Here is a 72,089-nt window from a genome sequence, read left to right as displayed (position 1 = left end):
GGCTTAAGAGATCTCTGCTTCTGGATTTTTGAGGGTGAGAGGTCAGTGAATATCTGTACTTGGTGGCCCTGGCAGGTCACTTGTGGTAATTAACGAGATTGTTGCATGACCGTCCCCTTCGCCGTATAAAAGTGTGGCTTTACAACAGGCAATGAGGGGAGGTATTAGGGATTAGGGCCTTGATAAGGTCCTGGACTGCAGGGGTCACGTCCGTGACAGTTTCAGGTAGGCCTTAGGCCTTGTACACACGATCAGTCTAAACTGATGAAAACAGACTGAAGTTCCGTTTCATCAGTCCAAACCGACCGTGTGTAGGCCCCATCGGTCCGTTATCCTTCGGTCGAAAAATTTAGAACTTGCTTTAAAATTGAACCGATGGATGCCTAACCGATCGGTCAAAACCAACGGTTAGTACGCAAAAGCATCGGTTTAAAACCCGTGCATGCTCAGAATCAAGTGGACGCATGCTTGGAAGCATTGAACTTCATTTTTCTCAGCACGTCGTTGTGTTTTACGTCACTGCTTTGGACTTGATCGTTTTTTTAACTGATGGTGTGTAGGCACATCAGACCATCAGTCAGCTTCATCGGTTAACCGATGAAACTGAACTTCAGTCCGTTTTCATCGGTTTAGACTGATCGTGTGTACAAGGCCTTAGGGTCATAAAATTACATGTGTAGCGCCCCCTTACTTTCAGTATGGGCACTACGCTAAAGTTAGTGGGGAATGGGAGAGTTATTTTGCTCCCATTCGCAATTGGTTAAATTGGACTTCTGTCGTCCAGAAATGTCCACTGGGTCAGTCTGTGCTCCAGGGATGCGGTACCATCCCTGGCCAGCAGTTGGCACCAGAGGGGTTCTGGCAGAGCAAGTTTTCCTCAGCAGCCAATCAGAGACGTTTTTCCCTCACAGGGCATGCTGGGGAAGGGTATATCTGTGACAGGTGTCATGTGCTCAAAACTCTTTGCGGGTTCCGGGTTCCAGGTGCGGCATCCACCTTCAGGGTGCGCGCATCCATGGACCCCGCCAGCGCGGCCCACCTGGCCAAAATTGCAGACTACACGGAACCTCATCCGGAGGTAAAATGGGACTCCAGTGACTTACTGGGTCCCCAGTTCTATTAAGAGGATCCCAGGCTGGGTACCGTTCGATTGGGGGGTCGGCTTGAGGGGAACCCAGAGGCAGGTTGTCCAACAGGGCTTGAACGAACCAATCAGGGATCTGGTGACTGGAATGCTGACAGGTACGCTTTGCTGTCATCCGGTGACCTATTCTAAAAACCTACTGGGAGGATTCGCTCCATTCATCCATTTAGCTCACTTAAAGTAATTGGCCTGTGGCAGAGGCCCTAGAGCCAGGTCTGTGAGAGAGATCTGTTCCTCCCAGCAAATCTAAGTGACACCTCGGCTGCCGGGCTTGTGAGAGTGGTCTGTCCGGGGGCACTTCACCCACTCAGAAAGAGTGGCGACGAATCACAACTTGATACTACTGAGAGCAGGACTGCTCGGTTCATATCCAGGCCTGATACCGCAAGGTTCTCCCTTTCTCTTCATCACCTTTTTCTTCCCATTTGATGTTGATGTTGGCTGTGTTGGCCTGGAAATAAAGCATTGGAAAACCCTTTATTCACTGTCTGGACCTTCGCTCACTACTTTGATTCTACAACTGCACCCCTGGGCCACATCAAGGTAACTTAATATGCCGTTTCCAACAACAAATCAGCGGCTCCTTTGGGGGTAGCACTACACATGTCTAGTAAAAAATATATATATATATATATATATATATTACAAAAAAGTTTAATTACTATTTACAGTTCAAGTTATTGCAAATGTTACATTCAAAAAGAAAGAAAAAATACACATCCAATTCAAGTGCTGAAAGAAAAACATCACTTACAACAAAGCAGAGTTTGAAGGACGTCTTTTATCTCAGCAAAGGACATGCATGAAAAAATAAAAGTTGTATATAGAGACGTAGTCTCATAGCTCACGGAAAGGACATAAGTAGGTAGCCTCCAAACAAGAGAGAAAAAAAAAAAAAAAAGGGGGGGGAAAGAGGTTTATATGTATATAAACGGAAGGGTCACTTTGATGTATTGGGACTAACAGATTTGTTATTTTAGTATTATAAGGTAGCCAAGAGAATATCTCATACAACCTACCACCTCAGGGTGGTAGTATAAGTAAAAAGGTAATAGGGTCACGTGGTCAGGGCCGTTTGAAGGAATTTGGGGGCCCCAAGCAAAATGGACATGGAGGCCCCCCTGCAAAGCCTACAGGAACCATAGCACAGCGATACAGTTTAAGTTCACACACACTTTATATAAATAAAAAATGTTTACAGTGCAAATACTGCTTTTTGAGTTCTCAATCCCTCCCTATGTTCTTTTTTCTCCACCCCCCACCGTACCGCGCGGCAGAAGATTCAGTTTCCTGTTCCTGGCTGGACTGAAAGGAAGTGAGCACTCAGTGTGCACTTCCTGTCAGTCTGGCCAGAAACAGGAAACTTAATCTTCTGTACCGTGCAGTACCCGGCAGTACCCGGCTGGACCGACAGGAGGAAGGAAGAGGAGCTCGGCCACGCTACAGGGAAGGGGAAGTGGCGAGAGAGGCAGCAGTGCTGCAGGCAGGGGCGTTGCTAGGTCTACAAAAGATCTGGGGCTAGAGCCCATAGCAGCGAAGTAAAAGAAAGTCATACGCATGTATATAATATACACAATATATATATATATATATATATATATATATATATATATACACACATACACATTGCAAAGGCTGCGGACATGGTACAGGGGTCAGAGGCTGCGGACATGGTACAGGGGTCAGAGGCTGCAGACATGGTACAGGGGTCAGAGGCTGCGGACATGGTACAGGGTCAAAGGCTGCGGACATGGTACAGGTGTCAGAGGCTGCGGAGGGGTCTTACTGGGCTGTGATGAGAGGTGTGCGCCACTGCCGAGACCTCACAAAGCGTCACTGCTGCCTTACATTTAAAAATGGTGCCATTATGTCACTGTGCATGTATGTTCGAAAATGACTGACCATGTACTACGGGCTAACTCGAGCGGTGGCAGCGCATGTGCAGATAAGACTTCAGCCCCCCTCATCATAACATACAGGGTCATTGTTACTTTATGGTATGTGACGAGGCTGAGGTTTTAGTGGAGGGAGAGAGCAGTGCAGCTGGCTGAAGCATGAAAACAGGTAGGTGAAAGATACTTCACCCCCACACACTGCAAGAATGGACTTTATCCTACTTTCCTGGAGAGGGTCTGTATTACAGCACCACACCCTTTGCTGTTTTTGCGCAAATTCATGAAATATACTGGGACTTTTGAGGTGCTACAGAGATATTCTACATACACATACAGGTCCTTCTCAAAAAAATAGCATATTGTGATAAAGTTCATTATTTTCTGTAATGTGCTGATAAACATTAGACTTTCATATATTTAAGATTCATTACACACAACTGAAGTAGTTCAAGCCTTTTGTTGTTTTAATATTGATGATTTTGGCATACAGCTCATGAAAACCCAAAATTCCTATCTCCAAATATTAGGATATCATGAAAAGGTTCTCTAAACGAGCTCTTAACCTAATCATCTGAATCAACTAATTAACTCTAAACACCTGCAAAAGATTCCTGAGGCTTTTAAAAACTCCCAGCCTGGTTCATTACTCCAAACCTCAATCATGGCTAAGACTGCCGACCTGACTGCTGTCCAGAAGGCCATCATTGACACCCTCAAGCAAGAGGGTAAGACACAGAAAGACATTTCTGAACGGATAGGCTGTTCCCAGAGTGCTGTATCAAGGCACCTCAGTGGGAAGTCTGTGGGAAGGAAAAGGTGTGGCAGAAAACGCTGCACAACGAGAAGAGGTGACCGGACCCTGAGGAAGATTGTGGAGAAGGACCGATTCCAGACCTTGGGGGACCTGCGGAAGCAGTGGACTGAGTCTGGAGTAGAAACATCCAGAGCCACCGTGTACAGGCATGTGCAGGAAATGGGCTACAGGTGCCGCATTCCCCAGGTCAAGCCACTTTTGAACCAGAAACAGCGGCAGAAGCGCCTGACAAGGGCTACAGAGAAGCAACACTGGACTGTTGCTCAGTGGTCCAAAGTACTTTTTTCGGATGAAAGCAAATTTTGCATGTCATTCGGTAATCAAGGTGCCAGAGTCTGGAGGAAGACTGGGGAGAGGGAAATGCCAAAATGCCTGAAGTCCAGTGTCAAGTACCCACAGTCAGTGATGGTCTGGGGTGCCATGTCAGCTGCTGGTATTGGTCCACTGTGTTTTATCAAGGGCAGGGTGAATGCAGCTAGCTATCAGGAGATTTTGGAGCACTTCATGCTTCCATCTGCTGAAAAGCTTTAAGGAGATGAAGATTTTATTTTTCAGCACGACCTGGCACCTGCTCACAGTGCCAAAACCACTGGTAAATGGTTTACTGACCATGGTATTACTGTGCTCAATTGGCCTGCCAACTCTCCTGACCTGAACCCCATAGAGAATCTGTGGGATATTGGGAAGAGAAAGTTAAGAGACGCAAGACCCAACACTCTGGATGAGCTTAAGGCCGCTACCGAAGCATCCTGGGCCTCCATAACACCTCAGCAGTGCCACAGGCTGATTGCCTCCATGCCACGCCGCATTGAAGCAGTCATTTCTGCAAAAGGATTCCCGACCAAGTATTGAGTGCATAACTGAACATAATTATTTGAAGGTTGACTTTTTTTTAATTAAAAACACTTTTCTTTTATTGGTCGGATGAAATATGCTAATTTTTTGAGATAGGAATTTTGGGTTTTCATGAGCTGTATGCCAAAATCATCAATATTAACACAATAAAAGGCTTGAACAACTTCAGTTGTGTGTAATGAATCTAAAATATATGAAAGTCTAATGTTTATCAGTACATTACAGAAAATAATGAACTTTATCACAATATGCAAATTTTTTGAGAAGGACCTGTATATTAAAAATAATTATTTTGGAAAAATGCATCTATGTATGTAGTACCTGAAAAATCCCATTATATTTCTAACATATTCAAGAATTTTACTTTCACTTTCACCATGCCTGCCCTGCTGAGGTACAGGACAAGTTTAAAGTACAGATCTATACAGTGAGGAAGACAGAACAAGTGTGACTCACAGGAGAAGAATGCAGTCTGCCATCCGTCCTGTTATCTTGCGTTGGGGAGCTCCGGTGTCTACTTTATGGGTAGCAATGATCGCCACTGTGTTGTCCTGCTTGCTCTGTCCTCCCCCGGGAGGGGAGGGGGGGAGACTCTGGTGCTGCCTGACACACACACAGGCATGGAAGAGATCTCCTTTCTGGACAGTCATCTGCATGCTCGCTACCTGCTCCTCACTTGTCAATTAACCCGAGGGGTGTCTTATATGAGCAGTGATAATGTCCAGGCTCCTGGGTCGACATTCTCCTCCTCCCTCGCTCAGCTCAATTTCCAATGTGCAGCGCTAGTTGTCAGCGCTGGCATTTCCCATCCTTCTTGCAGCTAGCTCCTCTCCTGCTCAGGACTCAGATTTGGCGCCACAAATTCAGCTTCTCTAGAGCCAATGAGAGAGGAGGGGTGTGAATTAAAGGCGGAATCCTCCCCCGCAATTAGAGAATAGCGAGCGATTCTCTCTCTTCTATATTGACACACAGCCACAGCACCCGATAAGAGACTCAGGGCTATGGGTCACATATTCGGGGCTACAGCCCTGCTTGGGGCCCCAGGCCAGCTCGGGGCCCCAAGCAATTGCTTGCTTTGCTTGTCCTGTTCCGACGGGCCTGCACGTGGTGGCTCATCCGAGCAATTGTCTCTGGGACTCTTTTTCCTCAGGCTAATGTGATAGACAAGGGGGATCCCTTGACAGAGATCACCACAAATCTATCTAATATGACATCATAGCTGGATCCAACTAAATCTAATGACACATGCTTAAACATTATTAATCTCTCTGACTATACCCTATCATCAGACGAATTATCAGTTCTCTCAAGAGGCCTTAGTTTCTGCCCTGACTCAGATGTGGACAGATTCGAAATCATAAAGGACCTACATCTATTTTCTAGAAAATTGCTTTTAACCTCCCTAGCGGTATGATTATTTCAGATTTTAGGTGCTAAAAGCGGTACCATTATTTGCAAGGAAATTTGGAGTTTTATACTGTAGGCCTGTAATTTTTAGGAATAACTCACTTAAATCTGACCAAACAAGAGTCTAGTAGGCATCCCGGGTATGACATTTTTTTTAAAAACAAAGTCATAAATTATAATATAATAAATAATTATAAATAATTATAACAAATAATGGGGGCGTGGCCTAACTCCGGACCAAGATGGACGTGTGACTCCCATCCTCCGGCACACAGGAGCGGCTAAAATAAGCTTTACAGCTCAGGACAGGAGCTCCACGGATGGGTAAGGGCGACCGCAGCGCTGCTGCCTCCCGCGGATCACAAAACACGGCCCAGCCGCAAAACATTAGTATTCCCGCGATGTTCCGGGCCTCGCTGGGAGAAGGCCTCACATCTGCGGCCTCGCCTAAGCAGCACACGCCGCTCGGCGGCTCCAGCTCCATCGCCGACGGAACGCAAGTCACAGCAGGCGGCATACAGGGCACATCCACCATCCCTGCATTGTTTAAACAGCAGAGGGAAGAAAGCCACGCTGCTGCAGCTATCCCACAACCACTTGTCCCACTAGGAGGCTCCTATCCCATCATGGATGGCTCACCTCATGGCACGCAGGGGCTGCAGGCCCAGTCAGTGCAATCACTCCATCCTCCTCCTCAGCCTTTACAGCCTCTGTGCCTAGCTGATTTACAGGCAGTGGCTCATGACATCAAATCTGCCATATCTGACCTCAAAGCTGACATCCAGAGTGTAGCAGGGCGTATGGGGGCAGTGGAGCAATCCACGGCAAGACATGTAGAAGCCATTAAGCAGGTCCAGAAGTCCTCAGATCTACATCTGTCCCATCTAATTGACATTACTCGCCATTTAGAGGATCTGGACAATCGCGGAAGGAGGCACAACATTAGAGTAAGGGGTGTCCCTGAAAGCGCAGACCAGAACCCTGTAGAACAAACTGCGACACAGATATTTAATGATCTCTTGGAAAGACCCCCTGACTCCCCCATTGAATTTGAGAGAATCCACAGGGCCCTCAGGCCTAGGGGAAGAGACAATGAACCACCCAGGGATATTGTGTGCTGCCTTGTTAACTTTCCACTAAAAGAGGCTATACTTAAGAAGGCAAGGGAGAAAAACAGGGTCATTTTTAACGGCAATGAGATTAAACTCTACCAAGATCTCTCTAACATCACTTTGCAACAGCGCAGAGCTCTAAGACCACTCTTAGAACAGCTAAGATCCAGAAACATCCCATATAGATGGAAGTTCCCGTTCTGTCTCTCTGCTACCTGGAGAGGCCACACGGCACTGCTTCGCACACCTGATGAACTTCGTTCGTTCTGTGAAACCCTGAACATCCCACTTGTAGATGTCCCTGAGTGGTATAACTCCTTCATGATACATGACAACTGGATCGAAGTGATCAGTACCAACAACCCGAGAGCACAGAGGACCGGAGACCGGCGCCGCAGACTTTCCTCGCCCCATCGCAACAGAGGAGGAGCAGCCCGAGGAAGTCCCGACTTGTCCCCACCAAGACGCAGAGACCGCCTGGATCGCCCTGATCAGATGGACACCTGACATCTCAACCTTTGTACCATGGTAATGATCTGTATGAAGCCTACGAACATTTATAAATAAGATGGAAAACATCCCACCTTATGGGTGGGGGAAGGAGAAAGGAAAATGAGAGACAAAGGCTTCACGAGAATATTGAGAGCCTATCCTGGTTGAAATGACAAGGACAAGTCAACCATACCGACAAACTGTATCTTTCTTCTTTTTGCTGGGGGTATGTACCCCTATCTTGCTGGTTCCTCCCTGGGCCCCCCCTCCCAATTTTTTTTTTTTCCTCTCCTCCATCTTTTTTTTTTCTTGTGTGTGTTTTTTTTTTTTTTTTTTTTCTTGCTCCTGCAGGTAAACAAGAAGCTACGTATGGAGAGAAATACGCGACCCTCAAGCTTACTCATTATTATTCAGGACTGAGACGCTTCAGTTGAATACTGATATTTTGCCTGCTACTTACCAGACAAAACGGTTAACTAGCTGTAAGTACCCCTTTTGATCCATGGGTCCTGTTCCATAATCCCACACAGTAATAGGGGTACACGTATTGAGTCTTGAGGTGATTGACTCTGAACAATCTTAATATTCAGTAATATACGTTTAGGCCACTAGAGGCCGCTCTTCTCTGGTTGCTTACATTGTTATTGTATTTTCTATACATGTTTCTTGATTATACTCCCGGCGTGGGGGGAGGGGGGGAGGTGGAGGACTTGGGGGGGATACTGTCTTAGTTAAGATCCAGTCAAAAGCATAATTGATCCATCATAGGTTGATTCTCTTTGGATTATATTACGAGGTCACTGAGGTCATAAGGTAAAGGAAGTATAATACAGGTATAGATCCTACAGTCGCGCCCTACTCTCAGAATATCTTAAATATGCTAGCCTATATTACTAAGTTGACGTAATCTACCTTACGCCCCTGAAGGAAGGTATCCTCTTTGGAGATGTAGGTGGCGGAAAACTTTGCGGAGACAGGTACCATGCGCGATATGTCTCCCTATCTGACAATTCTGTTTTTTCTTTTTTTGGGTTTGTTTTTTTTTTCTTTTTTAAATAGGTAATTTGTGGTACTATTTACAGAAGTATCAATTCAATATAGTTATAACAGAATTAGTAAGATAGATGATGGGTCTCTATATAATCTATAAAAACTACTCATAGTATCACTAACTCCTTGGGGATAATGTGCCAGGCAAGTTTATTTATCAGTTTTAGGCCTAGGTTTTATCTTAAAATAACTATGAGACAGACAGTTGGAAGGGTTGGTAATACTAAGAAGATGTAAAAGTGATAATATGTCATTTGGTGGATCTGTTATTGTTATAAGTTGCTTACCTTGGTTGTGTCGCCAGTTTTTTTTTGTTAACAGAGATTGTTTATCTGTATTTTACTCTGAGATACCCGCCAGGGCCCTCTGACTGTGGCTCACAGCGCTATTAGAAATGTCAAAGAAGTAAAAACTTTTTAAACTGAAATTTGTCTATAGGGGACAGAACGTACTAACATGTCTTTTCCATGCACACGTAGTGCCCTTAGCAACTCAAAGTAATCTTGCAGCCTTTACCCTAGTTATTGTTCATCCATTCACCTGAGCTTGATATACGCCATTTTTTTTTAGATAGTCGCTCCGGAGTGCCCACACACCTAATTTATAGAGAAATCTCTGAGGTGCAGGGAGACCTATTATATTGGTCTTTTTTGCTCATCACAATTTCTACCACTATTCTACTTCATTTGCTGTATCTTGATCCGAGTAGACACTGTTCCCACACAAGGGGTGTAACTTTTTACAACCTTTGATACTACCGGGTTGTATTATTAGAGCAGACCTTCAGGTTTAGGTCTACTCCCGGAATTCCCTGCCCAACTCCTTCCCCCCCTCCCGCTCCTACCCCCCCCCCTTTTTTTTTTTTTTTCCTTTCTCTGTATTACTTTTATTTATTTATTTTTCCTTTCTCTTTTCCTGAGGAGATTTTTGTTACAGTGCGAATATGCCACCTGATAACCATCGCTCTACTCCATTATCGCTAAAGCTACTCTCTATAAATGTAAAAGGACTCAATATTCCTGAAAAGAGAACTAAACTGCTTAATGATTGCCATAAACACAAAGCCGATATTGTATGCGCCCAAGAAACCCACTTTAAAAAAGGCAAAATACCAAAATTTACTGATAAACGATTTCCTCTAGCTTTTCATGCATCCAACCCTGACGGGAAAACAAAAGGAGTCTCAGTGCTGATAGCAAAACATATCCCATTCCAAATACAAGACACTATGCTAGACCCAGATGGGAGATACGTATTTCTTAAAGGGAAACTTAGATCACACCAGATCACTATTGCAAGTGTATATGCCCCTAACACAAAACAGGTAGCATTCTTTCGTAAGATTAAACAATTGCTGACCACCTTTGCTTCAGGTATGCTCATACTAGGAGGTGACTTTAATGTCCCTCTCAATCCTATTTTAGATACTTCAAACGGAGCGTCGAGCCTTCCTTATAGAGCACTGAAACAAATTAAACTTAAATTTCAAGGTTTAATGCTACATGACGCCTGGAGAACCTTAAACCCGCAAACCAAAGATTACACATTCTTTTCAGCAGTATGCCAAAAATATTCTAGGATAGACCACTTCTTTCTATCTCAAGCAGACTTAAAATTACTGAAAAGTGCCACAATTGAGCCTATGTTGATATCTGACCACCACCCAATCACTATGACATTAATATTCCCAGACCGAATCACTACAACAAAAACGTGGAGACTCAATTCATCTATCCTGAAAGACCAGGTACATGTACAATCCTTTAACGATACACTGACAGACTATTTCTTACGGAACGAAAATGGAGACACTTCACTTCTGTCCCAGTGGGAAGCACATAAGTGTGTCATGAGGGGGGAGTTCATCGCCGCAATAGCCAGACAGAAAAAAGACCAGCAGTTGAGGATTAAATCCTTGATCGCTCAAATACAGACATTAGAGGCAGCTCATAAACAATCTATTGCAGCGCATACCCTGGAGGAGCTGACGAATGCCAGACTATCCCTGTCGGAAGAATTAAGCTTAAAGACTAAAAGACAATATATACTACGTCATAAAATATATTACGAACAAGGTAACAAGAGTGGTAAACTTTTAGCGAAGGCGGTCCAAGATAAAAAGGCTGCTGCCACAATCCATCAACTTAGAGACAACACAGGCAAGATACACTCCTCTAACGAAGAGATAGCCAAGCAATTTGAAGTGTACTATCAAACTCTATATAACCTACCCTCTAACCCGAAATGCCCCCACAATACGGCTAAAAGATCACAACTTATCGAAGAGTTCCTACAAAAATACAGCCCACCAAAAATACCTGACAATGTAGCACAGGATCTTGATGCGCCCATATCAGAGTGCGAATTTGACAAGGCCATTAAAGACATGAAGGTAGGAAAAGCCCCAGGTCCGGATGGTCTTCCTCTAAAGTACTACAAGACCTTCACAGACATATTAAAACCCAGATTTCTAAAAACCTTCCGGGCCCTCCACTCTGAGCAAAACCCACCAGCCCAACTACTAGAAGCCCATATATCTGTAATTCCCAAGGAGGGAAAGGATCCTACCCAGGTTGCAAACTATAGACTAATTTCCCTGATCAATGTAGATATTAAGATATACGCCAAAATACTAGCTAATAGACTCGTCCCACTGCTAACTTCCCTCATCTCCCTTGATCAAGTAGGATTTATCCCAGGCAGAGAGGGACGTGACAACACAATTAAAGTGTTAAATGTTCACCACTGGCTTACTTCTAACAAGGTAAAAGGCTTTTTTTTGTCACTAGACGCCAAGAAGGCGTTCGACAGAGTGGCCTGGGACTATCTTGACGCGGTATTGAAACATATTGGTATCCCTCCCTTAATGAGATCATATGTTCAAGCCCTCTATGTAAGCCCGGTTGCAAGAGTGCGCGTCAATGGCCACCTGTCGGACGCCTTCAAACTACGAAACGGAACGAGACAGGGCTGTCCCCTCTCCCCATTACTTTATGTACTAACATTGGAACCCTTGTTAAATAGAATACGGGAAAACCCAGATATCAAGGGAATCAAAATAAATGACAAAATGTACAAGATAGCCGCATTTGCGGACGACATGCTTCTCTTCCTTTCGCTTCCCCATATATCCCTACCCAATCTACTACAGGACTTAGAACAATTCCAAGCAATATCTAATCTAAAAATCAACCACTCAAAATCAACCGCGTTGAATATTACCTTATCCCCGGGCGAAGTGGACCTTTGTAGGAAGAACTTTCCATTCACTTGGGCAGAAAATTCCTTTACCTATTTGGGAATTGTAATTCCCAAATCTTTACCTGACTTATTCAAACTAAACTTTACCCCAATTCTAAAGGAATCTAAAGAAGATCTCAAGAGATGGAGCTCCTTAAATTTCTCTTTGTTTGGCAGTGCCTCGTTGATTAAAATGACAATACTACCCCGCTTCCTTTACGCTATGCAAGCGATCCCTATTAAACTTCCTCCTGCCTTTTTTGTCGCCTTTCGACAAGCCTGCTCTTCTTTTATTTGGAGAGGCAAATCCCCAAGATTAAGATTTACGAAACTGAATTTACCCAAACACAAGGGAGGGATTGCACTTCCTGATCTGCGTAAGTATCACCAAGCTGCCCTTCTAGCGAGGATAGTGGACTGGAACAACCACCACTCAATAAAGGATTGGGTCACATTGGAGCACTCGCAATTTGATCAACCAGTCAGGAATCTTCCTTGGATCAACCCGAAACACCACCTTTTAGCTGCCAAACATCATCCTCTCATTGGCCCCACCCTAGAAATATTTCGTACCACATTCAAAGCATCCTGCCCGTCACCATGGCTAGGCCCACTTACCCCCCTAAACAACAATCCTGATTTTCCTCCTGGATTAGAACGTAATTTCTTTCCCAGGACTTGGCCACACAGGGACAAACAGATTCTGCACTTTTTTAAGTCTGGTATCTTACTAACTAGAGATGAAGTGAGCAGAGAACTAGAGCCGAATGTATTTTCACATTGGCAATACTTGCAAATCAAACATTTCTTGACTGCGAAAGAGCCTATCCGTATCTGGTCACGTCCCCCCACAGTTTTAGAGACCTTGATTTCGCAAAATAAACCACAAAGACATACCATCTCTATACTGTATAATTCTCTATTTGAAACCGATGCAGACTTCTCCAGTGCGTCTTGTCTGGCATGGGAAAAAGACCTCAACCTGACCTTCACACAAGCAGAATGGGAAACCATTTTTATGTACGCCCACAAGGGTTCTCTAAATGTTGCCACCCAAGAGTGTGGCTATAAAATTGTAACCAGATGGTACAGAACTCCCACCTTGCTCCATAAGTTTTCATCCCAAATTTCTAGCAAATGTTGGAGATGCAATGTAGGGGAAGGCTCGATGCTTCACATCTGGTGGTCATGCCCAATAATCCAACCCTTCTGGAAAATGGTTCATGAAACTATTACCTCAATCACATCAGAAGACCTCCGACTAGAACCGACACAATATCTGCTACACCATAGTTTAATCCCCAGAAGGAGATACTTGAAATCCCTCACAATGTTCATGATAAACGCTGCTAGACACTGTATTCCTTGCCACTGGCAACTATCACACCAACAAAGAAAGAGTGGTTTCGCAGGCTAACTAACATAGAAAGAATTGAAGAACTCATTAGCACTGCTCAGGAACGGATTACTACATTTAATACGACTTGGTACAAATGGCTTGAGTTTAAAAACACCCCAGAATACAAAACCTATAACTTGTAATCCCTGAACCTCAGATCTGTCTACTCTGAGATTGATGGTTTAGCTGATTTTCTCCTCTCATACGCGCTACACATGTCTTTCTTTTTTCTCTCTCTTTTCTCTTTCTTTTTTTTATTTATCCGACCCCCCCCCTCCCCCTCCTAGGTCAATCCTTCCCCTTCCCAAACCCTAAATACAGGTACAAAATTAAAGGATGAATTTTTTTTTCTTATACCAATACATCAAGCAAACTTCAGTTTATTCCATATGCATAATGTATGCACCATTACTTTTATTTTGCTCATACCTGTAAAAATTCTTTGTACTGAATTGTTTAACATTTTATGTGCTCAAAAATGTATTTTCTTGTTGTCTTTTGCACTATTATATACTCAATAAAGACTTATGGATTAAAAAAACAAAAACAAATAATAATATAATTATAATAAAAATTATAATCAACTCAAAATCACTGAAATTTTCTCAGTTGCAGAATTGTTGCTGTTATTACTTTTATTTTTTTATGATGAATTTCCCCACAAATCGCTATCGCTCAATTCTGCAAGTGATTATAATTTATTATCGCTGTTTTCTAGCTGCTCTAAAACCATTTTTGACATAAAGGGACACTTTTTGGTTGCTATGGGCAATCTACAGTTTGCAGGCAGAAAGAACAGTTTTTATTATATAAAAGAACATGTAGGGCACTGGGTAGACCACTAGGGACAAGGGGGTGTGTATTTTTTACATACAGTACTGTAATCTATAAGATTACAGTATACTGTATGTAAGGTGTTTGTTTACCTTTTTGAATTTGGCGCCGTTCTCCGCCCCCATGCTTCGTAACGTCGCAGAGAACGGAGATCGCTCACACAGAGCGGTGGCATCGCTGGATCCAGGGACAACGTAAGTAAACACTGCCTGTGGATTCAGCGAGGCGAGCCCGAGTCTGACTCGGGGTTACCGATCGCAGCACAAAAATGTAACCCCGAGTCAGACTCGGGAATACCGCCAGGGGGGTTAAAAAGCACGTATGATAAAAATAAAACTGTTCCCAAGATAAATGAAATTGAGGGGGCTCAACATGAACATGATGTGAATGTCTTGGTAGAACTGTCTGAAGGTCAATATGATAGAGATTTAATTGACAAAATTGATTTGGAATGCCTTCTAGCATCCACTACTCCTGAGAAACCAGCAGTGATACCTAAAATTCAGTCTTCCTTGAAGAAAAATCAGACAAGTTTCCTGATTTAGGTGTAAATATGAACCTGAATGCCTTTCTCACTATGGCATCTAGTGACATCAACAGATTAAATTTCCGTCCAAATAGTTTGCCGAATCTGACTGACAAAGAAAAAATTGCGTTAGATAACTTGACTAAACAGACCCAGCTAACCATCAAGCAAGCAGATAAAGGTGGCAACATAGTAATTATGAGCAATTTGCAATATAAAGAAATGTGTTTAAAAATTATAAATAACAGCGAATGGTACATAAAGATTTCTAGGTCTCAGATTGACAAATTCGATGTAGAGTTTTATAATCTAGTTGACAATGCATGTGCCAAGAAGATTATCAACATACAAACGTGAAATTTTGTCAGGACCTTATACCCCAGAATTCCCACGTTCTATAGTCTCCCCAAAATTCACAAAAACAAAATACCTCCCCCCAGCATTATAGAAAAACTCAGCAAGTTCATAGATGAACAAATACGTCCTTATTAGGGATGAGCTTCGTATTCGAGTCAAACTCATGTTTGACTCGAACATCGTATGTTCAATTGTTCGTTGAAATACGAACGTTTTGGGCCGTTCGCGCCAAATTCGAGTTGCGTTTCACAGACCATAATTCACTGCGGCATCGCAGTGCATTGCTGGCTGATTAATGGCCAAGCATGCAATATGACCCGCATGCTTGGCCAATCACAGCTTGCAAAAAAAGGAGAGACATACTGTAATTGGCCAAAGCCAGAGTGGCTTTGGCCAATTATGGCTCAGGGGGTTTAGTACACGCCCCACACTATAAAAGGCAGCCTGAAGGTCGGCCTTGTGTAGTGTGCTGCGGTGGTTAAAAGAGAGAAGACAGAGAGAGAGAGTGTAATTTTTAGTAGGTAGATAGAGCAGGCAGGCAGACAGGCTAGTCAGTTAAAGTTACAGTGTGTAGAGGATATATATGCATCCCAGGTGTTGTATATATATATTTATACACTGTATAGTTTAGCTAGATCTGCACTTCCTAATTTACTGGCAGGCAGGTGATTGTGCTAGCTGCAGTATTCTCACGTGGTGTACTGCCTGTGTCCTCTGCAGTGTGCACCTAAAGCTACGTGGTGTGTACTGCCTATGTCCTCTGCAGTGTGCACCTAAAGCTATGTGGTGTGTACTGCCTGTGTCCTCTGCAGTGTGCACCTAAAGCTACGTGGTGTGTGTATTGCCCGTGTCCTCTGCAGTGTGCACCTAAAGTGATGTGGTGTGTACTGCCTGTGTCCTCTGCAGTGGGCACCTAAAGCTAGGTGGTGTGTGTACTGCCCGTGTCCTCTGCAGTGTGCACCTAAAGCTACGTGGTGTGTACTGCCTTTGTCCTCTGCAGTGTGCACCTAAAGGTACATGGTGTGTACTGCCTGTGTCCTCTGCAGTGTGCACCTAAAGGTACGTGGTGTGTACTGCCTGTGTCCTCTGCTGTGTGCACCTAAAGCTACGTGGTGTGTACTGCCTGTGTCCTCTGCAGTGTGCACCTAAAGCTACGTGGTGTGTGTACTACCCGTGTCCTCTGCAGTGTGAACCTAAAGCTACGTGGTGTGTACTGCCCGTGTCCTCTGCAGTGTGCACCTAAAGCTACGTGGTGTGTGTACTGTCTGTGTCTGTGCTATTTTTCTCAATGATTTTCATCCATATTGCAGGGACCAGACATTACATTAAAGCCGCAGGCAGTTTTAAATTACTTTTTTCCTAAAGTAATCTCATTTTGTGCAGGGACAGTTCTAAACACGTGCCACTTCACAGGCATACTATAGACACCCAGCAGGTATGATATTTAACCACTTAAGGACCGCCTCCTGCACAGATACGTCAACAGAATGGCACGGCTGAGCACAAGCACATACCTGTATGTCCTCTTTAAGTGCCCAGCCGGTCCAAAGCTCCGTAACTGCGGCCGCGGGACCCGTGGACCCGATCCCTTCTGGAGTCCCGCGATCGGTCCCCGGAGCTGAAGAACGAGGAGAGCTGTGTGTAAACACAGCTTCCCCATTCTTCACTGTGGTGCTGTCATTGATCGTGTGTTCCCTGATATAGGGAAGCACGATCAATGATGTCACAATTCCAGCCCCGCCCCCCTACAGTTAGAAACACATATGAGGTCACACTTAACCCCTTCAGCGCCCCCTAGTGGTTAACTCCCAAACTGCAATTGTCATTTTCACAGTAAACAATGCTTTTTTATAGCATTTTTGGCTGTGAAAATGACAATTGTCCCAAAAATGTGTCAACATTTTTTGATGTGTCCGCCATAATGTCGCAATCACGAAAAAAATCGCTGATCGCCGCCATTAGTAGTAAAAAAAAAAATATTAATAAAAATGCAATAAAACTATCCCTTATTTTGTAAACACTATAAATTTTGCGCAAACCAATCGATAAACACTTCAGCCCCGGACCATAATGCTGCTCAATGACCGGGCAACTTTTTGCAAATCGGCACTGCGTCGATTTAACTTACAATTGCGTGGTCGTGCAGCGTGGCTTCCAAACAAAATTGGCGTCCTTTTTTTCCCACAAATAGAGCTTTCTTTTGGTGGTATTTGATCACCTCTGCGGTTTTTAGTTTTTGCGCTATAAACAAAAATAGAGTGACAATTTTGAAAAAAATAATTATTTTTTACTTTTTGCTATAATTAATATCCCCCAAACATATATAAAAAAAAAATTGTTTTCCTCAGTTTAGGCCGATACATATTCTTCTACATATTTCGTAAAAAAAAAACGCAATAAGCGTTTATTGATTGGTTTGCGCAAAAGTTATAGCGTTTACAAAATAGGGGATAGTTTTCTGTCATTTTTATTAATATTTTTTTTTTACTAGTAATGGCGGAGATCAGCGATTTTTATCGGTACTGCAACATTATGGCGAACACTTCGGACACTTTTGACACATTTTTGGGACCATTGGCATTTTTTTTTTCAATTGTTTATTTAAAGATTTTTAAGTCATACAAAGTAATTACTTAATCCAGACATTTGATTGGTCTAGAATACAGGAAGTAAACAATCACATTTTCAGCAGGAAACATACAAGTCTGGATGTATACAGGTTTGTTATAACCAAAAAAATAGGAATTAAGTAGCGAGTTCAACAAGAACAGCTAATCATGGCTCTGCTGAGTAAAAACCTATATCAACAATCTATTGCTTATATATAGAAGAATAAAAAAAAAAGCGAGAAAAGAAAGAAAGGGGTATTATCCTATATGAAGCAGTGGAGGGATATGGGCAATGGGCAATCAGTTATGGTGGGGTGGGATGAGGCTCTGTGTTAAACTCAGAAGAGTCCCATCTCTCCCAAATAGCTTCAAATCTGGGCAGCTGTAAGACGTTCCATCCTTCTAATATCAGCAATTGTTGATAAGAATTGTGCAAAGGTGGGAGGGGAGGTATCTCTCCAGTGTTGTGGAATGACACGTTTGGCTGCCAGTAAAAGAAAAGCCACCAATTTGCAAAGATTTTTTGAGATCTTCGGGAGAGGTAGGCCTAGCAACATATATAAAGGCTGAAAGGGTACGCTGATCCCTAGGGCCTTCTCGAGGAGGTCATGTACCTGTGACCAGAAGGGAGTAATTAATGGACAGTCCCAAAAGATATGGAGGTGGATACCCACAGAGGAGCTACATCTCCAACATTGGCTATGTGGGGTCAATCCATGAGCTGCCAGAAATTCTGGGGTTCTGTACCAGAACATAAGTATTTTATATGCAGTTTCTTTCTAGCCCACACATCTAGAGACTTTCGAGGTAGCATCCCAAATTAGTTTCCAATCTCCCAGTGAGATGGGTTTACACAGTATGTGGGACCATTTCCTCATATATAAATGGGTGTTTTCGTAGAGGGGAGAAGCTGAGTGTAAGATTTTGTAGATAGTGGAGATCTGATGAAGTTCGTGAGGGCCTCAAGAGCATAGCAATTCAAAGTCAGTAGGGACGTTAAGGGTCAATTGGGGGGACAGGGATGTAAAAAAATGTCTAATCTGGAGGAAGGAATAAAAAGGGATTTTGGAATTTTATGCTTTGACTGTAGGTCTGTGAAAGATAACAATGTACGTGTTATTGGGTGTACTAGGTGCCGTAATTGAAATATGTTTGCTTGAGTCCAGGGCAACATAGAGTCATAGAACAAACTGTCAGGAATTTCCGGATTAAAGAGAATATTTATCAGGGGCGGGCAAGGGGACGATAGGGAAAATTTACCAGAACAGCGCCTCCATATTAAAAGAGTGAATAGCATCGGGTTTAGACAGACCTTCTTTAAGAGAGCAAACGATTTATCGTGCGAGGGCCATAGTAAGGAGCATGGGTGGGCAGGGACTGTAATTCCCATCTCTATTTCAGACCATCTGTTTGGGGCAAGTCTAGATGTCCAGGAGGTTATGGCTTTTAAGTGAGTTGCATAATAGTATTTAAATATATCGGTAGCTCCTAGGCCACCCTGTGAGCGGGGGGGGGGGGGGGGGCATGAGGACTGAGCTGGCTATTCTATGGGAGGCGTTGTTCCAGATAAAGTTTAGAAAAGTCCTATGTAATGCTTTCAGTTGGCTCATCGGAATCAATACCGGGAGAGTTTTAAATAAATACAGTAATTTAGGGAGTATAGACATTTTGAGGACATTTACCCTCCCAATAAGAGACAACGGGAGCTTCGTCCACGACTTCAACAATCTACCTATTTCTATAAATAAAGGAGGGAAATTAGCCTGGTATAGGGTAGAATAGAGGTTGGTCAGGCGTATACCTAAATATTTCAGGGAGTGGGTGCACCAATGGTAATTAAAGTTACTCTGTAGAGAAGCAAGTGTATCCGCTGGAACATTTATAGGAAGGGCCTCCGTCTTAGTTGGATTAATCTTAAAACCGGATAGGCTACCAAATAAGTTTAGAGTTACGTGGAGGGAAGGGAGGGAGATATGTGGGCGAGTGATTGTTAACAATATGTTGTCCGCAAAAAGCGAAAGCTTGTACTCCTCACGCCTCAGCGCCACCCCCCGTATATCTGGGTGGGACCTAATAGCCGCAGCCAAAGGCTCAAGACTTAAGATAAATAGCAAAGGAGACAGGGGGCAGCCCTGTCTGGTACCATTACTCAAGGGAAACGGCGGTGAGACACAAGAAGCCAATCGAACCTGAGAAGTGGGTGTGGAGTATAACGCTTTTAAAGCCTGCATAAATGGGCACGAAAAAACGTATTTCGTCAAAGTGGCAAACATAAAAGACCAATTTAGACGGTCGAAAGCTTTCTGCGTATCTAGGCTCAACACAATAGCAGGTCTCCCGGTCTTGGTCAGAAGCTCAATAAGATCAATGGTTCGTCTTGTGTTATCCCCTGCATGTCTAGTGGGGACAAAGCCTACTTGGTCTCTATGTATCAAAGATGGAAGAAAAAGGGAAAGCCTGTTCGCCAATATTTTAGTGAATATTTTATAATCGGAATTCAGGAGGGCTATGGGGCGATAATTGTCGGGAATTGATGGGTCTTTGTCTGGTTTCAGAATAACTGTTATATAAGCATGTAAGAATTGAGAGCATGGTACAGTCCCTTTCATCAGTGATGCAAATAAAGATACCATATGGGGCAGTAACTCTGGGAGAAATTTCTTATAATAGGAGTAAGGGAGTCCATCAGGGCCTGGAGATTTATGAGATGGGAGTTCTTTAATGACCGAAGAAATTTCTTCAGCAGTGATCTGTGCGTTAAGTCCAGAACGGTCGCCTGGGGACAGTTTGGGTAATTTAAGGGAGTCAACGAAAGCGTCAAATTTCTCCTGGGAAAACTGGGACTCTGAGTCTTTAGATAAACAGTTGTATAGGTCTTGATTAAAATGTCCAAAAACTTTAGTCATACCTCGAGGGCAGTAGGTGGGAACCCCATCCGACTGGAGAATGAAATCAGGTAAAGAGGTATGGGGGCGAGGTTTTAACCTATTGACCAACATTCTGTGAGGTTTGTTGGCAAATTCATAGAATTTTTGCTTTGACCAGAGCATAGATTTAGCAATTTTGATCAAATCAAGTGATTTGATACAGCTTCTCAGGGAAGTCACGATGCGAAGGCGGTCCACCGTGGGAGAACTAAGAAGATTCCTCTCAGCTTTTGCTAAGTCAGCTAGTAGAGTCGTGCGTTGGAGAGCACGATCTCTCTTAAGGCGAGATGAATGAATGAATGAATAAAAACTTATATAACGCGGCACATGCGAACTGAATCGCTTCTGGGCGCTTGTTGTTCCTGTCTCCTTTGATATCAAAAGAGATGCGTCTTGATCTTGATCCAGCGGCAATGCATTCACCCCTGAAAAAAGCCTTATGAGCTTCCCACAGGGTTGAGACCTCAGACACCGAGCCTTCAATGATTTGAAAAAATTTGGATAATTGGTGTTGTAAGTGTAAATGAACATCAGGGGTATTGAGAAGGGACTCGTTAAGACGCCAGTGACACGTTCTAGGAGTTGGTGCAGACATGAGGAGCTCGAGTGAGATAGGCGCATGGTCTGACCATGTAATCGGGTGGACATTAGAGTCGGTTAAATAGGACAACAGTGGAGCGGTAATGAAAAAATGATCTAGTTTTGTGTATAATTTGCATGAGGGTGAGAAGAAGGTAAATTGTCTAGCGATTGGATGTTTTACTCTCCAAGCGTCAAACAAGTTATGGGCCCTGACTATCTTTCGGAATGAGGCAGAGGACCGTTGTGCTTGACCAGGGGGAGTTTTGTGTAGTAAGGAATATCTATCCTTGGTGGAAGACATACATAAGTTAAAATCCCCCCCAATAATCATGAAGGGTTGGGAGAAGGCAGTAAGCTTTTCAAAAAAATCTTCCAGAAACCCAATCTGACTCGAATTGGGAGCATAAACATTCACCAAGGTGAACGATGTGTTCATGTGATCACAGTTCAAGAGAATAAAGCGGCCATAAGGATCTAAAAATGAGGATTTGACACGTATGGCAGAGGAGCGTCTGAAAAGAATAGCCACTCCGGCTTTACCAGAGGGATCAGAAGCAATAAATGTGGTAGGGAAGTGAATTTAAATGAACCATCAGGCTTAAAGTGTGTCTCTTGAACCATGATCACGTCAGCATTGAAGGACCTGAACTCTTTCAACGCCAGCCATCGCTTACGGATGGAGCCCAGGCCCTTAACATTATAAGAAAGTACACTAATAGCCATTGCTAAGCATTGTGAGCATATCTCGCATTACATACAAAAAAAAACATATATTCAGCAGAGACCATGATGTAAAAAAAAACCTAGTGATTATAGTAACAGGTGTAAACAAGAAAAATTGACACAGGGTAGTGGAAACACAGTCGTGTTTCTGAAACGGGTCAAAAAAGGACCCTAAAAAAAATGAAAAAAGGAACGAAAAAAAAAACAAAAACATGAGCAATATACGGGAGCCCCAAGGGTATCTGAAAAGGAAGTCAAAGGTCAATATGGACCCTAGGGTCCCCCGTATCTGCAAAAAAAGGGTTGTAAAGCATAATAAGAAAAAAAAACATTACGAACGACACCAAAAAAAAGAAAAAAATACCTTACAGGCATGAAGCCTGAGAGGGATGGACCTCTCAGGAGGACACGGTCACATATCAGGACCATGTCAGTGACAGAGGGGTGGCATGCCAGCCCGTAGGATCATGTGTATTAGCCTCAGACTATTCCAAGAAAACTGCAAGAAAGAAAACAGTCAAGAAACATTTAACAAGCAATTGTTCAGGGGGTAAAAACCCAACTGCATAGAGCATACAAAAAGAAAAGTTAAATCTGAAAATCAGAGCGATCAGGCTCAAAGGTGGGGATCAGGGCCACCATATGAAGGACACCAAAAGAGGAAAAAATAAAATAAGAAGGGCCAAATCAGGTGTAACCTTTGGATGATGCAGCCCGTTGAGGAGTGAAGACGGCATTCCGAGATTTATGGCGAACCGGAGTCCATATCTTGAGTGGAATGGAAAGAGGTCTGGATACTGGAGGTTGCGCCTGCAAGTCTTCATCCGGGATGGGAGGGAGACCTAGGTTCCTGATGAAAGAGTCACATTCCTGAAGATCCCTAATGGAATGCTGAACTCCATCTTTGGTTACTGATAAACGGAACGGAAAGCCCCATCGGTATGGGGTTTGATGCCGCTGTAGGTGTGTTGTGACAGGCTTCAGAGTGCGACGTTTGGCTAAGGTAATGGGAGATAGATCGCTAAAAAGTTGAATCTTTTCACCTTTATATTCAATCCTTGATCTGTTGCGTGTGATACTGGTCAAAGCTTCTTTGCTTTCGTAGAAGTGGAAGCGAACGATGATATCTCTAGGGTTGGCTCCCTGAGGGGGTTTAGGAGCCAATGATCTGTGTGCCCGATCAAGGCGCCAGTCTATATCTGGGATATCAGGTGCGAGGTAGATGAAGAGAGCCAGCAGGTAGGGCCGAATCTTCTTGTTGTATTTAAAGCTGTGTCACAGCATTTTTAAGGGTAGCATTTTCCTCTTCTAAAGCATGGACATATTGGACCATATCATCAAACTTAGTCTCAAGATTATCCGTACGCTCCCCTAATTGATCTATCTCCCCTCTAAGTTCGTGTGCTAATTTGTTTACCTCTTTAGCAATGTTGTTGGTGAGGTTCTGCAGCAGAGCCTGTAATTTTTGGTCAAGCACATTTTCCGTCACTGGTGCCGACATTGCTGACAGGGTAGAGGCTGATGGCTGGGGTGCGGGCTGCTCAGCAAAGAGAGAAGGATCAACCACCGAGGGCACATCAGGTGGGTCTGCGGTGCCAGTTATAGAGCTTGGGGCCGGGAAGTGAGACCTAAGCACAAAGTGGTCCATGAGAGGGGGGGTTGAAATGCGGTCTGCGGCGTGGGTTTTTTGTAAATGCGCCGCTGATCCCCGACCTTCCCCATACAAAATGTCCGTTAGGCAATTGGGCAGTTCTTGGAGCTAGTGGAACAGCTCCCGGGGCTGAAGAAGCTGGCGAAGTGGAGCGGGAGCCACGAAAAGACAACGTTAGGCCAAGGTTCCGGTATTGAGCATATTTGCGGGCCTTACATGAGCACCCCCCGATACTTTAGGCTTTTGTTAGTTGCATCATTCAGTTAAGAGCATAACTCCCCCAAAAGCTGCATGAAATCAATGGTTAACGTGCTGATCCAGATCAGGCAGCAGCAGTCTAGGGAGTATTCAATGTTTAATGTTGGGGGGGGATTCAGGTGTCCAGGACAGCAAGCAGAGATGTAGGTGAAAAGCCTGGGTGCACCAAGATGGCCGCCGACCTCCAGGACTAGGCCGAAGCCGCGGTCTCGCCTAAAACTGCCACCCGGCGGGGTGAATCCGATCGCGGGATCCCCAAGCTGAACCTCTGCGATAGGCTGGGGGCTTGAGCCAGACTCGGAGGGGACGAGGAGGCTAACGGGGGGTCTAGGGAGCGGCCGGTAGGAAGCCTCTCACCTGGATTCATGCAGCGCCGTCACCCGTCCTGTTCTCACAGCAGGCCCAGGATTTAGACCACTCCACCCTGTGAGGCTGTCTTCAATGAGTCCCGGAGAGCCACTGCTTGGCCCGTGGAGCACGGCAGGCGAGCACGGAGGCTGCGGACGTCTGTTAGGCCTCAAGATGGCGGCGGGTCGGATGTCGACCATTGGCATTTTTATAGCGATCAGTGCTATAAAAATGCAGGGAAGGGGTTAACACTAGGGGGCGAGGAAGGGGTTAAGTATGTTCCCTGGGTGTGTTCTAACTGAAGGGGGGTGGGACTGACTTGGGGAAATAACAAATCGCTGTTCATACATTGTATGAACAGGCGATAGGTAATTTCCCCCCCTGACAGGATCGGGAGCTGTGTGTTTACCTTACATCGCACCCGCCGGGCACGCGCACCGGGATCAGGGACGAGCGGAGGGCGTATTTCAGCCTGATGGCTGAAAGGCAAGATGACGTATAGCTACGTGATCTCGCCCAAACGTGCCAACCTGCTGCCGTATAACTGCAGTGGCTGGTCGGCAAGTAGTTAAAATGAGCACTTTTGAATTCAAACGTTCGAGTCCCATAGACGTCAATGGGGTTCTAAATGTTCGCGCGAACAGTCGGTCCGTTTTGAAGGTTCTGGTGCGAACCGAACGGGGGGGGTGTTTGGCTCATCCCTAGTCCTTATGTCAACAATTTACCCTCTTTTGTTAAAGATACTTTACATCTTCTCCAACAGGTGGGTGAGTTGTCTGTTCCCCCCAATGCCCTCCTTGTGGCTATAGATGTGGAAGCCTTTTACAGCTCCATCCCCCACTTACGGGGCATTGGAGTGATCAGACATATTCTGTCATTTGATGATTTCATGCTCTCGGCTCTGGAACACGTCTGGAACACGTCTTAACACGTAATGTGTTCTCTTTCGATGGTTCCCACTACCTCCAGTTACAAGGCGTATCGATGGGGACTTCTTGTGCCCCATCCTATGCCAATTTGTACCTGGGGGAGTGGGAACAGGGATTCCTGTCCGAGGAGGTCCTTTCACCCCTAACTGACCATATCATCAACTGGAGACATTTACAACATCTTTATGGTCTTTACAGGTGCCACTGAAACATTGCTGTCTTGCAGCCATGAACAACAATACATATAATTTAAAATTTACAATGACGTACAGTGATGTCTCGATTAACTTTCTAGATGTGACCATTCTAAAAGACAAGAGTGGCAAATTTACAAGTGCACTTTATAGCAAAGATACAGCATGTAATTCCATACTACATGCAGAAAGTACACATCCGATGCCTCCAATTAAATCTATCCCCTTTGACCAATATCTACGGCTAGGCTGCAATTGTACAGTAGATGATACCTTCCAAAGGGAAGCACTCAGAGATCGTCTTTTGAAATGTGGCTATTCCCTAACAAACCTCAAGAAGGCCTTTAGAAGAGCCACTTTCAAACCGAGAAGTGAACTGTTGATTAAAAAACAACAATCTAATAAAGTATTGGCTGATGTAGGCTCAAGTGCTCTACGGATCATTACTAGATTCAGTAGACAGAGCAAACATATTAGTAGGATCATCTCTAAGCACTGGCACCTGCTGAGTGTCGATCCATCACTGGTTCCACATGTACCATCCAAGCCCTTAATTACTTATCGCAAGACAAGATCACTCAAAGATAGCCTAACTCAAAGTGAATACATGGGAGAATTCCGGATGGACCCCTGTAAAAGACCTGGCACCTTTAGATGCGGAGGCTGCAACCTCTGCCTATATATGAACATTGAGAACAACATCTTATTGCCAAATGGTAAACCCTTTAGACCAACTCATTTTGCGAACTGCAAAACAGCAGGAGTGGTGTACTTACTTTCCTGCCATTGCGGGGCTTTCTATATTGGCAAGACCAAACAGCCATTTCACAAGAGGGCTTCCAGACATATCACCTGCATGAAAAAAACAGATCCTGATCTCCCGTTGGGTAGCCACATTTGTGACACGCACGACAATAAGATCCCAAAAATGTAATTTCTAATTCTTGATAGAATACATCCCAACAACAGAGGGGGAGATTGGAACAGAACCCTGTTACAAAGAGAAACAAGATGTATAGCCACCCTTAATACTACTGTAAAGCCTGGACTGAACAAAATGATCAGTTACCGCCCCTTTATAGAAGGTTTTTCTTCTGGGGGGTGGGAGGAATAGCATCTATGTATCCATGTTTGCCATACATCTATGGCCCCTTTATCGGTTGGATGAGTATCTGTCTCAGTTGGATATGCTGATAAACAATATTTTTCTTATATCTCTGGTTTGGACATCTAGCCTCCACCCGACGCACAGGGGGGACATGCATACCATCAGATGTCTTCAATATCGTTGAGGTTCAATGTCCCCCTCATCTAATGCAGTTTTTCTGCACTCATGTGCCGGCGCACACTCGATGCCGACCGTTGTCACTTTGAGGCAGCATTTGGCATGTTGTGTGCAAAGGGCCTCTCTCTTCCCCCTTTTCTTATTTCCCCTTTCTCCCCCCCTTTTCCCCCCCCCCCCCTTTACACAAAGCCAACATTGAACAAGATTCAAGATTTAGAACAGTTGAGTTTCACAGAGCAGTTTGCAAAAAGAAACAGAAAAGATGAAATTCCGAGGTGACATAGCGGTAAATAATAAATATCGTCAAAAATTCTAATGAGAAAACCTCCAATAGTGAGGCTCCAGATCGCCGGCGCCCCCACAGGGAACAAACTGCGCCTGGAGATCCAGACCTCACCCTATATAGCAGTAACATTGCAGTACATGCCTACCATCAGTTCAAGGATTCTTTGCAACAAAGAGTCTATATCCGTCTATAATGAACTCAACAGATAATTGAACATTAGAAAAGATAAAGAGTAAATCATAAGTAGAAAACAAAGAAAGATAATTAAAATAAAAAATAAAAAGATACATTAAGAGAAAATGAATTAAAGCAGAAATAAATTAAAAGAGAAATAAATTAAAAGAGAAATAAATCAAAAGAGAAATAAATTAAAAGAGAAATAAATTAAAAGAGAAATTGGATGCAGCTTTAACACTATATAATAGAATTATAATTTGGTTAGGTTGTTGCTATACCAGTCCCTCCATGGTCCCCACGTGTGACATTTATCATCATACCTGTTTTGAGAGGCCTCGAACATGGTCTCGTAGGCGATATGGAGATTGGTGGAGCTCACCACGTCCAAAAGCGAAGGGAGCTCCACCGCCCTTCAGCACTTCACCAGTTTCAGTCTTGCACTTAATAGAATGTGGGTTACAACATTTCTGAGGGTATAGGGAATTGCGTCTATACCTAAAGATAGGATTGCAATGCCTGTAGTATAAGGGATTCGAGATTTGGTTAGTTGTTCCATGAGGTTAAATATTCCCGCCCAGTAAGCCTTCAACGAGGGACAATTCCCTAGAATATGGAGCAGAGAGCCTATCTGGCCACAATGTCTCCAGCATAGAGGTGAAGCTGACTTGTCAAAGCCGGCTATCCGAGTGGGGGTCATATACCACCTTAGCAGGAATTTTTGGGACAATTCCCACAAGTTAGCACACCTGGTAGCTTTAGAGACAGATGTGACTGCAGATTTCCATTGGTCTATCGTATACAGATTGCCTATGTTCAATTCCCAGGTTCTCATGGAAGGGGATTAAGTAAAATATTTTTTTTGGCCTAAAACATTATAAAACAGGGAAATACCCTTGATGGAAGTATTGGCGTTAGTCAAATAAAGAAACACCCGCCACGGGACATCAGTACACGTCTCAGTTTGAGTGGTCAATAAGTGTGATACTCGAGTGTAAGTATAATACTCCTCAGGATCTAGGCCATATTCAATCTGAAGTGACCGGAAGGATTTAGTAGCCGGTCCTACACGTAAATCTGCAATAGTGGATATACCCAAGGATTCCCAGTGCATGATATGTAAATTTTGCGTAAATAGGTGTAAGCTTGTAATAGGGTGATGTATGGTCTTAGGGTTAGCGCCTACTAAAGGTTTGTTCATTAGCCTCTTCCAAGCCTGTAGGGAGGCAAGTATAGTAGGTGACAAATCAGATGGAATCTTCTTTAAGAGTTTGCTAGATAGTAGTAGACCATAACAACCAAAGAGGGGGCACTGGAAGCATTCCAATTCCTGCCATCGAGCAACTATCCCACCTGGAGCCAGTATTTCAGTTGAGCTAATAGAGATGCTGTGTAGTAATCTTTGAGAAGAACATGCCCCACCCCGCCCGCCACTTTTGATTTTCAGACCTTTGCCCTTGTCAAAGGTATCTATTCACCAGGGATTGAGCATTATGGAAGAACCTATCGGGGACCGGTATAGGAAGACTTTTAAATAGGCAATGCTATCATTTTTAGGGCCGCTAACCGACCGGATCAGGTTGACTCCTTCCATGACAAGTCCTGCAGTATTTTGCCAAGGTTAGTGAGGAAGGAGTCATAATTGGCCACCACTAAGTTGTCAACATGAGCAGTTAATGTAAAACCTAAATACTTTATCCCCTCTTCACTACAGGTATAGGGGTAAAGTGCCTTAAGTCTTGCACAAGTAGAAGCATCAATTCCAAGACCCAGAATAAACGATTTTCTATTGTTAACTTTATAATATTAAACCTTATTGAACAGTTGTAATGCATCATGTGTCGCTGCCAGGGATGAACCCACCTCCGTCAAGATTAAAATGATATCGTCCGCGAAGAGACTAATTGAGTGCGTATGACTTCCTACTTGGAGGCCCTGTATGTTAGGGTGCGTCCTAACGTAAGTGGCAAAGGGTTCCATCAATAAATTAAATATCAAGGGGGACAAGGGACATCCTTGCCTTGTACCATTAGTAATGGCAAAGGGGGTGGAAAGAACGCCTGACATGTAAACCTTGGCCGAAGGTTTGGAGTACAGGGCCAATATTGCTGATAGGATGCCATCAGAGAATCCAAAAGACTCCAATAATTTGGCCAGATATTGCCAATGGATTCGATCAAAGGCCTTCTCTGAATCCAATGATAGAAGTAGAGATGGCCTCTGCTGCACCCGTGCCAAGTGAATGATATTGATCATTCGACGAGTAGCGCCTGAGGTTTGTCTATGTTTTGTAAAACCTGTTTGATCCGGATGTATAGGTGTTGGTAGAATATCCACCATATGCAGAGCTATCAATTTGGCATAAATCTTGAGATCGATATTCAATAATTAAATTGAACGGAAGTTAGAGGGTGAGGTAGGTTCTTTCCCTGGCTTAGGCAGAGCAATAATCATAGCTTACAACATCTCAGGCGGAAAGGAGGCAGAGGCAGCAGCTGATTGAAACACCTGTAGTAGAAACGGGGACAGCTCATGTTTAAATGATTTATAATATTCTCCACTGAAGCCATCAGGGCCTGATGATTTGTTTGCGGGAAGCGAACCAATCACCACCAGAATTTCTGCCTCAGTGAATGGTGAGTTTAAAGACTGGAGTTGGTCTGGTGTTAATTTGGGCAAAGACAACATCTCCAAAAATTTATCAATGCCTTCGGATGTAGGTTGTATGACAGATGGGTCATCTTTCAGGTTGTATAAAGACTCATAGTAACAACTAAAAGCGTTAGCAAGTTTTTGGGGGTGATATTCTTTTTGGTTTGATTTAGGATGTATCACATAAGGGATTTATGCCTATGACCCCTAAGGGTTTGCGCCAACAATTTCCCCGCCTTGTTTCCAGAGGTATAATAATTCATTTTGAGTTTTTTGGTCGCTTTCTCAAAATTTTCAAGAAGGAGTATCCTAAGATCATATCTAAGTTTGGTTAGCTGACTAGAAATAGTTGGGGATGTTGCTTGCTTGTTTAAAGATTCTAATTTAGAAATTTGGTTTGTCAGGTCGGTTACTCGCTGCTGCCTTTGCCTCTTGAGTCTCGCCCCATCTTGTATGCATATGCCCCTCATGTACGCCTTGTGGGCATTTCATAGTACAAAAGGACTCTGTACGGAGTCCCTATTATCACAGAAAAAATTGGTCAAGTGCGATCCGAGCTTATCTCTCACTACTTTTTGTTGTAACAAGAAAGTATTAAGTCTCCACACAAAGCTGCGGTGAGTAGAAGCAGAGTCTGCAATAGTTAAAACAATAGATGCGTGGTCAGACCAAGTTATGTCATTGATAACCACTGATCTAGTCTTGAGCAAAACTTGTTGGTCAACTAGAAAAAGGTCAATGCGGTGTGACAGGAAGTCAGGTAAATCTGTGGGTGTTGTCACAGACGGGAGATACATTTCTGCCTTGTTTAGACAATACACCACTTATTATCAGGTGTCGGCTGCAGAAGTAGCCAGAAAGGTTTAAGGGCGTTGGAAAACTTCAGCTGTTCAGAATGAGGCAATTAAGACCTCTATAAGTAATCCAGAGGATTACTACTGATTGCTACATCCTGAGGCTTTCTGAGTGAAGGAGAGCAGTGAGCTGAAATACTTCTGAAGAGGTGAGGTGCTGTTGATTTTTCTGTGTGATAAAAATCAAAAAGACTATTGTTTTTTGCTGTATGACCAGCAGTGTCTACCCAGCAGTAGGCTGTGCCAGACTCCATAGATAGGTTCCTGTGTGGTGAAGGTAGATGCCCAAAGTGACCAGGGTTTATTTTATGTTTGATTTTGTTCATGCTGTTTGGATGCTTTCACTTGTTTCCAGCAAGATGGAAGAAAAAAACAAAATCTTAGTTTTCAACCGTCTTCGACTGCCTTTCTGTATAGTTCAGTGTGTAGTGAACCCATCCCAAGGGGGTCACACACCCCCCGCTACCGAGCTAACCTCTTACACCGGGTATATACACGGTATGGCAAAGAAAAAAAAGTAAAGTCCTTCTCATCCGCATGGAAACAGCGCCAAGCATCAAAGACATTCTGTTTGTGGAGAGACGGGAGCAAAGCCTGGTGATGACCATTGGCCATGGATGTAGAGTCAACTGTCGGGTCAAGTGTAACATTGAAATCTCCACAGAGCACTAATAGGCCCCGTCGGTGTTCAGATACTTTTTTCATCAGCTTGTTAAAGAAGCGGACCTGGTGTTTGTTCGGTGAGTATACATTAACAATAGTATAAGTAACAGAATCTAGGTCACATGTTAGAATAAGGTATCTGCCCATTGGGTCGTTAATCTGAGTGTGCAGAGTAAATGCCACTGAGTCCCGAATCGCAACTAATACACCTTTGGTCTTGGAGTCTGCATTAGCCATAAACACATGAGGATAGCTTTTATGAGAACATCTTGGCAGTGCTATCTATTATGTGATAGAGCCTCCTTCCATAAAGATTTTCTCTTGACGGGGTGGTTAAGCCCTTTAGTGTTCATAGACAACAATTTAAGTGGAATATCAAAAAAGTAAAGTGTGCGCACGTAAGAGGAAGCAAAGCTTCCATAAACTTTCCACACGCAGTCTCAGTGGAGCAATTTTAGTGGTAAACTTAAAACAAAACTTCAAGGCAAGATCGTTGGTGAGATACTCACAGTCAGCAGACCAGACCATAGTATTCCGAACAGGAGCATCCATAGGTGGTGTAGTGTCTTGTAGGGTAGGCAGGGAGTCCAGAAAGCAGATTGGGTTCTCGCAAGTCAGCTGCATCCAAATACGGTGTAGTAGAAATAAAACAAAAACAAAAATTCGTAGCAAGCCACGAGATGAAAAAAAAAGAAAAAGAAGAGACAAAAGTAAAAATACAGTCATAATGTAACTGTAACTGTGGGGTCAGGGGGGGAGACAAACTTTCTTCTTTGCTTTCTTTTTTTTTTTTTTTTTTTTTTTTTTTTTTTGTGTTTTTTTTTGGGGGACAGATTACGGAAGGGGGGTATAAGGGAGGTAAAGTAAAGCGAAACAGAGAGAGACAGTTTAACTGCCCTGATTCTGGCGGGACATGGGGATCCCGCTAGGAAAGGGACAAATAGTATTATTGCAAAGAAGGGGTTATCAGATCAAAGAGCGGCCCTCGAATAACAGATAGAGGGGAAGGGAATTAGGATAAGATAAGAATACCTAAAATGTATGGCGATTGTTTTCTTCCTTGTGTATTCATGGGAATGATATGTTGGGGAAATGTTTCTTTGAGTTCTATTTTTCTTGTTTTGATGAATTTTATGTTGATATCCCTGACTTATGTAAATGAGAGGGTTAAACCAGAGGAATGCCTCTCGGGTCTTTGTGAATTTCTGTTTTTTGCTGTTTAAAATCAAATAAAGGATGATTAAAGAGAAAAGGTGCATATCCATGGGTACATGGATATGCACAAAAAAAAGAAAAAGAAACATTGCACAACTGTGAATTTTGCTATATATGCACTCTGGTATATATATTTCATTTTTACTGGTTTTGATAATGGAATTTACTGTTTCTTCTAAAGCAGGTTTCCATAATCACTTTTGATTACAGTTAGGTGAGACATGTTATCTCCACTTGTTAAAGAAACTCATTGTTTCAGTAAAATTAATTGGTGTGTCAATTTGGTCTTACTGATTACTACCACCTACTGTGCTTAAAGTAGGGGTTCACCCGAAAAAAATGTTTTAACATTAGATTGAGGCTAATTGTGGTAAGCACAATCGGGTGTTTTTTTTTAAATCAATGCAGTACATACCATTGCCGCGGAGAACATCTATTTCTAAAACGGTATGTACTGCATTGATTTTAAAAAAAAAACACTTGATTGTGCTTCCCACAATTAGCCTCAATCTAATGTTAAAACATTTTTTTCGGGTGAACCCCCGCTTTAATGTACCGTTGCATGTTAAAAAATAAAATACTGCCATTACCTTGCTCTGCTTCTGGGGCAAATAGTCATGAAATTGTACATTGAATGTTTGGATAGTCATTGGAATTAATGTATTTCTTCCCCACCATACATACATGCAATCTAGAAATGACTATTAAAGATTTCAGTGTATTTGTATTGAGCTAAAGAAAGGATGCATTTTAGTAAAAAAACAAACATCAATCAGTGACATTTCAGAAGTCAGTAAGAAAAAAGTCTGGATGATTTTTTTTTTTACCCCAGATGATTGAAACGTGTCGGGTAGACCCAATCACACACCTATTGCACTTTGTGATATGCCTATGACGTTCCTCCAAATGCGAGTGTTTAGTTTTTATCTTTTTAATAAATACTACCTTGTACGGTATCACACTGAGTTTTTTTCCATTATGCATGTTATGTGGTTACTGTACCTCTGGCTCCAACAAGACTACATGTATTTTACACTTCCTGGTGTTGGAATTTGTGGTGCCAACTAATATGTGGATTCAGGACCAGCTGGATACATCTTGCTGACTGATTATACAAGCCTGTTTTGACTTGGGTGGTATATACCTCACTAAGTCAACACCATCGGGTAAGCCTCCTCCATATATCAGTGGTCATGTCTCTATCCTTTCACAAAGTGGGTCATATGCATGTGGAATTCTTCATTTCAACCTTGCAGTTTTTTCTACACTTTTGGACTGTTATTTGTGTTTGGTCACAATAGAGGATTGCTTCGTTCTGATTTATTTGTTACAATTTTTTTTTCACGGATCACACTTAGTCACTTGGTGTCACTGAAATTAAGATTTCATGTATATGTATGCTTGCAACATTTGACATGTGTTGTCAACTGACTTATGCACAAAAATAAGCGCTACACTTTTTTCATATTTACTGGGTTTACATATGAGCTCGCAGCGGCTCACAGCAAGAGTCCAGTGCGTCCTTGTTCACCGCTTCCGGTCCAATTTCAGCACACATTTTGGGCGAAACTCAGACCTGAAATTTACCAAAAGACGCACAGGGCTCCTTAGCGAATTGAACCATAGCTGCTGCAAAGTTAGGTAAACCGGCTCCATAGAGAGCTGGTCACAATCTCCTGCTGTGCGAATTGGATGTGGCAAACTTGCATCCAATTCGCACTAGTGTGAACCCAGCCTTAAGAGACTAGAATGTTTAAAGTCTTGTTTAGATAATTTAAAGGATCAGCTTAATGATTTTTAAATATAGTTTTAGTAAAATAAATGGAAAGCTGGTGCAAAAATATTTACAAAAAAAAAACAATAATCAACAGCAAAATAAACAGTGTTAAATGAGAAAAATTACAAAGTTAGTTTTGTTCTTGGTTCTGGCGAAGTCTAATGTGCTGTTTAATCTGATGTAATATGGTCATCAGTTATAATGAATGACTATAAGCACTCCCGCATGGTTTCAATGGAAAATTTAGAGCTGTCAGCTGCCAGTTATAGCAGGTTTTTGTGGACCTTTTTGAGGATGTCACTGAGCTAACCCTCACCAAGAGCTGAGGTGTGGGAGGTAAGAGAAATTATATTTTAGCAGACTCCTCCTCAATGCCAGTTTTTAACTCTATCACTATTTTCAGATGACTATATTGTACGATCCATTAACCAACAAATTATTCAATAATAATTATGATTTCACAGGCATTAAAAATGTAAAACATTCCATGTAAACATATTGATTTCATGCCCATTTTCTTTAGGAGATGTAATGTGCCCAATCTTTTTTACATTATGGTAACGGTATGTCTTCCATCAAACAGATTGTTATTATATGAAACATTAGTGTAGCCATGTTTTGTAAGGATATCTCCATAGAAGGAGTTATGCAAATTGTATAAAACTTTTCTGGTTTAACTTTTATAGTTCAAAAACAAGACTTGCAGATGTATATTGTAAAATCATATGTCAGACAGGCATTTTAAGAGCATTATTAGCAAGCCTGTTTAAGAGACATCCTGCTAATGCGACTACAACATCCAATTAGTTACTTATAATGTGATTCCATTAAAGGGGGTGTTTAATCTTGTCTGTGGCTCTTGTTGTTGTTGTCCCTTGCTGCAGAAAAAAAAATCTAATTTAAATCTAAACATTCTGTTAAAACTTAAATGTTTTGGATAAATGAGTATGGCACTTTAAGTGCAGTCCAACTTCCCCATTCTCCTCATTCAGTGTAGGGTTCATCAGACCCATTACTGTAACAGGAGCCTCATGATTTGAAAAGAAACTCTCAAAGCACTGTCCCCATCATCTACTGTATATGCTTGGTTACATAGCCACCACGATTGTTCCAAAAAGTCCCAACAGCAGTGCCAATGTTTAGTATTTCCCTCTTAGGCCCCGTACACATGACCGGATCGATCCGCTGGGATTGATCCGCGGATCAGTTCCAGCAGATAGATCCGGTCGTGTGTACGGCCTAGCGGAGATTTTCAGGCGGATAAAAATCCAGCCGATGGATTTTCAGCGGATAAAAATTTCTTAGCATGCTAAGAAATCTATCCGCTGGAATCCTGTCCGCCGGACTTATCCGGTCGTCTGTACAGACTCACCGGATAAGTCCGTCCGATCCCGTCCCTCGCATGCGTCGTAATGATTTGACGCATGCATGGAAGTATTTACCTTCCAGGGTCGCGCACGTCGCCGATAGCGATACCGCGGCGATGGCGCGGCCACGTCACTGCGGATGTATTCCACAGGGATTTTGATCTGATGGTGTGTACAGCCATCAGATCAAAATCTGCCAGAGGATTTATCCGCTGGAAACGGTCAAAATCTGCCAGAGGATTTACCCGCTGGAAACGGTCCGGCGGACCGTTTTCAGCGGCTATCCTCTCGTGTGTACAAGGCCTAAGAGTGCATTTATTATAATGGAAGGGCTCTTGTGTGTACAAGGCCTAATTCTCATCATTTGAAATTGTTGTGGTGAAAAAAACAAACTTGTTTTCTAACATCCAGCCATCATCTTGCAAACCAGGTATTTTTTTAAATATAAGTAATGCTCACAAAATTAACCACTTAAGACCCGAACCAATATGCAGGTAAAGGACCAGGCCCCTTTTTGTGATTCGGCACTGCTTCGCTTTAACTGGCAATTTAGCGGTCGTGCGACGTGGCTCCAAAACAAATTGGCGTCTTTTTTCCCACAAATAGAGCTTTCTTTTGGTGGTATTTTATCACCTCTGCGGTTATTATTTTTTGCGCTCTAAACAAAAATAGAGCGACAATTTTGAAGTTTAGGCCTATACGTATTCTTCTACATATTTTTGGTAAAAAAAAATCGCAATAAGCGTTTATCGTTTGGTTTGTGCAAAATGTATAGCGTTTACAAAATAAGGGATAGTTTTATTTCTTTTTTTTTTTATATTTTTTTTTTACTACTAATGGCGGCGATCAGCGTTTTTTTTCATGACTGCGAAATTATGGCGGACACATCGGACAATTTTGACACATTTTTGGGACCATTGTCATTTTCACAGCAAAAAATGCTATAAAATGCATTGTTTACTGTGAAAATGACAATTATAGTTTGGGAGTTAACCACTAGGGGCAGCTGATGGGGTTAAGTGTGACCTCATATGTGTTTCTAACTGTAGGGGGGCGGGGCTGGACGTGTGACGTCATTGATTGCCCTTCCCTATAACAGGGAACAGACGATCGATGACAGCGCCACTGTGAAGAACGGGGAAGGTGTGTTTACACACACCTCTCCCCGTTCTTCAGCTCCAGGGACCGATCGTGGGACTCTGGCGGCGATTGGGTCCACGGGTCCTGCGGTTTACGGAGCTTCAGACCGCGCCCACGACCCACGGCTGGGCATTAAACAATCACGTACAGGTACGTGATTGTGCCCAGCCGTGCCATTCAGCGGACGTATATCGGCGTTAGGCGGTCCTTAAGTGGTTAAAATTGTATTACATGTACTTAAACTACCTGTATAAAACTTTTCAAATTAATTGAAAAAATGGTGTTTGATTTTCTTTTTTAACCTCTTCTATTCCGGATGCTTTTACAAATATTCTATAAATGACCCCTTTTTGGAAAATAGAAAGTCCAAGTATTTAGTAAGGGGCATGGTGGGTTTTTAAAGTTGTACTTTTTTGTCATAATTGTTTGGAAAATAAGGAATTTTTACATACTGTCACCAGTGCAGTACAACATTATCATATAACAGGTGTGGTGGAGATCAAGGACACTGACTGTTGACAGTATATAAAAAAAAAAATTATAATATGTTTTTATTTTTTTATTATTTTATTTTTATTTTTTTATTTTGTTTTTAACACTGTTCCAGAGCCATATAGTGTTACCATAGTAACACTGTACTACTCTGGGAAATTGATCAGTTTTTTTTACACATTATGATTGTTCATACCAGTGAACCAATTTTACTGAATGAAACTGATTCATTCAGTGTGTTTTGTTGTGATTAGCTATGAATAGTCACAGCTAATCCTATGGTACAAAATGAGCAAAAGAGAAAAGGGCCGCTCAGGTGTGGAAATATTCCAGGTGATTGCTTCTCTGAGAACCACTGGTGCAGGCAATGCATATGTGATTGCAAAACAAAAGAACACATTCTTCTGGACAGCCCCACACCGAAAAAACAGCACTACATGTCACAGCACACTGATAAAGCTGACACGTTTCACACTGTGTTAGTGTTTAATCATATGATTAAACACTAACACAGTGTGAAACGCGTCAGCTTTACCGGTGTGCTGTGACATGTAGTGCTGTTTTCTATTTTTGGATTTTTACAATAAAGGCAATTTTTATTCGGTGTGCGGCTGTCCAGAAGAATTTGTTCTTTTGTAATCCTATGGTACAGATGGGCTGTGATTGGCAATGTCTGTACTAGGGATGAGCTTCGTGTTCGAGTCGAACGTATGTTCGACTCAAACATCGTATGTTCGATCGTTCGTCAAAATACGAACAAAATGGGTCGTTCACGCCAAATTCGAGTGACGCGCCACGGCCCATAATTCACTGCGGCATTGCGCGCTGATGATTGGACAAGCATGCTGTATGTCCCGCATGCTTGGCCAATCACAGCGCCGTCAGTAAAGAGAGCCGTAATTGGCCAAAACCAGGGTGGCTTTGGCCAATTATGGCTCAGGGCTTTAGCACACGCCCCACACTATAAAAGGCCGCCTGCAGGGCGTTAATCCAGATCAGACAGAGAGAGAGAGATTGTCTTTTTTTCTAGCTAGATAAAGCAGACAGGCTAGTCAGTTAAATTTACAGTGTGTAGAGGATATATATACATCCCAGGTGTTGTACATATATTTATACACTGTATAGTTTAGTAAGATTGGTTCTTCCTAATCTGTCAGGCAGTTGATTGCGCTAGCTGCAGTGTTCTCACGTGTTGTATTGTGCGTGTGCTCAGTGCACCTAAACCCACTTGCTGTATACTGCAAGTGTGCTCATTACTTTGCACTTAAACCCACTTGGTTTATAGTGCAAGTGTGCTAATTACTTTGCACCTAAACCCACTTGGCACTAAAATGATTTCCCTTGCTCTGATGTTCACGGCGATCTCACGTGTGGAGAGATCATTTACATATGCATGCAGTACCTACGTATGTGTTTGCAGTTACAAGTGATCATGGGGAATGTGTTTTTACATTTTATTATTTATTTTATTTTATTTTATTTTTTTATTTTTTTTAACAACATTTTATTAAGATTTTCACATAGCAACCAATAAAAGCAATAACATTTCTTATTTGAGCTTACAAAACTTATAATAAAAGATCATCAGGTGAAATATAGTAAACTGACAGATGTTATACTATAGCTAAAATATTGAACAGCTTATGTGTCGGCGGAGCCGCCCGCAAACCTCGACACCCCATTTTGGGAACTAACTGTGTCAAGAGCTCACAGGCAACTCGGCCGGTCACCATCACAGCAGTGATAATTCTTAAGTAATTCGGAAAAAAAAGGATGAAAACAAACAAGTGTTTGCATATCAGAATAGGAGTGTGCGAAAACTCGCAAAAAACGAGCGAACAACGAAAAGTGACATTACTGTACGTTATTATATGAGAGATACGGGAGCTGCGGTGGCTCAACGCGATTGGCACTGCGCTGACAAGCCATTCACCTCTGCAGCTAGGGGTTCGGATCCCGGTCTCGGCTACATGTGAATTGAGTTTGGTGGTCTCAGCCTGGCTCCCGGTGGGTGTGCTATGCGAGGTAAGCCTGCGCTTAGTACGCCCACCCCCCTCCCACAAAAACCACCACACTTACACGCACTCGAAATTGGGTTAACATGCACGCACTTTGACCACGCGGTCTCTAAAAAGAGAGGCGAAGGACTAACGGGGCTGGTTGAGCGGGCTAGATCCTCTCACTCCCTTATAGGGAGTCCCTCTGCCCCGTTGGGCTTCAAAGCGGAGCAGGTAGGGCGGGCTGTGTGGGAGGACTCCCTCACACACCCGCCATTGCCACCCGGGGCATGGAGAAAGGTGGCAGATTGCCTCTGGGGGAGGCCTGCCTACTCCCAACGCCTGCAGTCCAGCTCCACTCTCGAGTACACGCACAAAAATACACTTTAAAAAAAAAAAAAAAATTATATGAGAGATATATACATCGTGACTAAAAAAAAGAAAAAAGAAACATTGGATACAAAACATGCTGAGGGTATAGGAAATAGTAACTGAGAAGTACCAGTAAGTTAGAGTACTTTACTTCTGTAATAACTGATCCAGAATGCCCAGTTCTTGTAGAAAGAAGGGGTGGTCATATTGGCTCTGGCGAAAGAAAACTCCAAATGGAAGTGGTTATTTAATAAGTTGATCATGTCTGATAATGTAGGAGGGTGAAGCGATTTCCACTTCTTTGCAAGTGCGAGACGTGCGGCAATAAGTACATGTGAGGCTAGTAATTTGATATGACCCGGCCAGTCAGGGTTTGAAAGCCCAAGGAGAAGATCCAATGGTTGTAGTGGGAAGGAGATATTGCAGATATTCAGAATAAAAATAGACACTTCTTTCCTGTAATGTTTAATATTGGGGCAGTGCCACCAAATATGGCGTAAGGTTCCCATTGCATCCCCTCCAACATTGAGGTGAAGTCTTGGGGTAGATACAGTAGTTGCTAACCTTGCAGGGGTAAAATACCATCTATAAAAAAGGGGAAGCAACTGCGCTAAGTGGATAGATATAAATTGATAAGCAGCAATTATTATGTCAAACCAACACAAAAAGATACAGATAAAAAGAAGATAACTGCGCTAAACCAGAAATGCACACATAAATGTACAGATCTTGTGATAATATAAAAATACAATGGACGTGTGGCCAAGTGTATATCAAAAGTGCAGGCCACAAAACAATGGCCTTTTAGTGATTAAGTGACTATATACTAAACGATTGAGCTCCAGAACCCTGGATGCCCAAATATATAAGTGAAACTATAAACAATATATAAAAATAACCGTAACAGTGTGTCAAAATTATCGATCTATCACCAATATTGCAATAAGTGATATTGCACACTAGACGGAAATTGTGACATAAACAATTTAATTTAGTGAATAGTCCAAAAGGAAGTCCGTAATAGGCTGTTGGAAACACCCGTGCAGATTTATAACCATGCGATTATCCGTGGAATAGATTATCCAAAAGTGAATCCACCACCAGTGATCGTAAGCCGCTTACCAGATTAAAAGGTCCCTATGGACCAAGCCCAGCATATAGCTCCTCAATAAAGCGATGTTGGTATCCAGATGCAGGCAGACAATAGAGCAACACAAGATCCCTGTTAAATTGTAACTATTGTCCAGCCTCTCTGTGAATTCATTGCCAGAATTTAAGACTTACTGGCCAGATCACCAGATGAAAATAAAAGAAAGAAAAGCCTAAAAAGGAAAACAAATGCAGCCATCACTATTAAGAATTGTCTGCCTGCATCTGGATACCAACATCGCTTTATTGAGGAGCTATATGCTGGGCTTGGTCCATAGGGACCTTTTAATCTGGTAAGCGGCTTACGATCACTGGTGGTGGATTCACTTTTGGATAATCTATTCCACGGATAATCGCATGGTTATAAATCTGCACGGGTGTTTCCAACAGCCTATTACGGACTTCCTTTTGGACTATTCACTAAATTAAATTGTTTATGTCACAATTTCCGTCTAGTGTGCAATATCACTTATTGCAATATTGGTGATAGATCGATAATTTTGACACACTGTTACGGTTATTTTTATATATTGTTTATAGTTTCACTTATATATTTGGGCATCCAGGGTTCTGGAGCTCAATCGTTTAGTATATAGTCACTTAATCACTAAAAGGCCATTGTTTTGTGGCCTGTACTTTTGATATACACTTGGCCACACGTCCATTGTATTTTTATATTATCACAAGATCTGTACATTTATGTGTGCATTTCTGGTTTAGCGCAGTTATCTTCTTTTTATCTGTAAAATACCATCTGTGAAATCATTTTTGAATTGATTCCCAGTGGGAAGTACAATGTGACATGCGAAGGGGCAAATTCACGGCCCGATGCCAGAGGTCAGGTGAAGGTGGATTATCTGTGAGTGAAGACCAGAAGGTGATTGAAGGAGATGGTAGGTCTGTAGTAGGTGTAGTTAACAAATTGTATGCCAAGGAGATTCCTTTGACTGAAGGAACAGGGGTCTTGTAGAACTTCAAAAGAGAAACTGGTAGAGTCGTTATCATGTATATCAATTTTGGAGAGATTTGACCTGATTCTAAAATACAAGAAGAAAGTCTTAGAAGAAATGCCGTATTGTTGTTGCAAATGAGAGAACCTGTGCATCCCAGAGGCAGAGAACAGAAGCCCAATATTGTTGATTCCTTTAGTAGTCCAGGCTGTAAGGGACAGGTCAGGCAAGAGTAGTTCAATCACTTTGATAGGCAATCATTGTAGGATGGACCTAGGGAGGCCATTAACATGTAGTGTGGATGCTGACCAAACCCGTAGAGCTGCTGTTGTCGAGCTTAAATATTGTTGATGCGGTTTGTAGTTCAGCAGAGTGGCTGTGATGGGCCGTACACACGACCGAACATGTCTGCTGAAACGGGTCCGCGGACCCGTTTCAGCAGACATGTTCGGTCGTGTGTAGGCCCGAGCAGACAGGATTCCAGCATACATTTGCCCGCCGGGCCTTTTTCCAGCGGGCAAATATTTCTGGACTTGTTTTAAAACAGCCCACTGAAATCCTGCCTGCTCGGACATGTTCGGTCGTCAGTACAGACCTACCGTACATGTCCGAGCGCCCACCATCCCTCGCATGCGTCGAATGACTTTGACGCATGCGTGGAAGCATTGAACTGGCAGGGCCGCCCACGTCGCCGCGTCATCGTCGCGGCGATGGCGCGGACACTCCCCGCGTTTACGCACGGATTTCTGTATGATGGTGAGTACAGCCACCATACAGAAATCCCTGGGCATACATGTACGGTGAAAACGGTCCGGCGGACCGGTTTCATCGTACATGTATGCTCGTCTGTACGCGGCCTTAGAAGTAGTTTGGTGTCCATGTTAAGGGCCGCAGCTTCAATCTGGGTCCACATTTTGTTGGAAGTGGGTGACCACCACTCCCTGAGTGGATCTAGGATTACTGCTCTGTTTATGCTTGAACATTCGGTGCTCCCATACCCCCATGACGTACCGGGGTGAAGAGAATGTCTTTCTTGAGCCTGGGTTTTTTAAACTGCCAAATGAATGAGTTTATTATGCCTTGCAATTCTTTTAACTGCAGGGGCAGTAAAGGTAAGGGAATCGTGCAAAACATATAGAGTAAATGGGGGAGCAAATACGTTTTCGTTTGAGCAATTCTACCTGCCCAAGTGACATTAAAATGGCTCAAGTCTTTAGACATATGCAAAAGCTTCTCACGAAGGTTCTCATAATTCACTTTTAACAATGATGTGCTAGGGAAAGTCAGGTGAATTCCCAAGTATGGGAGTGAAAGACTAGGGGACCAAATGAAGGGCGCTTTCTTTTTTTAAATTTTTCGCTTGACACCTGGGTCAATACCGAGATCCAACATGACGGATTTATAGAGAGAAATTGAGCTAAAGCGATCTAGGATTTGTTGGATAGCTAAAAGGGAGGATTCTGGATTGGTTAATGTAATACATACATCATCAGCATATAAACCCAGTTTGTGTTCTACTTCCCCAATTTTGATACCTGTTACTGATGATGCCAATCTGACGGATTGTGCAAGGGGTTCCATCACCATGGCAAATATCAAGGGGGAAAGAGGACATCCTTGCCTAGTACCATTGGTAATTATAAAGGGATCCGATTTAATGCCTGAAGTCCAGACTCTGGCACTGGGGGGAAAATAAAGATTCATGATAGCTACCAGGAACGTTCCTGACGGGCCAAATTTGCGGAGCACTGCTTTCATGTACGCCCAGTGGACCCGGTCTCCGCCTCCAATGATAGGAAAAAAGAAGGCGTCCGACCGTGCTCCACCCACTGCACCAAATCAATGAGGTGCCTAGTACCATCAGAGGCTTGTCTACCAGGCACAAATCCTACCTGATCGGGATGAATTAAATGGGGGATAATCGGTGAAAGATGTTGTGCTAGGATTTTGGCGTATAGTTTAGTGTCCGTGTTCAAAAGTGAAATCGGACGATAATTAGCTGGAGAATCCGGGGCTTTGCCCGGTTTTGGTAAAGTAACTACTAAAGCTTCTAAGGATTCTTTTGGAATCTTGCCGGTGGTTGCGTAATAATTGAAGGTATTGCAAAGGTGAGGGGCGATCAGGTCTGGGAATTGCTTGTAATATTCATTAGAGAACCCATCTGGGCCAGGGGCCTTATGTAGGGGCAATTTTTTTATAGCTCTCACAATTTCGGTGGAGGAGAAGGGCGATGACAAGGCTTCTAGCTGGGTGGGAGAGATAGAGGGAATTTGGATAGATGATAGAAAAGCTTCAATATCTTCCTGCTTAGGTGGGCCTACCATATCGGAGTCTTTGAGGTTATATAGTTTGGTATAGAAGGCACTAAATTCATTTGCTATGTCCAGTGGGTTGGTTAATCCTTTACCCTGGGGGTCTGTAAGGAATTGTATTTTCTTTTGAGCTAATTGTCTCCTAACTTGTTTAGCCATAAATGCTCCCAGTTTGTTGGCTGAGGAATATACTTGGAGCTTCAAGCGTTTAATATAGTAGTCAAATTTGTTGTGAAGGTGTTCACTAAGTTGGCGCCTGAGGGTTTTTAATTCAAGGGTCAATTTGGGGGAGGGGGATTGCTTGTTAACTCTATCAAGGTCACGGATTCGTGTTAGAAAGGACTCTGTAGCGGCTGAGTATTTTTTTTTCTCCTGAGCTCCCAATTTTATAAATAAACCTCTTAAAGTAGCCTTGTGCACATGCCAAAGAGTAGATTGATCAACACCTGAGTGCACGTTCTTCTCAAAGTAGCTCTCAATCTCGGATCTAATTGCGTCTGCATGTGTAGGGTTAGTAAGAAGAGAGGAGTTCATTCTCCATACAGTATGATTTGGGGAGTAAGTTTGGGGGTATAACTTGATAGATACTGGCGCATGGTCAGACCATGAGATTACATCAATATTTGCCTCTGTAACAGATTGGAGCAGGTATTTATCCACAAGAAACAAATTGATTCGAGAGTAAGAGTGCTGGGCATGGGAATAAAAGGAGTAGTCTCGCTCCTCACCGTGTAAGCACCTCCAAGGATCCTATAAGTCCTCATTGTGCAATAAGGAGGAAAGCGTGGAAGGCCGTCTTTTAATAGGATTGGAGGAGTCAAGATTTGTGTCAATAATGTCATTAAAGTCTCCACAAAGTATCACTGGGTCAAACCTGTACGGGGTTAGTTTGGAGATCAACTTAGCATAAAAGGGTTTTCGTACTGTATTAGGCGCATAAAGGTTTACTAAAGTGATGCGACGATTTTCTATTGTCGCAGAAAGGATTAAGTATCTGCCATCCACATCTGCTTCACAATGGTGCAACGTGAAGGCGACCGAGGAACTGATCGCGATCATGACTCCTCGCTTCTTTTTAGGTGCATTGGCAAAAAAGCAATGCGGGTATCGCTTATGTGAGTATGTAGGAGGTTTATGTTGGGAAAAATATGTCTCTTGCACGCAAAACACATCAGCTTTCCTTCCATAACAAATTACGCTTGAAGGGGGAATTCAATCCCTTGGCGTTAAGTGAGGCAATTGTGATGTCATAATGATAAATATTACTTTTGGAGGAGGACGGAAGGAGCGAGATCACACCTGGGACTCCAGACAAGATAGATTAACACTGGTATCTAATCCGAATGCCTATATACAAAATAAGAGTATAATGTCCAGTGAGTCACAGAGTAATCAAACAAAAACTACTATAACTGAGTAAAAGATGTAACACTGTATAACAATAGAAAAAAAAATAGTAACTGGTGTGCATAGCACACTGCAACCTGGGGGGATGGATTCAAAGATGTATATACGTCCATGCTGGATCCATTGAATGCATGGACTGAAGGCATTTGTGGCGTATTTTCTCAATCCTTATCCGGCACCGGGTTGCGTGTTGTTGGTGGACGTGGTTGGGAACCCATATGCCCCTTGGCATCATTGGGAAGAGGAAGAAACCCCCAATTGGTCAGAATTTTATACCCATCTTTAGGCGTAAGGATGGGCACTTGTTGCTTGTAGGTGACCAACAGCTTGGTGGGAAAACCCCACCTGTAAACAATTTTGCGATCCTGGAGGATAGAGGTGACCGGAGTGAATGCTTTGCGCATTTCCATGGTTACTTTCGACAGATCACTGAACAGTAGAATGTTGGAATACGGTGCAGGTAGAGGTTTAGTGGTTCTGGCAGCATGAATAATTTGATCTTTCACATGAAAGTAATGTATCCGTGCCAAGATATCTCTCGGAGTATCTGGAGGAAGGTGCGTGGGCTTGGATATCCTGTGGGCCCTATCTATTGTGAGATCCCTGGCGTCCAAGCGAGGAAGTAACGTTGCAAACAATTGTTGTAAATACTGGGTAATCTCGTTAGCTTTAACTGACTCAGGCACACCTCTGAACTTGATGTTGTTACGCATTGAGCGGTCTTCCAAGTCCGCTAGTTTCAATTTTGTTAAATGCGAATGGTGATCATGCGCATTTAACAGTTCATTGTGCGCTTTAGTGTGGTCATGCATAGTATCCTCCAGTACATCAGCTCTCTCTTCCAGGCAATCCACCCTGTCATGCAATTGAGACATTGATAAATGTAATTCCCTGTGTAGATCTTTTTGCAAGGTCAGTAACATGGATTACAGAATGGCCTCTGACACAGGATTGTCAGACACAGGAATGGCTGCCAAAGCTGGTATATGATCCGTGTCAGACACAGCATCAGAAGCGTTAGCCCAGAGCTGTCTTTTAGGCATGGGCTCTTAGATAGGGGAGAGCACAGGGGAGGATGCCAGTCTCTTACCTCTTTCCGTGCCTTGCAGAGAGGAAGGGGTGCTGGGCAAGGGCATAGTGTCCATGGCCTCTCTTGTTTCACCTCCGGCGATCAAGGCAGGGGGATCCTCCATGTGTAAGGAGACGTGCTGCGTCTCCGGAGCGAGGGAGCGAGTTGGAGAGTTCCTCCTGTTCCCGGTGCCGGCGCCATCTTGGGTCGAGTGCATAGCCGCGCTGGGAAAATAGTCCGTCAGACGGCGGAGAGCTGGCAGTTTATACTGCTTCTGGGACATACCCGGATGGTTCTGAGCAGGTACCCTCCTCGTGTAAACGGAGCGAGGGTCTGCAAGTTGCCGCAAGTTGCTAAAGATCTGAGCAGCGGAGCGGAGCTAAGGACTCAAGCCTCCATTACCGTCCGCAGCAGGCCACGCCCCTTTATTTTTATTTTTTAATTACACTGCATCTTTATTTATTTTTTAATCTCTTGTATTGCTATCAGAAGGGGTGAACAATATCCCTTGTGATAGCATGGACAGGGCTGCTGATATGGCAGTACAGCCAGCCCTCCTGTAGGAGGCCTGAGCTCTGTCACTTCACAAGAGGGACCCGGGTAGCTGCAGGGCAGGAGAGCCAGCTATACTGCCCTGTGACACCTCTGTATTACCTTGCAACACTGCCAGATTTCTCCCTCAGGCAGGAGGATCAGTTCTACATACTGGCAAATAGCAAAGTGTCCCAATTTAAAGCAAATTGGGACAGCTGCAGAGTTTTTGCCTGTGCCTCTGTTGGGGTCCTAAAACTCCCCCTCCATCAGTCAACAGTGTTATCTCCTCAGCATGATAAATAAGCAAGAAGCTTGCTCCACCTCTTTGAGTCCTGATCTCTGCTCCCCTCCCTCCAGATTTTTCTCTCACTGCTCTGTATTCAGTGTGAACTCCAGGGTTTGGATGCAGCAGTGCTTCTGCTGCAGGGGGTGAGTGTGGTGGTGGGGGGGGGGTTGCTGTTGGAGTGAAGGGACACAAACTTCAGGATTTTGGAGAGGGGCTGAATATGCCAGAAGCCAGCCAAGAACTGCAGGTAGCTGCCACTGCGGTGCTGAGCTAGGAGCCAGTGTACACATCTCTCTCCAGCTGACAGACATCTCTGCCCAACCATTGCTATATACCACTCATAAGGCCCTCTTTTTTCTTCACGTAGTGGAAACACACATTTCTGCTTGCGGTTTGTTTGTTTTTTGCTTGTTTTTCGCGCATAGGGTAGCCCATTCACTTGACTGGGCTGCTATATGGGTGATAAACACATCACAGAGGCTCTAGAACCTTTTAAGGCATGCAGCTTTGTCACATGACAAAACACAGGTCTACTAATTGTATTTGGGGTGCCATAAACAATTAATGGCAACACAAGCGCTATGCGCATTTGCAGTGCATTTCCAAAATGCACTGCAAAATGCCCATTGCCTGTGCACTTTGTTACACATTAAGAAAATGTGAATTTGGCCAAATGCCTAGTATACACTGCAAGTTTTTTTTTTGTTTCATCCCCGCAGGCTGAATGAAAAATACCGGACATTAGGTCTGTCTTAATGAGAGGGCACACCTGGGCACTGCCCAGGGGCCCCAGCTGTATGGGGGGCCCCTGCACTTTCCCCAAAGCAGCTGGTCCTTGAGCGGACGCTGCCCCGAAATTGGGGGCCCAATGATGGCACTGAGAGTGATGGATACACAGGGGAGGCAGGCTGGCAGTGGTGCGCCGTGCTGTGCAGAACGATACCTATTATTTCACAGCCAGCAGGAAGGTGCAGGGCCGGAGCGCCAGTGATGCTCTGACCCCACCCCATGCAGCTTGAATGCTCAGGACTCGAACCCTGCAGGGTAGGAGTTGGAGTGGGAGCTGCTGACTTGACAGCACTGAGAGCCCACCTGCAGAAGTAGCAATGTGGATGGTGTCATGGTGAGCCCAGATGTCCAGCACTGTTTGATTATAAGCTTAGAATGCCCGGAGGGATGCTTACTCCTCCGCCCCTCTTTCTGCCTGCTTGATTGGTATAGGTGAGTGGGGTGCTGGAAGTGGGCACAGAGCCAAAAGTTTACATGCACTGTATCGCTAATAGGAAAGGGGGTACTACATGGATGAAATAATGGTGCTGGGGGATATCAATGGTGTATGGGGAAAAATGCTGAGGGGGGATCTGGGGTGTATAGGGGGTAGCAATGCTTGGGGTAGCTTGGGTGGCTATGGTGCTAGAGGTATCAGGGATGTGTAGGGGGTATCAGGGATGTAGTGGGGGTCACAATACAAGGGGTATCTTATGGTATATGGTTACAGTGCTGGGGGGAATATCTAGGGTGTAGAGGGGTCAGAGTGCTGGGGGGATATCTGGGGTGTAGAGGGGTCAGAGTGCTGGGGGGATATCTTGGGCGTAGAGGGGCCAGAGCATTACTTTGCCCAGGGGCCCATGATGCTATTAAGATGACCCTGCCGGACACCTCAGGTTGGACCTGCTGTAAAAAAAATTCAATGTTAGTACAGCAATCTCCCATGCTGTTCTATTGTGTTCTGAAAAGAGGGTGCCCCCGCCACGACACTCCAGTCAGCACTCTCAGCCATTAGCTGAGAGCACTGATTGGGAGATGGTCGGCAGACATTTTTTGGTCATGCGCCTTCGACAGAAGCCGGCTGTCATATAGTCAGACAGGGCTGTATACATACTGCAGTGTGACTGGCAGCACCACCTGTGAAACTTCTGATTGAGTTCAATGGGGCCGCTCTGCACCTTGAAACCAAATAATTGATTCACAGTTGCAATGCGGTCTTGTAATGTAAAATTGCCATTCGGCAATAAAAAAAAAGTAAAAAAAAAAAACACGGCTCCAATTTCTGCCATGGCTGCAAAGCATACCACTGTGACCATGGTATTTTAACAATTTGATATTTCTGGGGGGGTGGAGGTCTGTCAGGTAGGTTGTGTGGGGCCCGTGATTTCTAACAGAACAGGTCCTCTTTACAGAGAGATATGGGGTCTTTTATACTCTATATGTCTCCTCTGCCCTCCAATGCATCAGCTGCTAGTTTAACCTCCTTAGCGGTATTCCCGAATGTGGCTCGGGGTCAATTTTCAGTACCAAAAGTGGTAACCCCGAGCCATACTCAGGATCGCATCACAGTATCCAGGCAGAGTTTACTTACCTTGTCCCCAGGATCCTGCAATGTCTCCCCGCTGTGTCTGCGAGCTGTCTCCGCTCGATTCACAGTGCCAAGCTCCAGTCCCTGCGATCGGCTGGCGACACACAGGGACAGAGCTCGGCGCCAAATTCAAAAAGTAAAAAACACACAATACATACAGAACACTGTAATCTTACAGATTACATTAATGTATCAAATAGTTTCACACCCCTTTTGTCCCTAGTGGTCTGTCCAGTGTCCTGCATGCAGTTTTATATTATAAATACTGTTCATTCTGTCTAGAAATTGGAGATTGTCCATAGCAACCAAAGAGTGTCCCTTTACATCAAAGTGGCTTTAGACCAGCTAGAAAACAGCGATAATAAATTAGAATTAGAATTGGAATTGGAATTGAGTGATAGTGATTTGTGGGGAAATTCATCATCAAACACTGAAAGTAATGACAGCGACAATTCTGCAACTGAGCAAATTTCTGTGTTTTTGATTTGATTACATTATTGAATAATTATTGAATAATTTGTATTATTATTATATTATTATTTGTTATAACTTTTTATAGTTGTTTATTATAATATAATTTATGATTTTGTGTTTCAAATTGTATCATACCCGGGCTGTCTACTAGACTCTTGTTTGGACAGATTTAAGTGTTATTTCTAAGAATTACAGGCCTGCAATATAAAACGCCAAATTTCCAGAAACAATTGTAGCACTTCTAGCATCAAAAATCTGACATAATCATACCGCCAGGGAGGTTAAGCCAGTAACAGATTGTTTACATGAGACCTAAACTAGGAGTCACAAAATCTATGTCGACATTACACAGTGGGAGAAACAACATCGGTTCCTCTAATGCCGCGTACACACAATTTTTTCTTTAGATATTCGATGAAGCTGACTTTCATCAGTCTTGCCTACACACCATCAGTTGAAAATCCAATTGTGTCCAACGCGGTGACGTAAAACACAACGACATGCAGAGAAAAATGAAGTTCAATGCTTCTGAGCATGCGTCGACTTGATTCTGAGCATGCATGGATTTTTGACCGATGGATTTCCCCACAGACGATTGTTTTTTTCTATCGTTTTTTTAACCATCAGATAATTTTAAAACAGGTTCTAAGTTTTTTCACCGATGGGAAAAAAAACGATGGGGCCCACATATGATCGGTTTGTCCAATGAAAATGGTCCATCAGACCGTTTTCATCAGACGAACCGATCGCGTGTACGGGGCATTACTGTGTTTGGATGCCACCGACAGTAGCAGCGGGGGGGGGGGGGCTGTAAAAGTAATTCATCATCTCTATAGCTGCTAGGATTACATTTACATAGAAGGGAATCACCAGAACTAAAAAAAATATATCTTGATCTTTGCTGCAGCTGTCAGTAATGACCAAGATATCACCCTTCTTATCCAATGACACACCGTCATGTCACTAGACGGGAAGTGGTTAAATGCAATTCTTTAAAAAAAAAAATATATATATATATATAGATATACAGTGGAACCTTGGATTACGAGCATAATCCGTTCCAGGAGAATGCTTGTAATCCAAAGCACTCGCATATCAAAGCGAGTTTCCCCATAGAAGTCAATGGAAACTAAAATAATGTGTTCTGCATTTACTTCTATTGTATGCAATACTGCATGTGGCCGGAGGTGTGGGGCGCCGGAGAGCCTTGGAAATACTCGGGGACAGCTCGGCTGATCTTGGAAACCCTCAGAAAGGCTTGAAAACGCCCGGGAACAGAGTATTTCTGAACGTCTCCGAACCGTTCCGAGTGTCACCTCTGGTCAAATGCTGTACTGCACACCCCAATAACTTGAATTCTGCTAGTTTTGCAAGACAACACTCACAAACCGAGTCAGAATTGAAAAAAAAAGTTGCTTGTCTTTAAAAATGCTCGCTTGCCACGTTACTCGTAAACCAAGGTTCCACTGTGTGTATATATATATATATATATATATATATATATATATACTGCTAAAAAAAAAAAAGGAACACTTTTGAATCAGAACTGCTGGGATATTGATCTGGTCAGTTAAGTAGCAGAGGGGGAGGGGTGTATACAGAGGGGGTTGTGTGATACATTTGCCTATATGTCTCAGTTTACTGCTCCCTGCTAGCCAGGTTATTGATGTGCTAATGTCCCCTCACTATTTCTAAAGGTTAATTGATCTATTGTGTTGTGTGAAGGAGAGCTGGGTTTAAGTGGCTTGTGTTAATTATTCTGATTGCTTCATTGTGGTAATTATCTCTCTATATGCGGGGTCGAGCGGTCTGGTTGATGTATTCAGTACAGCTAGTGCTCAGCGTCATTGATGTCATTGTCTAAAGAAAATGTGTTTCAGCATCGGCCCCGTCGTGTCTACCTACTCATCTGTATGGAAGCCCCAGTGTGAGGGGGGCGGAGATTTGTCATTGTAACAGTTTTGGAAATGACATATAAGCTGTGTGTTATAACATTAAAGTCTGTGTTGTTCAAGCAGGAGGCTGGTCTCATGTGTGGCTTTCTGGGCGATTCCAGGGATATCCCTCCTCGTGGAATATTGGGGTGATTTTCGTTATGGGAAGAAGGGAACGTTGACGGGGATATCATACCGATACCGTCACAATTGGTTGGTAGCAGCGGGATCTTCCCTTCTATTCCCCTTTACACCCGGATTCCAAGCAGACACTGGAAGAACTACTGGAAGTTCGTGGAAGGATTGCTAGCAACAAAACCAAGCGGGTCATCATAGCAGAATCAATGGAGCTAGACCAGGAGGACGGGATTGCAGCAACGCCAGCAGTACAAGAGATGGAGACACCAGTGATTCAGGAGGAGGAATCGCCAGCCAACAAGCTAATGAGAGAGAAGCTAGCTTGGTTCGGCCCGAACCCAACGCCGGATGTGGTGCTGAAAGTGATGGACATGTTAGTAAACGCAGAGCTACAGAAGGCTAAAGAAATAAGAGACGCAGAGCTACAGAAGGATAAACAAATAAGAGACGCAGAGCTACAGGAGGATAAACAAATAAGGGACGCAGAACTACAGAAGGCTAAAGAAATAAGGGACGCAGAACTACAGAAGGATAAACAAATAAGAGACGCAGAGCCTGCAGGACATGAGCAAGCAGGAGCTGCTCCGTGAGTACATAGAGCTGGAGGAGTGCATAAGCCGCATGGAGGAGGAGAACAACCACCTGAGGTCACAGCAGCATGAACTGGAGATGGAGCTGGAGAAGCTCCAAGAGGAGAACCGGCGGCTGCGGAGGGAGCAGGGGGTGGCTGACCTTATGGGGCTCTGATTCCCTTCCCCCCCCCCCCCGGACTCTGAGCACCAGTGCTACAGCATTTCAACAAATATAACTTTTTCTTTTTATGAATCTCCTGGGATTGTCACTTCAGAGCCATAACCTGCCCCCTCCCATAGCGGGACACCTAGACGGCGGCGCACAGACCCATTCGCTGTCTTCACACTGACTTCTGGTGACTTTGCAGATCGCACAAAGACTTGGGGACTGACCGGCGTGTGATCTGACGACCCGGTGACATACCTGAGTCTGAAGCAGTTGCCAAGGGAGGTCAGTCATGCCAAACGGAGTTAACCTCTGACTAATAGCTCTGAACCCGTCAACCCTACTGGACCAGGGAAGGTCCAACCGGGTTTGCCGGAGCAGGGAGCAAAAGGGGGGCCATTGTGATACATTTGCCTATATGTCTCAGTTTACTGCTCCCTGCTAGCCAGGTTATTGATGTGCTAATGTCCCCTCACTATTTCTAAAGGTTAATTGATCTATTGTGTTGTGTGAAGGAGAGCTGGGTTTAAGTGGCTTGTGTTAATTATTCTGATTGCTTCATTGTGGTAATTATCTCTCTATATGCGGGGTCGAGCGGTCTGGTTGATGTATTCAGTACAGCTAGTGCTCAGCGTCATTGATGTCATTGTCTAAAGAAAATGTGTTTCAGCATCGGCCCCGTCGTGTCTACCTACTCATCTGTATGGAAGCCCCAGTGTGAGGGGGGCGGAGATTTGTCATTGTAACAGTTTTGGAAATGACATATAAGCTGTGTGTTATAACATTAAAGTCTGTGTTGTTCAAGCAGGAGGCTGGTCTCATGTGTGGCTTTCTGGGCGATTCCAGGGATATCCCTCCTCGTGGAATATTGGGGTGATTTTCGTTATGGGAAGAAGGGAACGTTGACGGGGATATCATACCGATACCGTCACAATTGGTTGGTAGCAGCGGGATCTTCCCTTCTATTCCCCTTTACACCCGGATTCCAAGCAGACACTGGAAGAACTACTGGAAGTTCGTGGAAGGATTGCTAGCAACAAAACCAAGCGGGTCATCATAGCAGAATCAATGGAGCTAGACCAGGAGGACGGGATTGCAGCAACGCCAGCAGTACAAGAGATGGAGACACCAGTGATTCAGGAGGAGGAATCGCCAGCCAACAAGCTAATGAGAGAGAAGCTAGCTTGGTTCGGCCCGAACCCAACGCCGGATGTGGTGCTGAAAGTGATGGACATGTTAGTAAACGCAGAGCTACAGAAGGCTAAAGAAATAAGAGACGCAGAGCTACAGAAGGATAAACAAATAAGAGACGCAGAGCTACAGGAGGATAAACAAATAAGGGACGCAGAACTACAGAAGGCTAAAGAAATAAGGGACGCAGAACTACAGAAGGATAAACAAATAAGAGACGCAGAGCCTGCAGGACATGAGCAAGCAGGAGCTGCTCCGTGAGTACATAGAGCTGGAGGAGTGCATAAGCCGCATGGAGGAGGAGAACAACCACCTGAGGTCACAGCAGCATGAACTGGAGATGGAGCTGGAGAAGCTCCAAGAGGAGAACCGGCGGCTGCGGAGGGAGCAGGGGTGGCTGACCTTATGGGGCTCTGATTCCCTTCCCCCCCCCCCCGGACTCTGAGCACCAGTGCTACAGCATTTCAACAAATATAACTTTTTCTTTTTATGAATCTCCTGGGATTGTCACTTCAGAGCCATAACCTGCCCCCTCCATAGCGGGACACCTAGACGGCGGCGCACAGACCCATTCGCTGTCTTCACACTGACTTCTGGTGACTTTGCAGATCGCACAAAGACTTGGGGACTGACCGGCGTGTGATCTGACGACCCGGTGACATACCTGAGTCTGAAGCAGTTGCCAAGGGAGGTCAGTCATGCCAAACGGAGTTAACCTCTGACTAATAGCTCTGAACCCGTCAACCCTACTGGACCAGGGAAGGTCCAACCGGGTTTGCCGGAGCAGGGAGCAAAAGGGGGGCCATTGTGATACATTTGCCTATATGTCTCAGTTTACTGCTCCCTGCTAGCCAGGTTATTGATGTGCTAATGTCCCCTCACTATTTCTAAAGGTTAATTGATCTATTGTGTTGTGTGAAGGAGAGCTGGGTTTAAGTGGCTTGTGTTAATTATTCTGATTGCTTCATTGTGGTAATTATCTCTCTATATGCGGGGTCGAGCGGTCTGGTTGATGTATTCAGTACAGCTAGTGCTCAGCGTCATTGATGTCATTGTCTAAAGAAAATGTGTTTCAGCATCGGCCCCGTCGTGTCTACCTACTCATCTGTATGGAAGCCCCAGTGTGAGGGGGGCGGAGATTTGTCATTGTAACAGTTTTGGAAATGACATATAAGCTGTGTGTTATAACATTAAAGTCTGTGTTGTTCAAGCAGTAAGCTGGTCTCATGTGTGGCTTTCTGGGCGATTCCAGGGATATCCCTCCTCGTGGAATATTGGGGTGATTTTCGTTATGGGAAGAAGGGAACGTTGACGGGGATATCATACCGATACCGTCACAGGTTGTTATTCAGTTTCAGCTGCATTGCTGCTAATTGAAATTAACAACAGGTGCACTAGATGGGCAACAATGAGACGACCTCCAAAACAGGAATGTTTTTTTCAGGTGGAGGTGTCTGACATTTTTTTCCCCTACTGGTCTTTTCTGACTGTTTTCCACTAGTTTTGCATTTGGCTAGGGTCAGTGTCACTACTGGTAGCACGAGGCGATACTTGGACCCTATAAAGGTTGCACAGGCAGTCCAACTCCTACAGGATGGCACATCAATACGTGTCATTGCCAGAAGTTTTGCCATGTCTCCCAGCACAGTCTCAAGAGCATGAAGGATATTATAGGAGACAAGCAGTTACTCTAGGAGAGCTGGACAGAGCCGTGGAAGGTCCTTAACCCATCAGCAGGACCGGTATCTGCTCCTTTGTGCAAGGAGGAACAGGATGAGCACTGCCAGAGCCCTACAAAATGACCTCCAGCAGGCCACTGGTGTGGATTTCTCTGACCAAACAATCAGAAACTGACGTCATGGGGGTGACCTGAGGGCCCGACGTCCTCTAGTGTGCTCTTCTCCTTGCCGGACACTGTGGAGCTCGATTGGCATTTTCCATTGAATACCAGAATTGGCAGGTCCGCCACTGGTGCCCCATGCTTTTCACAGATGAGAGCAGGTTCACCCTGAGCATATGTGACAGACGTGAAAGCATCTGGAGAAGCCGCGGAGAACTTTATGCTGCCTGTAACATCGTTCAGCATGACCGGTTTGGTGGTGGGTCAGTGATAGTCTGGGGAGGCTTATCCATGGAGGGACGCACAGACCTCTACAGGCTACACAATGGCACCCTGACTGCCATTAGGTATCGGGATGAAATCCTTGGACCCATTGTCAGACCCTATGCTGGTGCAGTGGGTCCTGGGTTCCTCCTAGTGCATGACAATGCCTGGCCTCATGTGGCGAGAGCATGCAGTCAGTTCCTAGAGGATGAAGAAATTGATACCATTGAATGGCCCCCACGCTTACCTGACCTATATCCAAAAGAACACCTCTAGGACAATATGTTTCAGTCGATCTGGTGCCGCCAGGTTGCACCTCAGTCTGTTCAGGAGCTCAGTGATGCTCTGGTCCAGATCTTGGAGGAAATACCCCAGGACACCATCCATCGTCTCATTAGGAGCATGCCCTGATGTTGTCAGGCATGCATACAAGCACTTGGGGGCCATACAAACTACTGAGGACCATTTTGAGTTGTTGCAATGAAATTTCAGCAAAATGGACTAGCTTGCTGCATAATTTTTTCACTTTGATTTTCGGGGTGTCTTTGATTTCAACCCTCTGTAGGTGGATAATTTTCATTTCCATCAAATGATGTGCCATCCTTTCATTCCTAACACATTACCCAGTCCATATCAGTATAGATATCCAGCATGAGATTTTTGTCCGTTGAGATCTGATATGTTTTCAAAGTGTTCTTTACATTTTTTTGAGCAGTGTGTATGTGTATATATATATATATATATATATATATATATATATATATATATATATATATATATATATATAATATATATATATATGTGTATATATATATATATATATATATATATATATATGAAACAAACTTAGAAAAGCATTTATTTTTTATTTTTGACCAATGTTAGTTAAAAATTGTGTTTCAATAGATAAAAAAAAATTACTAAAAGTGCAATTTACCTTAATAGCCAATTATATTTTTTTACAAAAAAAAAGTGAAATTCATGGCCTTCTCTCACTATCTCGGCGGCACGGTCTATACAGACTTATTACAACAGATTAATAAATAACCAAATGTTACAATTTGTTATTAAAATATAAACATTAAAAGACAGCTGCCGCTTTAAACGCCAAAAAATGCACAATCATAAAACAAAATTAGTAAATCAGCATATTTAATATTAAAAATTTAATAGCAATTATATTTTTTTAACTATGAAAAAAAAATCATTGTTTCTTGATCGTTGTTATTTATCATTGTGCTTAATGTCTGATGAAATAAATTGAAAAATGTCTTATTTACTGATGATGTTAACAAAGTTGGTTTTATTTACTAGAGGAATTTAGACTGTTCACTTTGCAATGTGAATGTTCACTGGACCTAATAAATAGGATGTTACTTTAGTTGATCATAAATTAGTATTCAAAATGTACACTATCTCACCTTATTTACTAACATTTTCAAAGCTGACATTCACTTTTTTACTTGAACAACTGCTACGCCAATGCTATAAACACTATGGGGCAGATTCACAAAAGAGCTACGACGGCGTATCTCCTGATACGCCGTCGTATCTCTGTGATCCGCCCGTCCTAACTATGCAGCTGATTCAGTTACGCATAGATAGCCCTAAGATCCGACAGGTGTAATTGACTTACACCGTTGGATCTTAGGATGTAATTCTAGGCCGGCCGCTAGGTGGCGAGGCCATTGCGGTCGGCGTAGAATATGCAAATGACTAGTTACGGCGATTCACGAGCATCCGCGATGCCCGTCGATCTAAATTTACGTAGTTTCCATAGTGATACGCGTTGTAAAGTTAAGGCTGCCTCCTAGGTGGTCTAAGCAATGTTAAGTATGGTTGTCGTTCCCGCGTCGAAATTTTAAAAATCACGTCATTTCCGTAAGTCGTCCGTGAATGCCGCTGGACGCCATTTACGTTAACGTCAAACCAATGACGTCCTTGCGACGTCATTTAGCGTAATGCACGTCAGGTAATTTTCCAGACGGAGCATGCGCAGTACGTTCGGCGCGGGAACGCGCCTAATTTAAATGGTGCCCGCCCCCTTTGAATTAGGCGGGCTTGCGCCAAGCGGATTTACGTTACACCGCCGCAAGTTTACAGGTAAGAGCTTTGTGAATCAGGCACTTACGCTGTAAACTTGCGGCGGTGTAACGTAAATCAGATACGTTACGCTCCCGCGGAGCAACGTAAATGTACCTGAATCTGGCCCTATAGTTTTAATATCATAGCTTGCATGTGCCTTAATTTAAATGATCAGCTGTTTTTGAAAATTCACCATAGTAACCTAAAACATATATTTATCTTTGTAGATGTGAACACAGGGGTAAATAAAAAAAGTATTTTTCTTCTACAAATATTTGATGTTTCTACTCCAAATATCTCTGACTTCAGGGACACTGTAAATTGAATATATTAGAGCATGTGTGAAAATATGCACACAAGCCCTAGACATCCATACTATATGTTAATAAGTCAGCTTCTGCATGAATCATGTGGTCTCAGATTGGAGACCCACCTGTACTGTATATGCATAAAACAGAGGAAGTGGACAGTCCAAAATAGCAATTATATGTTCAAGTGTAACAGTTATGAAATTGCAGTCCTTTCTCTAGCACAAACTTCCAAACTAAACAACAAAAGCAGGTAACAATCACATAATAGTAAATTAATTAACCACTTCAATACTGGACACTTTTACCTTCTACCTACTCAGAGTGCTCTCACACTCTGAATGACATTTGCTACAATGTACTCAAACAAAATTGTTATAATTTTTTAAGACAGATAGAGTTTAGTCAAAATTGTTTTTTGTTTCCGATATAAGCATTATAAAATTTTCCAAATAAGTAATTTTTCTTCATACATTTAGGCCATAATGTATACTGTTACATATATTTGACAAAAAAAAATAACTCAGATTAGTGTATATTATTTAGTGTGTGGAAGTTATAGAGTCTACAAACTATACTACGTAGTACGTATCATGAAAATTGATTGATCTTGATGTATCTCATTTCTAGAGGCCCTAATATGCCAGGACAGTACAAATACCGCCCAAAGGAATGAAAGAAGACAGTCCAAGACAGTCTTTAGTAATAGGCATAGTGAGTTTTTTTAAGTTGTCATTTTTTTCCCACAATTCTTTGAAAATTAAGAAATTTAATAATTGTTTTCCCACAAAATTGTCAAGTTATTCCTCACACATGGCATAGGCATCCTGCTACTCTCCCAGAGTAAGGAGATACCATTTACCATAAAAAAAATTTCCGCAAGTATTTTCAAAATATGGAAAGAAAATTAAAATGTATATTTTTTTACACAAAGTTGTCAATTTATAACACATTTCTAACACACAGCATATACATACCAAATTATACCCCAAAATACATTCTGCTACTCCTCCTGAGTATGACAATATCAGATGTGTGAGACTTTTAAACAGCCAGCCCCAAACACAGGCCCAACATCCAAGTAGCACCTTTAGGCATTCTAGGGGTATAAATTATAGAACTAATTTCCTGACTGTTGGAGAACGATAAATGGGCCCCAGGCAGTTTGCATAGCTGTGCTATAGACTTCAAAGAGTTTGGTGACAATGGACTGCAATACCTCCTCCCCCCATGGAGGAGAGAATGACTTGGTGTTATCTGATCGGACAGGCTGGGGGGGTGGTCTTGAGTGAGGGGGTGTGATAGAAGGGCACACACAAAAGAGTAAGCTTCTCTCTTTTCTCTCTCCTCTTGATGCCGGCCACATGTTCATAATGGGAGCTCTAGGCTCATTGCTGACCAGCTGATTTTACAGATGTGATAAGTATCTTTGAATTTCTCTTGTATATGTATATATATTGTGATGTTTTAATGTGTGATGTCGGACTATCCCTATTTCCTTGGGAATAAACAAAGATGTTTTTTTTACCAGCAGCAGTGTGTGTCTTAATAGGCGTAGACCAATGAATCCATTTATGCAGTAGATAGAGGGAACCTGTGAATATCTCTTGAGCTCATTAATTTAGTTTATATTTAACAGCCTTGTAAAGTACAACATTTTCTAATATTTGGCGCCCAATGGGAATGTGGTAACCCTAAAAGCCACATAGAACCTACAGGACAGAACAGAAGTGCTCAAATACAAGGCAGCTGATAGTATCAGAAGCCGGAAGGGCAGTAGGTGTGATGAGTCTTTGCTATGGATATGCAAAAGGTTCAATTGTTTTGAATGACATCAGGTAAAAGTGGTAATGAATGAGAATAGTGAATGCTAGGAGAGCGATTCTTTTTTTAATTTGTGAGTTGTAATAGCTAAAGATAATTGAGTTTGGCTCGGGGCAGTGTGAGAACATTAGTACTAAAATAATTGTGCATTGTGTGGATTGTATAGTTGTAAAATGGAACTTGTGTATACATGCAGTACAGACCAAAAGTTTGGACACACCATCTCAATCAAAGAGTTTTCTTTATTTTCATGACTATGAAAATTGTAGATTCACACTGAAGGCATCAAAACTATGAATTAACACATGTGGAATTATACATAACAAAAAAGTGTGAAACAACTGAAAATATATTTCATATTCTAGGTTCTTCAAAGTAGCCACCTTTTAGAGCAGACACATCTCTAGAACTGTTAAGAGGAGGCTGTGTGAATCAGGCCTTTATGGTAGAATATCTGCTAGGAAACCACTGCTAAAGGAAGGCAACAAGCAGAAGAGACTTGTTTGGGCTAAAGAACACAAGGAATGGACATTAGACCAGTGGAAATCTGTGCTTTGTTCTGATGAGTCCAAACTTGAGATCTTTGGTTCCAACCCCTGTGTCTTTGTGCGACGCAGAAAAGGTGAACGGATGGACTCTACATGCCTGGTTCCCACCATGAAGCATGGAGGAGGAGGTGTGATGGTGTGGGGGTGCTTTGCTGGTGACACTGTTGGGGATTTAATCAAAATTGAAGGCATACTGAACCAGCATGGCTACCACAGCATCTTGCAGCGGCATGCTATTCCATCCGGTTTGCGTTTAGTTGGACCATCATTTATTTTTCAACAGGACAATGACCTCAAACACACCTCCAGGCTGTGTAAGGGCTATTTGACCAAGAAGGAGAGTGATGGGGTGCTGCGCCAGGTGACTACCTCTTGAAGCTCATCAAGAGTGTGCCAAGCAGTAATCAAAGCAAAAGGTGGCTACTTTGAAGAACCTAGAATATGAAATATATTTTATTATTTTTATATTTAGTTTGATGCCTTCAGTGTGAATCTACAATTTTCATAGTCATGAAAATAAAGAAAACTATTTGAATGAGAAGGTGTGTCCAAACTTTTGGTCTGTACTGTATGTTAAAAAGCATGCCTCTGCGAGTTATCATTCATGTGCAGATGAACCTCTTAAAAGCCAGTGTAATGCACTATTGTCACAGTGTCAGCAACATAATGCCAGATTAGTGGGTGGTAAACAGATAAAGAAAGTGGAAAAAAGAGAGATTGGCTAATGAAATTGCAGTATTGCTCAGAATTAAGGTAATATCTGATCAAATGGGAAAGAAATGGAGAAGCAGAGAGGACGTCGAAAAATTCAGTGAAAAACTTTGAAAGATTGCAACAACATCCAGTAATGAGATGGAGGAGTTGCAGACAAAAGCAAATAAATAGGGAATAAAATAGTGATCTGCGAGAGCAGCTATAGACGCAGAGCGCGGACAGTCAGATGAAGAGCAAACTTTTAGAATCATTGCAAATAAAGTTGTCAGAGATGGAAGAGTTGGTTATATCTTTAGAAAGGAAATTAGCAAAGGCACACTCCCAGCTTCTTACTAAAGAGCAATATATAGTATCGCTTAATGAGATCAAAGGCACATGTCAATTGGCCAGTATCTGCACAGTCACTGAGGAAAAGAGCCATTATGAAACACAGTCAGATATTGCTATAGCTGCAAAACAGAAAAACAGTTTGATTACAATCCAAGAGAGACTTACGTTATGCCAGGTTCTGGGTGAATTTAAAAGTCTGGAATCACCAATGAGCCTGTCCAATAAATTTGAGGCTCTAGTACTTAAATTCCACTTGAGTAATGAGGTTGCATGCTCTCTTCTGAAAGCATTGCTACCGGGACCTGTGGTAGGCAAGTTATCGGCACAGGTTAATAATAACTTAGCAGATGCAGAAATGCGGAGGAGAGAGTTGCAGCGTATTGTGGACAGTCGTGATAATGGTATGAGTGATTTGCAACAAATGAAATTTTGGAGAGGAGATGACCCGATATTGTTCTGCAGTGAGTATCTTGCATTGTATACGAAAGTGTTCAACTGTCCTGACTTATTGGAGGATGATGCAAGTTTCATATACTCAATGGCCAATAAATGTTATGTAAGCTATCCCACTAGAATGGCTCTGAGAAATGCTAGATCCTACCAAAATGTTGTCAATATCCTGCGAGACTTCTGTCAAGAGTCCAGTCAAGGGCAGATTTATCCCTAAAAAGCAGAGGTACGGGAAGGCATAGAGAGTTCAGACGTTCTAAATGGAATAGAGCCCTTAGGATTGCTAGCATGGAGCAGGAAGCCCCAGAAATACAGGTATCTGCAATGAAAACCCCCCACCCAAGATACGTACATAGCACAGAGGCCTGATATGAGGCCTGATATGAAAGATAGCAACCGGGACAGAGCACACAATTCTCAAGAGGAGATAATAAATGACACCCAACACCCTAATTGCAGCCAGCAACAAGACTGGATGAACATTCCAATGTTGCCCCCTGGGCTAATCTACCGGTCTGGCTTGTATGTAGTTGGACGCAGATGGCAGTAAATATGGCCAAAGTTTACTGCCTGCTTAGTATAGGAAATATGGCAATTGTTCCCCTAGCATTAAAAGGCTTGAGGGACTTAAAAAGTCAATTGATGTGATAATTGTGTATAATAACTTTCTTTGTGGGCCAGATCCACATAGGTAGTACGCCGGCGTATCTACTGAAACGCCGGCTTACTTTCAAATTGCCCGAGTTGTATCTTTAGTTTGAATCCTCAAACCAAGATACGGCGGCTTCTGGGTTCGGATCATAGGTGCAATACTTTGGCGCCCGCTGGGTGGAGTTTGCATCGTTTTCCGCGTCAGGTATGCAATTAGTGATTTACGATGATCCACGAACATACGCACGGCAGTTGCATTTTCTAACGTCGTCTGTAGTCGCCTTTTTACGGCGTATAGTTAAAGCTGGTATTTTGCGGCGTATAGTTAGACTTGCTATGTTAAGTATGGCCGTCGTTCCCGCGTCAAAATTTGAATTTATTTAATTTTTTGCGTAAGTCGTCCATGAATAGGGATGGACGTAACTCACGATCTAAGTTAAAAAATGACGTTCTAGCGACGTCATTTAGTGCAATGCACGGCGGGAAATTTCGGGACGACACATGCGCAGTTCATTCGGCACGGGGACGTGCTTCATTTAAATGAAACCCGCCCCCAACCCGCCCCAATTTGAAATCCCGCCGCCAGAAATACACTAGGCCGCCATAACTTACGGCGCAAACTCGCTGAGGATTCGAATTACGCCAGGTAAGGTACGGCGGCGTAGTGTATCTTTGATACGCTGCACCGATCGAAATGTATGTGGATCTGGCCCTGTGTTCCTTTTTCTAGAGGCCAGGGAAGATGTTAAACTGGTTTGGATACTAATGTTTTTTTTTTTTTTTTGCAGATCCTACAAGTGAGAACAACAGTGGGCAAATTTAACAGAAAAGGGATTGGGTTATTGTAAATGTATAATCGATTATCACATGGTACCATGAGCTCCTTAATTAGTAATTGTTTGCAAACAATGAAAACAATATTAAACAATAGTCAGACATTGATGGATTATAGAGTTACAAGTGAGGTTACAAATGATTGTGATGAAGTACAGATGTATTTTTTTTTTTGTTTTTCCTATTAACTAATTCTCTTCCAGATAGAAATGAGCGCTTACTCTTCTCAGGAGGAAAGTCCATGGATAGCTTTAAAAGTTGAGTGTTTGTCATTGTTTGATGTTGGTTGTCTTGCCGTGTTATTGTTGTGTGTTGATGGCCAAGATTTTATTTTTTTTCCATAATTTGTAGTATAATTTTTTTTTTATTTTTGTAATTTTTTTTCATTGTTCATTTTGTTTTTTATTATTATTATTTTATTAATTTTACATTTTTATTTTTTATTTCAATTGTTTTTATTATTATAATTTTAATATATATTTTTTTATTATTATTTTATTAATTTTAATTTTTCATATTTTTTCTCTTCATTTCTCAATTTTTTTATTATTATTGATTTTCATTTTTCATTTTTTTTGTTATTTCATTTTTTTATATATATATTTTTTTTATTATTAATTTTAAATTTTTCAATTTTTTTGTTCATTTTCAATATTTTTTTTCCCTTCATTTGTTTGTTACTAGTGTTTCAACTATTTCATTTTTGTTTCATTCAGGTGAAAATAATTCCAATATTTTGTGATTTATCCACCTGAAAGGGGGAGTAGTGCATAGATCTTACAATACAGATAATGCATTGTTTTTTTTAGTGCTTAAAATTTGGAATTTTGGGAAGCAACGTTCACTTTTTTTATTATTTTAGATTGTTGGCTTGTACCATGGGGATCCATTTTAGAATGGGTCATCCGAGAGGAGTCATGGTTGTTTTGATAATTTGTTCAGAAGTCAGAAACACTAAGGGCCAGATTCACAAAAGGGATACGACGGCGTATCTCCTGAAACGCCGTCATATCCCTGTTTCTATCTATGCGACTGATTCATAGAATCAGTTACGCATAGATATCCCTAAGATCCGACAGGTGTGATTGTTTTGCACTGTCGGATCTTAGGATGCAGTACCGCGGCCGCCGCTGGGGGGAGTTTGCGTCGTAAACCAGCGCCGGGTATGCAAATTAGGATTTACGGCGGATCCACAACGGATTTTCGCGTTCGCTACGTCGGCGCTAGTCTAGTTTCCCGTCGCAAAGTTAGTCGTCGTTTTAGGTGCCCTAACTTTAGTCAGCAAACGTATTGCTGTCTAAAGTATGGCCGTCGTTCCCGCGTCGAAATTTAAAAATGAACGTCATTTGCGTAAGCCGTCCGGGAATACGGAATTACGCTATGCGCGCCGCCGTTCGAAAAAATGACGTCACGGCGCGTAAAGCACGACGGGAATTGCGCAACTGAGCATGTGCAGTAGGTCCGGCGCGGGAGCGCGCCTAATTTAAATGGCACACGCCCATTTGAATTGGCCCGCCTTGCGCCGGAGGCCGCCAGCATAGGTTTTCATCGCAAGTTCTCTGTGAATCAGAGAAAAAAGAGGATCACCGCTCCAGGTGGGTCGCTATGTGAAGTAGACTGACTTCATACACTTGATTTGGAGATGCCCAAAGCTTCACAGATATTGGGAGGAAGTATCACAGTATATCACTAGAGTGGCACAGGTGCCAGTCCCATTGGATCCCTTAGTATACTTGTTAGGGGCCATTGATCCTAGAGAGAAAAAAGAAGGAAAACAGAAGGTAAATTTGAGGAGATTTGGTACTCCTGGTTGAGAGATGAGAGTGTCGCACCACCAAAACTGGTGATGGATAGATTATCTATGTAGAGTGCAGAGGATAGAGGGGGGGTGGGATATAAAAATATAGAAACACACAGTGGATTGTAATAGGAATGTAAAAATGTTGTACAATCTATGTCAATTGAAATGCAACGGATGCCGATTAGGCATATTTATGTATGAAATAAGAAAAACAAATAAATAAAAATGTATTTTAAAAAAAAGACTGACTCATGATACCGTGGGTGCTGGCAATGCACTGACCATGCATGAGATACGAAGAGAGGAAATGGATAGCCGCACTCCAATAACCAAAAAGGTTGTCTTTTTATTCAAACGAACAGCAAATGCATCACTTCACAAGGTCACAGCAAAGGAACAGGGGAACAGCCGACGCGTTTCACACTGAGCTAGTGCTTAATCATGCCTGATCTCTGCCATGATTAAGCACTAGCTCAGTGCGAAACTTGCGGCGGTGTAACGTATCTACGATACGTTACGCCGCCGCTCCCCTACGTGAATCTGGCCCAAAGTTCCTGTGTTATGGGATATTATGGATACAAATTGATTCTGCCCTTGTTCTTTAATTCCAGAATCTTGGTGGAGCGAAATTGGAGAGGATTCTGGAACAGAGATGTAAAATGTTCATCTGGTTGGCAGTTTGCCTGTGCCATACCACACCGAAAATTTGTCCTGATAAACGTTCAGGAGAGGAAAGATTCAGAGTAATACTTGAAATATAAGGTTTATTTTTCTTATAGACAATTTTTGCACTAATACTGAATCTGAAAGACTTTGCCCAACAACGAGACGTGTGAAACATTTTGCCAAAGTCTCTCCTGTCATTTATGGATGCAAACGGACTTGAATACAAATGCACTGGGTTGGAGGTTGGGGAAGGAATATAGCGTATCCAATCCTTCAGAACAAGAGTTGCAAAATATGTTTTTTTGTTTATTAGGAAAGAAGGAAATGTTTTTTTTTTGTTTAGATGTATTGACGTATCTGAATATGGTGCAGGTACCTAGGAGGCTGGCACTTATGCATAATACAGTGTCTGTTGGCCAGACTAGAGGGTGCCAGGTGATACATCAATGGGGGAAAACGTCCTCGTAGGGGCAGTGTCTCAATCTTAGCAGTCCTATAGAGAAGCTCTCGGTTACTGGACATGTGGGAGATACACCTAATTGATGTCTTACCTGAGAGGTTGAAACCCTGCAAGGGTAATGCCAGTGCAATAAATGTTGGCTACCATCTCGCAGTGGTTGATAGAATCCTAGTACCCTATATGTGCTGAATATACTCTGAATGAAGTGATTAGTGGCATGCTCTCAGAGATGTGCGGACGCAGAGTGAGGTTCAGGGCGCTTATCTCTGAGGAGTAACCAGTAGAGGAGGGATGTATTCAGCACTATATTGGGGGGAATGGGACCCAGTGTAAAGTGGCTCAAGATTTTGTCAACCAGGTTGAGAGGATGGTACAGGACAGACATATGTCAGTGGCTCTGGCATGCACGCAGCGGCAGGCGGAGTTATCGACCACCATCAAGCTGATTGTACAATCTCTCTATGAGGGGCAGTGGCCTGATCAGTTAGCATCACCGCTCAGTAAGACTTTGCAAAACACCTTGCTTACACTAATCCAAAGTGGTGGTCGAATGCCTGGATAGGTTGTACTGGTTTGGATTGTGAAAGGTTGTGCTGTATGATCCATGTACAGAAGTGCAGGCTCGGTCTGTAGATTTTGTGGCGTCAATGGGCTTACTGACTGGGGATTCTATCTTGTTGCATGTGTGTCTAAGTGACCCACATGCGGTCAGAGAGTACTGAAGCTGGGGACAGGTTTATATTTGCCTCTGTCGAAAGCATGACCATGATGTCCTCTGCAAACCAGGTCAATACACGGTACTCTATGTTCTGGATGGAGAGATCATTGTTGGGTAGGAAGCACCTGGGTATTATTTAAGATGTAGACAAGTTTTTCCTTGTCCTAAAGGATACCGATGTAACGTCAGTCATGAAACAAGGGTATTTCTTGAGCCTAACAGTAGGTAGAGGTGCAGGATATACCCTGGGCATGGTCGCTGGAATCCAGTCACAGGGATAGAATTGTGTGTTTTTTTTTGTCATTGTTTGAGATTTATATGTGTTGTTAGACTCAAGACTTATATAGGAAGCTCTCCTGCTTATCTATGCAAGACGAATTGATGGTGGGGTCTCTTCGTACAAATTAGAGACTTTGCTGCCCATTTAGATCCCTGAGGTACCGCAGACAGGCCAAGTTGCAGTAGGAAAAACCACTGTGAGCAAGACTGCATAATCCCGACCCGTATTTACAGTAAAGAGTTATAGAAGGTTAGGAGCAGGATATGTAATTTTATGGGTCATATGCATATATATAGATATTATGGTAATGGGTTGATTCATGTCATGATGTAGTGTGATAACGGTGTATTTTAGGCTAGTAAGATGGGCAAGAAAGGCCCTCCTTGAGACTCTGTATCTGAAAGCTGGTTAATATGCTGCTCTGAGTGTGTGCTGGTGAATGGTGAGTGAATGGATACCCCTTGCCTGTACTACACCCCTTTCATGAAGATGGAAGAAAGAAGAAGATACAGAATGGTGACAGGGAAGCTGTCACGGAATAATGATGTTGGTGTGTCACCCAGTAGCAAAGCAGCATGTGTTGAGAAGCACAGCTCGTTAGGACTGTTATGGACTGTTCCATGGGAGCTGGTTCTGAAGCCTATGTTGAGAGGCGCAATACGGTAAAACCATTAAGGGCTGTTCCATTGGTACTGGTCCGAAAAAAACAGGTTGGGAAGCCACATGCGTTAAGACATTTATGGACTGTTCTATAGGAGCTGTTTACATGTTGAAGAATGAAAGACTGTTCCAGAGGTACTGGTTCGGAATCACATGTTGGAAATTAGTTATTGACTGTGCCATAGGAGCTGTTTCTGAGGCACATGTTGAAGAACGCTACACATTAAAACAGTTGAGGACTGTTCGGACCATATGGACTGTTCAATGGGAGCCCGTGGCTGAAGAAGGGTAATATGCGCCTTTCAGGCGCAAAGCGGCATTTGTTGGGGAACGATAAATGGGCCCCAGGCAGTTTGCATAGCTGTGCTATAGACTTCAAAGAGTTTGGTGACAATGGACTGCAATACCTCCTCCCTCCATGGAGGAGAGAATGACTTGGTGTTATCTGATTGGACAGGCTGGGGGGGTGGTCTTGAGTGAGGGGGTGTGATAGAAGGGCACACACAAAAGAGTAAGCTTCTCTCTTTTCTCTCTCCTCTTGATGCCGGCCACATGTTCATACGGGAGCTCTAGCTCATTGCTGACCAGCTGATTTTACAGATGTGATAAGTATCTTTGAATTTCTCTTGTATATGTATATATATTGTGATGTTTTAATGTGTGACGTCGGACTATCCCTATTTCCTTGGGAATAAACAAAGATGTTCATTTTACTAGCAGCAGTGTGTGTCTTAATAGGCATAGACCAATGAATCAATGTATGCAGTAGATACCTGTGAATATCTCTTGAGCTCATTAATTTAGTTTATATTTACAGCCTTGTAAAGTACAACATTTTCTAATACTGACTACTTATTAGATTTTGATGGCCCGGGAGCACCAGGACAATATAAATTACCTACAAAATGACTACATTGAGGCACAATTGAGTCATTTAAACATGTCATTTTTTTCCCCACACATTTGAAAAATGTGAAAAGAAAATGAAAATATTTTTTTTACACAAAATTGTCAATTTATAAGATATTTCTAGCACATAGTATGTACATACCAAGAATTACACCTCAAAGTACATTCTGCTACTCCTCCTGAGTGTGTCGATACCACATGTGTGAGACTTTTACACAGCCTGGCCATATACAGAGGCCCAACATCCAAGCATGTCCTTCAGGCATTCTAGGGGCATAAGTTACACATCTTATTTCCTGACTACCTATCACATTATTGAAGGCCCTAGAGCACAAGGACACTGGAATTACCCCTATTTTTGAAAGCAAACATCACAATGCATTTTCTATGAGGCATAATGAGTCTTTGGAAAAGTGTTTGGAAAATGTGGAAAGAAAATTAAAACATATTTATTTATTTTTTACACAAAACAATTCTAACACATAGCATGTACATACCAAGAATTAAACTCCAAAACACATTCTGCTGAACAAAGGGTAAACAAAAGATTACCTTTGGGTTTAAGTATTTGTTCACAAACGAAGGGCATTGGTCCAGGCAGCAGGCATGGACATGGTCAGCGACAGGGAAAGGAAGAGTCAAGGCAATATGCAGGAATACTGTCCACAAACAATCCAGGGTCATGACATGCAGCAGGCAGAGATAATGTCAGCACAGCCAAAGTATTGGTCCAGGCTGCGGTCAGAGATGTGGGCAGCAACAGCCAAAGGAATTGTCCAGGCAGAAGGCAGCAATATGATCAGCACAGCCAAAGTATCAGTCAACACTTGTAGCAGGCAGAGATGTGCTCAGTTCAGGCAGCAGTTAGAGGCATGATCAATTAACAGGCCAGAGTCAGTCAACAGCAGGCAGAAATATCAGGCTTAGGGCCATGGTCAGGTAAGACCTGGACACAGAGGTGGAGGTTTCTTCCCACCCAAATATCTTCAAAAGCTTCAGTCTCCAGAAACAAATTTGGGAAGAAAAAACCCCAGAGAAAACCAAAAACTTTGTTTTCTCCACTCTAAAAACTAATCTGCAGCCCCTTACATACATGAGACCCCGTGTTACTTTGAATCCCACTACTACAGTAGTAGGGCAAAAGATCAGTCCAAGCAGCAGGCAAAAAACATGGTCAATTAAAAGGCAGAGGTTAGTACAGGTAGGAGACAGAAACGTAGTTGATAAACAATCTAGAGGGCAGGCAGAATAATTAGGTAATAATACTAGATATACTTTGATATATATATGCATTTAAGAGGGTTCTCTATAAGTAACTTATTTTGATCGGATTTTTGATATTTTGCTTTTGGCTAGGTCTTTTGAGCACTCACTGTGGGTGGCTGGTTGCTCGGAGTCTGGTCCTTTCCTGCCGTGAGGGTGGTTTTCCCCCCGTCTATCTGTGGGGTTTTTCCTTTTCTGCCCCCCTTTTCCCTCTCATCATCTAGGGATATTAGGCCCCTGGTTGGTAAGTTGCCTTCTCTTTTTACTTGTGGACTTGTTTACAGGTGGACCTCCAATCCTAAGTAAATGTCTATAATGGTAATTCTGTTTTTTGCCTTTATATTTATTAATTGCTACCTATAAAGACAGTTGAGACATACCCCCCCTGATGAAGCCCCAATGGGCGAAACATGTAGGGACTACGTATGATCCTCTCAGCCCACAACTGATGCAACCACCACTTTGGAATCACCCTACCATGAATTTATTCAGTGATATTGTTCTAATTGTATTAATTTTGTATAGTTTACTAATAAAATGTATTGTATACCCTTTACTAAATGGTAATTGAGTCTTCCATTGTGTTTGATACTAGTTTAACAGCACCGCTATAGTCCTGTCTGCTTTCTTTTGTTCTTTAATTACATTTTGGGATGAGGTGCATTCAGGGGCGGACTGACAACTCATGGGGCCCCCGGGCAATAGAAGAGTATGGGGCCCCTCTGGCTTACAGATGGCCACCACGCCAGGAGGTAGTGCAGAGGCGGGCAGCTAAAATCTTGGGATATTCACATTAAAAGCATGTCATTTTCGGACATATCAGGGACAGATCTAAAAAAAACACAGATTTTTACATACTGTCCCTGGTTTTACTGAGCCTGGCAACCCGGATGGGGCCCCCTAGTGGCATGGGGCCCTCGGGCAGTGCCCGAGTGACTCAATGGTCAGTCCGCCCCTGGGTGCATTACATTGGGTGTCTACCCTTTGCCAGACCTTAAAAATTCTAGACCGTAAAGGGAGACATGTATATCTGCACACATTGAGTAGTTTCCCATTGAGGAAGTCAGGGATCCATCTTGGCCCTGTCCAGTCTACCTTTATATCCCCTGACACCAATTTAATCCAACCAGCACCTATTTTATTAAATTCTTTCAGGCAAACCCCTTGAAAATGTAAGTCAGCTTATATTTTGGTAGGGCTCCATTAATCAGGTCAATCCAATAGTGAGGGGACAGAGGCCTATCATCCTTCCACTTCAAAGCCAATGCTTTCTTAGCATGAAAGAAGAGTATTCTCAAAAGGGTCTTTTTAAATTCTGACAGCTCC

This window comes from Rana temporaria, chromosome 11 (genome assembly GCF_905171775.1).
Source record: "Rana temporaria chromosome 11, aRanTem1.1, whole genome shotgun sequence".
NCBI classification, from domain to species: domain Eukaryota; kingdom Metazoa; phylum Chordata; class Amphibia; order Anura; family Ranidae; genus Rana; species Rana temporaria.
This window is presented reverse-complemented; position numbering follows the sequence as displayed.